The sequence below is a fragment of the Ranitomeya imitator genome, chromosome 8 (genome assembly GCF_032444005.1).
Source record: "Ranitomeya imitator isolate aRanImi1 chromosome 8, aRanImi1.pri, whole genome shotgun sequence".
In the NCBI taxonomy this organism is placed as follows: Eukaryota; Metazoa; Chordata; class Amphibia; order Anura; family Dendrobatidae; genus Ranitomeya; species Ranitomeya imitator.
Genome location: NC_091289.1, coordinates 161,018,922 through 161,091,010, shown reverse-complemented (window position 1 = coordinate 161,091,010; position 72,089 = coordinate 161,018,922). Strand labels below are relative to the sequence as shown.

The window sequence follows — 72,089 nt, the reverse complement described above, 5'->3', positions numbered from 1 at the left end:
ATGAATAAGGTTTTACAAAGTGATCAACCCCTTTAAGTTTTGCAGTCATATTATTTTCCATTTTCAAAGGCTGAAAAACCGTTTATGCGAGAGGATCCAATCATAATTTCACTGTAACGTTATAGTGTAGAGTTTGAATCTTTAAAGAGTGAAGAAACAATCGCAATCAACAATGCCCACTGAAATTGCGCTTCACTCGTGAACTCTTGGTACAGGGTCCATCAATACGTTAATAAAGAAATAGCTTTCATTCAGCTTTCTGGTTTGCCAAATATATTCTGAAATTACTTTCACCCCACTTCTTATAGATTGTAAGGATGACAATAGTGACGGTTTATCATTTACCTGTGCATAATCATACTTTGACAATAGTTTTTTAACATTTTCAGGAACATCTGGACCCTTTTAAAAGAAAACAAACAGAATTATGAACATATCCAATATTCACAATGAAAAGTCTGGATGTGGTCAGGACCTAATATTTTTATCAGTTGACAATTTGCTAAGTCTTCAGTCTTAGCAGTGCTCTGTGAGCTTAAAGGGATTGTTTAGGTTAAACTAAAATTCTACAACAGATTGTTTTAGCTAATGTTCTAAAATAATAAATGACTAAATATTTGCAATGTTAAAGTCTTATTGCTCCTGAGGGGGCCGTTCTGGTGCTCTTGCCCGTGACCACTGAGGCCTGTGATTGGCTGCCGCAAACAGGTGTCTGGAAACAGATCTCATTAGTCGTGCATCTAATTTTCAGTTCCAGACATTTAACTGGACTCAGGAGTCAGGTAACTGAAGAACAGGACATCATATCTTTGGTCCCTGCCCATCTCTAGAGGAGCCTGTGGTGGGGCTATGGTCAGTGTGGTTCCATTAATGGGGTTTTCTAGAATTGAGGTTCAAATCTAGTGACTCTATGTGATTGCAGATTTGTGAATCCCAACAGAGCAGTGTGCATGCTGTCAGTATTCTCCGGTTCCTGCAACGTATGCGGCCTTACTCAATGTAAGTGAATTCAGCAAGGCTGAAAGGTGCACAGAAGTATTGAAATCACATATTTACAGTCACATTACTGCCCACTCCCGGCACTGACACCAGAGAATCCTGACAGTGTGCACTGTGCGCTGTGATATTCACAAATCTGCAGTCACACACAGTGACTGCAGACTTGAGCCCCAAGCCTGGACAATCCTTTTAATTAAATTAGACCTATAACTGATTATTGGTTTGTTTCTCTTTTTAATATGGAAAACACTTTATCTCTTTTCTACCCTGAGTGTTTTTTTGTGTGTTTGTTTTTCACAGTGTCTCATTGTAGGTAAGACTTCATTCACACTACATCTTGGATTATTTGTACAGATGAGCAAACTCAAACTTAAATGTTCGGGGTTCATTCTGAACACTCAGTGTCCGGTACTAATCTCCAAACAGAGTTCTTCTGAAAGTTCTGGGGGGAAGAAGAGAGAGTAAGAAAGATGGAGGGAGCGTGACAGAGAGAGAGTGTGTGAGGGTGAGAGAGTGGGAGAGAGAAAAAAGGAGAGAGAGAGAGAGAGATGGAGAATTTTCCAGCTCCAAAGTTCGGGTCCACAATATTTTCAATGGGGTTCAGGTTCAGGGTCGAGTTTGGGTACAATTCTGGTACCAAAACTGAACTTTGGATTAAAGTTCGGGCCAGGTACCAGAACTTAAAGGGAATCTGTCACCCCAAAAATCGTATATGAGCTGCGGCCACCGGCATCAGGGGCTTATCTACAGCATTCTGTAATGCTGTAGATAAGCCCCCGATGTATCCTGAAAGATGAGAAATAAAGGTTATATTATACTCACCCAGGGGCCGTCCCGCTGCGGTCCGGGTTCCGATGGGCGTCGCAGTCCGGTCCAGTGCCTCCTATCTTCATATGATCACATCCTCTTCTTGCCTTCCTGCCATGGCTCTGTTGAGGGCAGAGCAAAGAACTGCAGTGCGCAGGCGCCGGGAAAGGTCAGAGAGGCCCGGCGCCTGCGCACTGCAGTACTTTGCCCTCAACAGGGCAGACAAAGTACGCCTGCGCCAGAGCCGCGGCAAGAAGACAAGAAGAGGAAGACATCGTATGAAGATAGGAAGCGCTGGACCAGACCGCAATGCCCATCGGACCCGAACAGCAGCGGGACCGCCCCTGGGTGAGTATAATCTAACCTGTTTTTCTTACCTTTCAGGTTACATCGGGGCTTATCTACAGCATTGCAGAATGCTGTAAATAAGCCCCTGATGCCAGTGGCCGTAGCTCATATACGATTTTTGGGATGACAGATTCCCTTTAACCTTCCACCGGTCCGCTCATCCATTATTATTTGTTACGGGAATTTTTTAAGGTATTCAAGTAGAATGCAGACTCTTAACATGTCTGTTTTCGATTAAACCTGTATTCTTCATGAAATAATTATTCTGAAACAATTTATTTTAGAAAGGTATGTTCACACATGATGTTTTTGCAGTGTCTTTTTCTGCAGCGAAAAAGCAGAATGATGCCAGGAAAAATCCTGCTTAAAATACAATACGCACATTTTTGCCTTGTGTTATGCATTTTTTTATGCATTTTTGCTTGCGTTTTATCGCCATGTATTAGGATTGGTGAAAAACTTTTCCAAAAGACTCTAAGAATTAACAAGCTGCAGATTTCAAACAATGGGCAGCAGCTCAAAAAACGCAAGGAAAAAAAACAAGCTTGTGCATGGGATTTTTTGCCACTGAAAAACTAAACACGTGAACTCACCCTAAGGCCATGTTCACACTATGCGGTTTTTACTGCGGAACAGCGGCGATTTTGCCGCTGCGGGTCCGCAGCTGTTTTCCATGCAGGGTACAGTACAATGTTACCCTATGGAAAACAAAAACCGCAGTGCACATGATGCGGAAAAACCCGAAAAAAACCGCGCTGAATTGCTGCGGGAAAAAAAGGACCATGTCACTTCTTTGTGCAGAATCGCAGCAATTCTGCACCCATAGAAATGCATTGATCCGCTTACTTCCCGCATGGGGCTGTGCCCACCTTGCGGGAAGTAAGCGGATAATGTGCGGGTTATACCCGGGGTGGAGGAGAGGAGACTCTCCTCCAGGCCCCGGGAACCATATTTGTGTTAAAAAAAAAGAATTAAAATAAAAAATCATTATATACTCACCTCTGAAGTCTCAGCGCTGCACGCGGCCGTCCGGTCTCAGGTTTGCTATGCGACCAGGACCTTCGGTGACGTCGCGGTCACATGACCGTGACGTCACCGAAGGTCCTGGTTGCACAGTATCTTTGGAACCGGACCGCCGCCTGCAGCGCCGAGGAGATCGGGACGTCAGAGGGTGAGTATATCATCATTATTTTAATATTTTTACACTACTATTGATGCTGCATATTGCTGCATATGCAGCATCAATAGTAGGGGTAAATCCCGCAGCAGAACCCGCAGGACAAACCGCGATAAATCTGCAGGGATAACCGCAGCGGGTTTGCCCTGCAGATTTATCAAATCCGCTGCGGGAAAACCCGCGGGACAAAACGCAACGTGTGAATGTGGCCTTAGGGTATACTATACCATGAGTATTTTTATGCTGAAAAAAAACAACACAAAAGTGGATGGAATTTTAAAAACAAACCGCAGGTCAATTAAGCTACCTAAAAACAAGCTCAGTGGGCATGAGATGTCTATAAATCCCATTCATTTTTCTTTATACTTTAACAGGCTGTGCTTTTTAGCGCAGCAAAAATACGCAGTGTAGCAAAACACACCGAATACTCATTGTGGGAACTTAACTTAACTTAAAGTACCGTAAGAAGAATACTTCTGTTTACGCTTATTTTTCGTTCTGGTATAAATCTCTGCATTGTGTACAATGGAGATGATTGTGTTTATATGCAGATTGCACGAAAAAGAGTTTGTTACTGTCATTGTGCCCTATAAAGCTGCTTTAACAAATTAAATATTTGTTAAACAATTCACACAATTGTGAAACAATGTGCTGTAGAATGCAGGTGAATGTAATTAAAACTAACGTCTTTGACAAACAGTACAACATCTGCAGATTTGCAGCATGCCCATATGTGATGATTTTCTCTTAAGTTGTATAATACCTGTAATGCTTCAAGCAAACATCCATAACCTACAAAAAAACAAGGAATCAAAATATTAATAACACATCGCATAAAACAAACGATAAATGCAATGGTTTGTGGTTTTGATTCCTATAGAAGCAAAGTCATCTTAACCAGTTGTTACTCACCACCTCCAGCGTGGCATAAAGCAAAGAGGTTAAAAGCGATCAGAACTAGAATGTCAGTCTTCATTGTGCACAGCGATGTGATCAGAGCAGTATATGTGTGAGAGTCAGCAACAGCCGCTGTTTTATACAGTGGATTCTCATATTGTCTTATTCATTTTTTTCCAGTTCGCTGATGCAACAGAAACTTATGTAACTTTAATGCAAACAAGAAGAATTATTTTGGAACTAGACATTAGTTTAACTTGGCATGTTCATATTTCCTCTTACTTAAGAGCAGGTACTCTCTTTGATTTATCTCTTTTACCTCTGAAGCAATGTGGCAGAATTTTGAAAAGCAAAAAATAACATTCTCAGGGAAGTAGCAGTAATAGCACTACAGCTGCAGCTGCAGCGGCACAGGCTGGGTCTCCGGGCGCGCCTGGAGTGCTCGGGGATCACCTGAGCGTGCTCGGAGGTCTTGAGTGGCGAGCACGCTGGATGATCACTAGATATATCCACCTCCAAAACCAACTTCTCCACCAATACAGAAGATCGACTCTCCACTCTACTCTCAAGATCACATCTCACCACCTGTGCACTTGACCGGATCCCTTCCCACTTCATGCCAAACCTCACCACAGTCATCATCTCAACCCTAACCCATCTCTTCAACCTATCACTAAAAACTGGTGTTTTCCCCTCAAGCTTTAAACATGCCTCCATCACACCTATCCTCAAAAAGCCCTCTCTTGACCCATCCTCTGTATGCCTCCAAGCTACTGGAACAACACGTCTACCTTGAACTGTCCTCCCATCTCTATTCTTGCTCCCTCTTCGACCGCTTACAATCTGGCTTCCGGTCACACCACTCCACTGAAACTGCCCTAACTAAGGTCACCAATGACCTCTTAACCGCCAAGAGCAAGCGACACTATTCTGTCCTCCTCCTGCTGGACCTGTCGGCTTTATTTGACACAGTGGACCATTCTCTATTATTACAGACCCTCTCATCCCTTGGCATCACAGACTTGGCCCTATCCTGGATCTCATCATACCTAACAGACCAGACACAAGGTTCAGTCCTAGGGCCCCTGCTCTTCTCCATTTACACCTTTGGCCTGTGACAGCTCATAGAATCTCATGGCTTTCAGTATCACCTCTATGCTGATGACACACAGATCTACATCTCTGGACCAGATATCACCTCCCTACTAACCAGAATCCCTCAATGTCTGTTCACTATTTCATCCTTCTTCTCTGCTAGATTTCTGAAACTTAACATGGACAAAACAGAATTCATCATCTTTCCCTCATCTCACGAGACCCCTCCAATGAACCTATCCATTACAGTAAACAGCTGCCAACTCTCCCCAGTCCCACAAGCTCGCTGCCTCGGGGTAATCCTTGACACTGATCTCTCCTTCAAACCACATATCCAAGCCCTTTCCACTTCCTGCCGACTTCAACTCAAAAATATTTCACAGATCCGTACATTCCTCATCCAAGAATCTGCAAAAACTCTAGCCCATACCCTCATCATCTCTCGCCTTGACTACTGCAACCTCCTGCTCTGTGGTCTCCCCTCGAACACTCTCACACCCCTCCAATCTATTCTAAACTCAGCTTCCTGACTAATCCACCTGTCCACCCGCTATTCCCCGGCAGCTCCCCTCTTTCAATCCCTTCACTGGCTCCCCATGGCCCAGAGACTCCAGTACAAAACCCTAACCATGACATACAAAGCCATCCACAACCTGTTTCCTCCATAAATCTGTGACCTCGTCTCCCGGTACTTACCTGCATGCAACCTCCGGTCCTCATAAGATCTCCTTCTCTACTCCCCTCTCATCTCCTCTTCGCACAATCATATACAAGATTTCTCTCACGTATCACTCCTACTCTGGAACCCTCTACCACAACATATCAGACTTTCACCTACCATCGAAACCTTCAAAAGAACCTGAAGACCTACCTCTTCCAACAAGCCTACAACCTGCAGTAACCACCGAATGACCAGACCGCTGCACGACCAGCTCTACCCTCGCCTACTGTATTCTCACCCATCCCTTGTAGATTGTGAGCCCTCGCGGGCAGGGTCCTTTCTCCTCCTGTACCAGTTGTGACTTGTATTTTTTAAGATTATTGTACTTGCTTTTATTATGTATACCCCTCCTCACATGTAAAGCGCCATGGAATAAATGGCACTATAATAATAAAGTAAAGGACAAATGCATCTTCAGTGATAAAATATACGGTAATTATCATAAGCAAAGAATGCCATAATTTAGGGGGGTACTTAAGACACCTTCTCTGTCGGTCCGGTACAGGAATGTTAGAGGAGGTTATTTACCTTTCGCACAGCTTTCTACCAAAATTGTAATTTACTGTAATACTTCAATTAGATAGCATTTATTAAAATGAAAATACAAGGAGGAATCAAATTTTGACTATCGTAAGCTGCATGTGGCCAAAATGTCCACAGTAAGAGATACAACTGAAATGGAATGATAGTGTTGATTCTGGGCTGCCGGTGTTTAGAGATAGAAGAAGAGAACAGTATCCAGGAATGCGGTTTATTTGTCAACACGTTTCGAAGTTCCAAACTTCTTCATCAGGACAAACCTTTAAGTTTATTGTTTTTTAATCCGTTGCATAAGAAAATCTCATGCACCAAGATTTACATCTTAAGTTCCCATTCTCATCATGTCCTCCCGCCTTTTGAAACACATGCAAAAAGTTTGACTTGTGGTCCCATGCAGATACATTCCACACAATATTTTCTCCTATCTACCCATGGTAAAATGACTATTCCTTCAATCTTATTTGTAATTGCATTTGCCATTTCCCTCAGCGGATTATATAACAAAGATATGGAAACTTGATGTCACTACCAGGGGCCATGCTGCAGGTATCACTGGGAAGTACGGCGATTGCCCCGATTTTGGAGATAGCAATTAAAAGAAGACCTTTCAAAAAATTTTTCATGTTGAACTGGACACACAATGTAATTGTGGCTGCCAAGCAGAATAACACAGTTTTTCTTTTTCATTTTTATTTTTTTTAATTTTTTTTATTATTTCACCTTTTTGTTGCGGAGATATTAGCAATCCAATATTTTGGCACCTAATTAATCAATTTTTTTTAAAAGGAATCTCAGTTTGATATGTAATCTGAAGACAGCATGATGTAACACAGATTTCAGCTATGCCATCAGGTACCAAGGTTTTGAATACCTACCCGTAATGATTATTTTAGCAGCAGGAACTTACCACTTCTGGGACACAGGAGTGCGTGCCTCCTTACTCCAACAACTGTAGTGGGCAGCTCAGTGTCTACAGACATTGTATATACAGATCCTGGTGGCGGCAGGCGAAGCTTTCTCAACTCTGCTTCATTGATAAATTTAAAAGCTCTGATTGTATCAGAACCACTGCATTCAGACAATTAAGTGGTACATTGTTGGATTCATGAATGTTCCTGTACTGAGATCTTATAGATGTTCCCCTGCTATGTACTGTGTAAGGCTATGTCCGACCATGCGGAGCTGCTTCAATCCATGGTCAGCACATACCCCAGCTCTTGGCCAGGGGTAAATAACAGAAGTCTATTATGATGAGGGAGTATACAGATGAAATAATAGGAGCTTGCATCTGCTGCTTTCTGAGAAAACTCATTTCCCTGCCTGCAGCACTAGAGCTCTTAAGTCACTGACTTGATTTATGATGAGTTTAGAGGACGGGAGAATAGGCTGAAACACTCACTCCTGTAATAAAATAGGCAGGCCAGGAGCTGTGGAATGTGCCGTCCATGAACTGGAGCAACTCTGCATGGCCATACACAGCCATTACACAGTACATAGCAGTGGCACATTTATAAGACTATCTCAGCACAGGAAAACAAATAACACATCCAATTGTGTAACTTTTGATTGACTAAAATGCATCCTCTCTAAATCCAAGAAGGAATTATCAGAGAGTTTTCACTCGGGGCATGTACTTCTTCCTCCTGTATGACATTGCCCAATCATAAACAGGCAGCAACACTCAGGGGAAAAAAGAACATTACCAGTTTTTTTTTTGTAAGCTGAGCAATGAGGATAATTATATTCACAATGACCTATTCCAGTACCATCAGTTTCAAAAAATCTTGAATGCCTCTATTTTTCTATTTTTTTTCCTGTTTTTTACAGACCAAACAGTTTGCAGCCCTCAGGGCCACAGGAATTGATGTTTGGGCCACAGAACCATCAAGCAAAGGTATGTATGCCACCATACTTGGTTCTGTGTGTTACTTTATGGGGACAGGGAAACAAATGGAATATTTTCTGCAGTTGAAAAAAATTAAAAATAGCCAGGCTAGTGGCTTCTGCAAATGCACTTACATCATTCATGATTATATAAAAGTAATAAAAATAATGAGAATGTTAAGTAAAGATTCATTTGCCAGTAGTTTTTCTATGTTTGCTTGCCAGGAAAAAACCAAAGACAATATAGAACTCATAAATGAAGATGGAACGCACACAAGGAGATCACTGCAATAAATAATATCTCCTGCACAATTTGTACAGCGCAATTAACACTCATAGCAATACTAGAACTTGATGAACCGGTCCACCAGATGGCCAGAAGCTAAGCACTGGTGGTTTTACATTGTGTTATGACTTCTCTCTCAAGAAAGCCCGCTCCGAAACTAACATTAGAATGAGCAGTAGAAGAGTTAGGAAGAAAAAATATATATCAGCTCACCAGCCCCAAGTTAGATAATCAGATTCTCAGGTGAAGTGCACAGAAAAAAGCTGTGCGTTGATCCCCCAAGTAATAGCATATGTATTAGAAGATTTGAATGTTCAATCATCCACAAACATGTGGCTCACTTGTTTTAAAATCATACAAGGGCTCTTGGATGTAGAGTATGATAAAGAGCACTGGTAGGAATGGCATTAAGGGCAGGCAGACTAGGTATCTGCCTAGGGCCCCCACTCCCCAGGGGCTCACAGCCAGTGGTGTGCCGCTAATAGCGCCACACCACACAGTCACTATGGGGCCTTTGAGTCAGGGGGGTCCGGCAGCAGTGTCGCCCCCTCCCCGCATTCAACTGTATCAGCATCATAGATGCCGATAGAGTTGAAAGCAATGATGGAGGAGAGAGCGTCTATGAGGGGGCTGCATTATATTATATTCTATGGGCTGTCTGCATTACACTCTATGAGGGGACTTCAATATACTCTATGAGGAAGGTCCTTTATACTCTATGAGGGAGCTGCATTATACCCTAAGAGGGCTGCATTTTACTTTACGGGGGATACATTATACTCTATGAGGGAGCTGCATTATACTTTGAGAGGGCTGCATTATACTCTGACGTGCTGCATTATACTCTATCAGACTATGTGGAGTGCTTTATACTATATGTACTATATGGGACCTGCATTAAACTGTATGTAGGACTATGGGGTGCATTATATATGGGGAGTGCATTATACTACATGGAAGACTACGGGGGGTGCATTATACAATATGGAGGACTATGAGGAGTATATTATACTATATGAAGGACTGAGGTGTGTATTATATGTATGGAGGACTATGTGAAGTGTATTATACTATATGATGGACTATGGGGAGTGTATTATAATATATGGAGAACTATGGGGCACATTATACTATATGGAGGATTATGGTGCACATTATACTATATGGAGGACTGACTGGTGGGCGTGAGCATTGGGGGGGGGTTAGTGACCCCACTGTGCCACGAGCCAGACTACCCTGGAAGGGGCGTGACTATGACAGCTGCCTTGGTCTTCACTGGAGTCCCTGATGGTGAGGTCAGACTTGTGTGGCAGGCAGCTGCCAGGTGCTACTCCAGGGTGGTGTCTGGCTTTGGCTGCTGATCCCACTTGGAGAACAGGAACACTAGGACAGGTGCGGGCATCAGGCAGGACTAGCAGATGAGCACAGATGAAACTCAGATGAGTAGGCTGGCACGGTTAAGACACAGGAACGGCAGAGACACAGGGCTGGCAGGAACAGCAGAGACACAGGGCTGGCAGGAACGGCAGAGACACAGGGCTGGCAGGAACGGCAGAGACACAGGGCTGCTGGTGTGGTGTATGAAGAAACAGGTAGGGACCTGTTCAAACAGGAAGTACAGATACGAATATATATATATATTTATATTTCATACAGCGCTAGATAGCAGAAAAGCCGGTAATTCAATTGCCGACTTTTGCTATCTCCTTCCCAAACCCGACAGGATATGAGACATGGTTTGCATACAGCAAACCATTTCATATCCCTGATTTTTTACATATCCCTCACTACTAATGTTAGAAGTGTCTGTGTGCAAAATTTGGGGGTTCTAGCTGTTAAAATAAAGGGTTAAATCATGGAAAAAACTGGCGTGGGCTCCCGCGCAATTTTCTCCGCCAGAGTGGTAAAGCTAGTGACTGAGGACAGATATTAATAGCCTAGAGAGGGACCATGGCTATTGCCCCCCCGGCTAAAAACATCTACCCCCAGCCACCCCAGAAGAGGCACATCTGTTAGATGTGCCTATTATGGCACTTGGCCACTCTCTTCCCGCTCCGGAGTAGCAGTGGGATATGGGGTAATAAAGGGTTAATGTCACCTTGCTATTGTAAGGTGACATTAAGCCAGGTTAATAATGGAGAGGCGTCAATAAGACACCTATCCATTATTAATCCAATAGTAGTAAATGGTTAATAAAAACACACACACATTAGGAAAAATTATTTTAATAAAATAAAGACACAGGGTGTTGTAATAGTTTATTAAACTCTCAATCCAATTGAAGACCCTTGTCACCTGAAACAAAGTTAAAATAAAAAAACAACCATTCCATATCCCATACCTCTTCGGCGTTACAGTAAAGTCCCTCGATGTAAATCCATCAGAAGGGGTTAAATAATTTTACAAGCAGGAGCCTGCTAATGCAGCTGTGCTCCTGCCTGTAAAAAGTGTGGTATGAATGGGAAGCAGGGGAACGTAGCTACCTAGACTTGCGGTGCTGCGCCCCCTGCTGGTATAAACTCATATGAACTCGAGCGTGAGAAAAAATTCTGAAAAATTCCGATATTACGGTCTAGTGTGACTCCGGCCTACGAGTGCGTATAGCCCAAGACCTGTCAATCCAAGGTGGGCGGGTGTCGCACCCCCAGCAATCAGACATTGATGACCTATCCTAAGATAGGTCATCAATGTTAAAGTAGTGGACGACCTCTTCTGTTGCCAGATATTGAGCCTAGAAGCTCCCTGGACTCTGGTATTGGCTGTTTGTTGATTCCTGTGACTGTCCCAGCTTGTACCTTGATCTTATTCTATTATTCCCCCTGTTCTGACCTCAGCTTGTTTGACTGCACTCTAATTACCTGGCATCTGACCCCGACTATCCCTCTGACTACGGCTTTACATTTCTGTCCGTGTCACTGCCATTTCTCACCTGACCAGTTAAACATTGTTTACCTCTGGTTTGCCCCTCCGACCAGCAGATACTCTATGGAAACAATCTGGACTCTATTGTTAGACCAGGTCTCTCTACAGGACTTAAACGTAAATAATGCCGGAATCTGTCAAATGGAGTGGCTAGCTCCAAGTCTATTCGAGCTAGCCTTTATGAACTTTGACAAATGCTACATAGCCCTTTTGGTTGTTATACGGTTAGATGAACCACTAATGTCCATGAAAGCCGCCACAAGTGATGTATTGCTGAAGTTGTGCCCATGTGCTTCCTACTGCTATTCCTCCGTGCGTTATGGCATCCTGATGACGGTGCCTCACGTGACCATGGTCAGGTCACCCGTGGCTTCAGGTCGTGCCTAGATGCAGTTGAGTGTAGGGCCAGTGCAGTGATGCATGTACCACTTAGATCCAGACATTTCATACAAGTATGTTCAGGCGAGGGTCGGGGATGGTGTCATCCTAGATGGAAAACTCATTTTTATGTATATTTTTACTATTGAACTTATACACATGAAAGAAGCCCTGAATATATCACTATAACTGCAGGTGCAGCAATCTACCTTGTCACATGTGACATTCAGAGCATTATAGACGATGCCAGAAATGATCTGTTTTCTGCCACACACAGTTCAATGTGGCGCTCCATGGTCCGGAGTGTATAGGTCATCATATCAGGAGGGAGCAGCAGAAATTTCACAATGGATTTTTTTCTTTAAATCTTCCGCAGTGCGAGGCACCATGAAGATTAATTTCTCAATACTGTACACCAGGGTTCCCCAACTCCAGTCCTCAAGGCCCACCAACAGGTCATGTTTTCAGGATTGCCTTTGCATTGCACAGGTGATGCAATTATTACCTGGGCAAGACTAAGGAAATCCTGAAAACATGACATGTTGGTGGGCCTTGAGGACTGGAGTTGGGGACCCCTGCTGTACACCACCATCCTGGAGACATACAGTGACTGAGTAAAAGTGTACAGAGGTATGCACTCTGAAGTCAAAGCAGAAGTCCAGTGCCAACCTCATTGCTCCGACGTGGAGGGCATCCTGGCTTTTTTGAAGCTCCATAAACTGAGGGGCACTTTGCACACTGTTTCTTTAAGGTTGCTCCTTCCAAAAGAGAGAGTACACAATATTCTGAGTCTCTTTGGAGTGAATTCCCCTGTAGTTCCTCTACGTTAGTTGATCCTCATGTGCAATCTTATGATTTGGGACTTTCTCTATTATATTTATTAAATTATAACTAATGCCGCCCTCCTGTGTTCATTTCTAAGATTGCGACCCAGGTCATACATGAAATACTTTTCTTGTTACTATTAATTTATTTACGCAATTAGGGACAGGGCAGAATATATTTGGCCACTTTATATATTTATACTCTTCTACTGTTGATAGTAACCATTTATTGTAATTTTTCCTAGAATATTGGTCATTTTTTTCTGCCTATTATATGATGTATTCATGTCTGCATACTATATTGGGTTTTCCATCACCTCTAATAACATCTCTTCTTCCGCTTAATGTGATCCTTCTACAGTACAGAGCAAAAGTTTGGACACACCTTCTCATTTAAAGATTTTTCTGTATTTTTATGACTATGAAAATTGTAAATTCACACTGAAGGCATCAAAACTATGAATTAACACATGTGGAATTATATACTTAACAAAAAAGTATGAAACAACTGAAAATATATCTTATATTCTAGGTTCTTCAAAGTAGCCACCTTTGGCATTCTCTTGATGAGCTTCAAGAGGTAGTCACCAGAAATTGTTTTCACTTCACAGGTGTGCCCTGTCAGGTTTAATAAGTGGGATTTCTTGCCTTATAAATGGGGTTGGGAAAATCCGTTGTGTTGAGCAGAAGTCTGGTGGATACACAGCTGATAGTCCTACTGAATAGACTGTTAGAATTTGTATTATGGCAAGAAAAAAGCAGCTAAGTTAAGAAAAACGAGTGGCCATCATTACTTTAAGAAATGAAGGTCAGTCAGTCCGAAAAAATTGGGAAAACTTTGAAAGTGTCCCCAAGTGCAGTTGCAAAAACCATCAAGCTCTACAAAGAAACTGGCTCACATGAGGACCGCCCCAGGAAAGGAAGACCAAGAGTCACCTCTGCTTCTGAGGATAAGTTTATCCGAGTCACCAGCCTCAGAAATCGTAGGTTAACAGCAGCTCACATTAGAGACCAGGTCAATGCCACAAAGAGTTCTAGCAGCAGACACATCTCTACAACAACTGTTAAGAGGAGACTTTGTGCAGCAGGCCTTCATGGTAAAATAGCTGCTAGGAAACCACTGCTAAGGAGAGGCAACAAACAGAAGAGACTTGTTTGGGCTAAAGAACACAAGGAATGGACAGTAGACCAGTGGAAATCTGTGCTTTGGTTTGAGGAGTCCAAATTTGAGATCTTTGGTTCCAACCACCGTGTCTTTGTGTGACGTAGAAAAGGTGAACGGATGGACTCTACATGCCTGGTTCCCATTGTGAAGCATGGAGGAGGAGGTGTGATGGTGTGGGGGTGCTTTGCTGGTGACACTGTTGGGGATTTATTCAAAATTGAAGGTATACTGAACCAGCATGGCTACCATAGCATCTTGCAGCGGCATGCTATTCCATCAGGTTTGCGTTTAGTTGGACCATCATTAATTTTTCAACAGGATGATGATCCCAAACACACCTCCAGGCTGTATAAGGGCTATTTGACCAAGAAGGAGAGTGATTGGGTGCTACGCCAGATGACCTGGCCTCCACAGTCACCAGACCTGAACCCAATCGAGATGGTTTGGGGTGAGCTGGACCGCAGAGTGAAGGCAAAAGGGCCAACAAGTGCTAAGCATCTCTGGGAACTCCTTCAAGATTGTTGGAAGACCATTTCCGGTGACTACTAGTGATGAGCAAATATACTCGTTACTCGAGATTTCTCGAGCATGTTCGGGGGTCCTCCGAGTATTTTTTAGTGCTCGGAGTTTTAGTTTTTCTTGCCGCAGCTGAATGATTTACATCTGATATCCAGCTTAACCCCTTCCCGACCTTTGACGCAGCGCATGCGTCATGAAAACCCGTGCCAATCAGACCTGTGACGCAGCATATGCGTCATGGTCGGATTGTGCTCCTGCAGGTTGGGTGAAAGGGTTAACTGTAATTTCACCCAACCTGCAGGGACTGGGGGAGTGGTACTTGAGCGCCCTCCCCCCCCCCTCCCCCGAGGCTCTGATTGGCTGTTGAAAGTGACATATCACTTTCACTTTCAATCAGAGCGATAGTAATATTTCTCCAACGAAAATTGGTGAAATATTACAATCCAGCCATGGCCAGTGCTACAATATCATTGGCCATGGCTGGAGACCGCGATCTGCCCTCGCCACCGATCTCCCCCCCACCGTCCTCCGTCCGGTCATCTGCTGTCCTCCGCTCCCCTCCATCCTCCAGTCCGCTCCCCCCCACAGTCCGATTCCCCCCCCCTCCGTTGTCCGATCACACCCCCGCATACTTACCAAGCTCCGGTGTCCGTCCGTCTTCTCCATGGGCGCTGCCATCTTCCTCAGTGCGCCCGCTGAATCTGCCAGCCAGCAGATTCGTTCTAGGTACATTTTGATTGCTGTGTTAGAACCTATCACAGTGATCAAAATAAAAAAATAACCCCCCCCCCTTTATCACCCCCATAGGTAGGGAACATAAAATAAAGAAAATATATTTACTTTTATTTTTCCCACTAGGGTTAGAACTAGGGTTAGGGTTAGAACTAGGGCTAGAATTAGGGTTACAATTAGGGTTGTAATTAGGGTTAGGGTTGCAATTAGGGTTAGGGTTAGAATTAGGCTATGTGCACACTGTGCGGATTTGGCTGCGGATTCGCAGCGGATTGGCCGCTGCAGATTCGTAGCAGTTTTCCATCATGTTTACAGTACCATGTAAACCAATGGAAAACCAAATCCACTGTGCCCATGGTGCGGAAAATACCGCATGGAAATGCTGCATTGTATTTTCCGCAGCATGTCAATTCTTTGTGCAGATTCCACAGCATTTTACACCTGTTCCTCAATAGGAATCTGCACAAAAAACACTGGAAATCCGTGGTAAATACGCAGGTAAAACGCAGTGCGTTTTACCTGCGGATTTTTCAAAAACTGTGCAGAAAAATCCTCACACGAATCCGCAACGTGGGCACATAGCCTTAGGGTTGGAATTAGAGTTAGGGTAGGAATTAGGGTTAGGGTTGGAAATGGGGTTAAGATTAGGGTTAGGGGTGTGTTGGGGTTAGGGTTAGGCTTCTGGTTAGGGTTGTGGTTAGGGGTGTGTTGGGGTTAGGGTTGTGATTAGGGTTATGGCTAGAGTTAGGATTAGGGTAGGGGTGTGTTGGGGTTAGTGTTGGAGTTAGAATTGAGGGCTTTCCACTGTTAAGGCACATCAGGGGTCTCCAAATGCGACATGGCGCCACCATTGATTCCAGCCAATCTTGCGTTCAAAAAGTCAAATGGTGCGCTCCCTCCCTTCCAAAGTCTGCATTTCAAAACGTCACTACTTCCCTTCCAAGCCCTGACATGTGCCCAAACAGTGGTTCCCCCCACATATGGGGTATCTGCGTACTCAGGACAAACTGGACAACAACTTTTGGGGTCCAATTTCTCCTGTTACCCTTGTGAAAATAAAAAATTGCGGGCTAAAAAATAATTTTTGAGGAAAGAAAAATTATTTTTTATTTTCACGGCTCTGCGTTATAAACGTCTGTGAAGCACTTGGGGGTTCAAAGTGCTCATCGCACATCTAGACTAGTTCCTTGGGAGGTCTAGTTTCCAAAATGGGGTCACTTGTGGGGGTGCTCCAATGTTTAGGCACACAGGGGCTTTCCAAACGCGACATGGTGTCCGCTAACGATTGGAGCTAATTTTTCATTCAAAAAGCCAAATGGCGCTCCTTTCCTTCCGAGCCCTGCCGTGAGCCCAAAAAGTGATTTCTGACCACATATGAGGTATCGGTGTACTCATGAGGAATTTCCCAACAAATTTTAGGATCCATTTTATCCCGTTGCCCATGTAAAAATAAAAAAAATTGAGGCTAAATTTTTTTTTGTGAAAAAAAGTACTTTTTCATTTTTACAGATCAATTTGTGAAGCACCTGGGGGTTCAAAGTGCTCACTATACATCTAGATAAGTTCCTTGGGGGGGTCTAGTTTCCAAAATGGGGTCACTTGTGGGGGAGCTCCAATGTTTAGGCACACAGGGGCTCTCCAAACGCAACATGGTGTCCGCTAAAGATTGGAGTCAATTTTTCATTCAAAAAGTCAAATGGCGCTCCTTCCCTTCCGAGCCCTGTCATGCGCCCAATCAGTGGTCCCCCCCACATATGGGGTATCGGCGTACTCAGGACAAATTGTACAATAATTTTTTGGGTCGTTTCTCCTTTTACCCTTGGGAAAATAAAAAAAATTGCTAAAAGATCATTTTTGTGACTAAAATGTTAAATGTTCATTTTTTCCTTCCATGTTGCTTCTGCTGCTGTGAAGCACCTGAAGGGTTAAAAAAATTCTTGAATGTGGTTTTGAGCACCTTGAGGGGTGCAGTTTTTAGAATGGTGTCACTTTTGGGTATTTTCAGTCATATAGACCCCTCAAACTAACTTCAAATGTGAGATGGTCCCTAAAAAAAATGGTTTTGCAAATTTTGTTGTAAAATTGAGAAATTGCTGGTCAAATTTTAACCCTTATAACTTCCTAGCAAAAAAAAAATTTTGTTTCCAAAATTGTGCTGATGTAAAGTAGACATGTGGGTAATGTTATTTATTAACTATTTTGTGTCACATAACTCTCTGGTTTAACAGAATAAAAATTCAAAATAGCGAAATTTTCAAAATTTTCACCAAATTTCCGATTTTTTTCACAAATAAACGCAAAAATTATTGTCCTAAATTGGCTACTAACATGAAGCAAAATATGTCACGAAAAAAAATCTCAGAATCGCTAGGCTCTGCTGAAGCGTTCCTGAGTTATTACCTCATAAAGGGACACTGGTCAGAATTGCAAAAAAAATGGCCATGTCATTAAGGTCAAAATAGGCTGCGTCATGAAGGGGTTAAGTACATGTGGGGATTCCCTAGCAACCAGGCAACCCCCACATGTACTTCTGCTGGCTATCAGATGTAAATCATTCAGCTGCGGTGCTAAAAACGAAAACACTGAGCACTGAAAAATACTCCGAGGACCCACGAGCATGCTCGAGAAATCTCGAGTAACGAGTATATTCGCTCATCACTAGTGACTACCTCTTGAAGCTCATCAAGAGAATGCCAAGAGTGTGCAAAGCAGTCAAAGCAAAATGTGGCTACTTTGAAGAACCTAGAATATAAGACATATTTTCAGTTGTTTCACACTTTTGTTAAGTATATAATTCCACATGTTAATTGATAGTTTTGATGCCTTCAGTCTGAATTTGCAGTTTTCATAGTCATGAAAATATAGAAAAATCTTTAAATGAGAAGGTGTGTCCAAATTTTTGCTCTGTACTGTATATTATTTCAAAACACTTTTTCAGTGATTACTTTGTATCTCCTTTCATACTGCACCCACACACAAGAATGATACACCATTTGAAAGGTAAACGTGCCCCTTCAACAATAGCCAAAAAAACACACATCCACGATGTGATCACAAAATGCAGTTTAAACATTAATTTTCATAAACCTGCAGTAAGGAAAAATGACCTGCAGGTGGCACACTACCCCAAAGCACGTGATAAACCTGGCCATGTATTTTGAAACAATATGGCCCCCTGCCAGGAATATTGACAGAGTTCACTTGAACTGATGCAAAAGCCAAAGCATTATTAAATTGCCGTATATTTTGCAAATAGTTTTGAGCTACGTGATCATTCTTTTCAATAAGTGTCTGAAGTTCTTTACAAACATTAATGGCATGCAATTGAACCTTTCCCTTGTGGAAGCAGATTGGTCACTACCGAGTTCACCTAAATAGAGCTTTGCTGAACAATGTGGACATACTTTATCCATACTCCCAACACTGGGGGTTTTAACTTCATTGTCTGGAAGTAATAAGGGAGCACAACAGTGTCTTTGGAAGTGAATGTTGGCACCTCCTTGCACAGATGTCTTGTTGTAGAGGCATGAAGTAATCAGGTGGAACTAAATCAATACAATGCTCTTGCAGTAGTGTTCTACGCTGATTCACTATGTGTTGTCTGGGCTTCTGTTGAGCCTATTGTTTTCAAGTCTTTGTTGCCATTGTTGATGAGGTTGTAGAATGTCTGTTGTTCGCCGAGATGGTGTCTGAAGAGGTCTGGGACATCTCGTTCGTGTTGGCCTGCCTGGAGGCCTACTTTTTATACGCCTCATCCTAGTCATCCTGCAAAGTAATTCCAAACCCAAACAATGTCAGGTCTGCGCTCCAAATGCAGCTTGAAATGAACAATAGGCAGTGCATGTTTCCAATAGAATAAGCAGTGCATGTTTCCAAATGCGTTCGCATATGTGACTCACCTGCAGTGAAATGTGCAATCTGTATGGATTTGTTTATGATGTCTGTAAGCAACTTTGTGGTAGTGTGCTTTGAGCTAGTGTGGTGCTACCTGCAGGTCACTTTTCCTTACTGCAGGTTTATGAAAATTAATGTTTAAACTGTATTTTGTGATCACATAGTGAATGCGTGGTCTGTTTGGCTATTTTCTTGCTGAAGGGGGCAAGTTTACCTTTGAAATGGTGTATCATTTGTGTGTGGGTGCAGTATGAAAGGAGATACAAAGTAACCACCGAAACAGAGTGTTTTGAAATAATATAGAAGGATCTTCTAGGATTGGGCGAGTGCTGCAATTCTTTTTTTCCGTCCAGTTGATCCATGAATTAGATCATACATCAGTTCATATTCCACCCAGGACGATATCTGCAGGAGTTTGTTTGTTCTCCCTGGGTTGGTGTGGGTTTCCTCCAGGTTCTCCTTTTAACTTGCACACTTCAAGAGACATATTGATGGGGACTTTAGGGTGTGAGACAGTGATGATGATGATGATGATAATAATAATGATGATGACTGTAAAGCGCAGCAGTATATGTTGCCGCTGTATAATTCTAAAACCACATCACACATGTAGAAAAAAAAAGTCACATTTATTTTGAAATCTCCCTTTTAAAACATTAAACAATATGTAGAATAAACCATTTGTCACGTGTTAAATTCCAACAGTTACAGCTAGTGACCAGCAGAGGTCAGGCTCACACACACTATTGATTCAACATTCAGTGTATGGGCCGACAGTAATTTGAGTTTGGTTTTTTTTAAAGATTGTAAAAAAAAAAAAAAAAATAATAACTTAAAATGAAAATCAACATTTGATTAAATATTTCTGCAGCAACATGTTTACCCAGCATTTGGTATGAGAACCAAAAGGCGAGTGCAAACTTAACTCCTTGTAACCCATGTATGGTTTACAGTAAATGCCCTGCGATTCAGTATTTACAGAAATCAGACCCTTAAATACATCATCTCGTTTTACAATTGTACATAACGAAAAGGAACTGTGACCGCACCTGACGTGTTTAGTTTAGGGCTTGTTCACCTGCTGCAGATTTTCTATAACGATTTTGCAGACAGAAAACCCGTGGCACATTATATTAGCAGCAAAGAAAGAAGAATATGTTTTATCCACAGATAATTTCCAGGTAGGAGGTTACCTCCAGGATTTTTTTTCCCCAGAGTGATACTTCTTACTAAGAAATCTGCAGCCGATTTGCCACATGTGGACATATCCTTAATTCTTGTATTCCCCATGAAACAATTCCGGAGCACGGTTTCCCTTTAATTCTGCCTTGTGCCGCTCCTCCGATTCCTCCTGAACAATTGGGTGCTACCCACCTGAAAGGGGTGTGTCCGGGTACAGTGACACTAGCAGCAATGATTGGTCCATTTAACACACACCTCCACCTACTCACACCCACTTATGAATTTTTAACAGTAGCAACAAAGGAACAGAATAACCGAAGTTTGTTAAAAGCTGCTGCAGAATTTTTACATGATTGGGAATATCAGTATTCACTGAAACAGACGTCAGGAGAGACTTACGGTACTTTTTAAGGACGGAATAGAAAATTAAAAAAAAAAAAAAAATACAAACAATACAACAAACCCTACCTAACCCGACAGTGTCAGCCCCTCACAGACATGACAGCGCTAGAGCAAGAGTTCACTGTAGACTGCCGATGGCGTGCCACCATACTGGTCACCCCGTAGACTACCGATCGTCCTCCACCATACTGGTCACCCCGTCGACTACCGATGGTCCTCCACAATACTGGTCACCCCGTAGACTACCGATGGCGCACCAACATACTGGTCACCCCGTAGACTACCGATGCCGCGCCACCATACTGGACACCCTTCTATGCCTCTAGCTGTCAAGGATCAAAGTTATATCAATACTTTGCAGACACCTTCAGGAGCGTTTATTTTCAGGGGGGTTGCATGTATTTTAAGCTAAAAAAAAAAAAAAAAAAAGGTTTACAATTCAGGTTCATTAAAAATGGTGTCAGTAGGCTCAGTCTGACAAAGTTTGTATCTGTCTTGTTGGGAGCTTCTCCCATATGACTACATGAATGTTCGGCCCCCCCTTTGCCGTGATCGGTGGTCATAAATCATCTCAGTAAGGTTAAAGGTCCCAAAATGAGTTTTTAATGCTGTGTATTTTCCCTGCACAAAAAAAAAACATTGTGTCTTATACTTCGGCAAATTGGATGGGATTCTTAGAAATCTCATGCCCCCTTTTTTTTCGCAAAATAACCTAATAAGGGCATAAAATTATGTAACATCAAAAACTCACCAAATATTGGTGAAATAAGTTATAATCGCATGATCAGAATGAGCCTCGCAGCTAGCAATCTGCACGGAAATTGACAGCCTTAAGGCTGTGTGCACACGTTGCGGTTTTTCCCGATAAAACCGCTATAAAACCGCCAAAAACCGTATACAATAAGCATCCCATCATTTAAAATGAATTCTGCATGTTTTGTGCACATGATGCGTTTTTTTCCGCAAAAAAAAAACACATCGCGGTAAAAAACGCAGCATGTTCATTAATTTTCCAGTTTTTTTGCGGATTTCCCACTTCAAAATGCATTGGGAAGTGTCCGGAAAAAAACGCGGCAAAAACGCATGAAGGTTTTCTTGCGGATTTCTTGCAGAAAATGTCCGGAATTCTCTCAGGAATTTTCTGCGAGAAATCCTAAACGTGTGCACATAGCCTAAAAGCTAAAATGTGCAAAAAAAATTTCTAAGTAACCCAATAACAATACAATTTTAGCACAAGATACATGCATAATAGAAAAATATGCCCTGAAGGCGACCATGTGCTTTAAGAAACCAGTGCCACAAGCAGCATCTCTGCAGCCCAGTGATCACTACAATAGAAGATTTTCCGGATATACCTCAGGGATCACCGTATAATCAGAAGTTGAACTTTTACAACACTAAATTATACTTTTGCAAAAGCAGGAAGGGATGTCTGGATCAGACAGAGGAGCATTAGTGATGAGCGAACGTGCCCGGATAAGGTGTTATCGGAGAACACTCGGGTCCTGACTTTGTTGTTCCAAAAATCAATGTTTGTTATTCCCTACAATGACTGAGGAAGTGATGCAGCACAATTTCACCTGTAAAGGATGGGGTTGTCATCAATGAAATAATGGTGCTTTTCTTCTGCAACATCCTTCTAGAGGTTTCTTGAATAACACTGTAAAAACTGCAGCTTCTACAAAGACGTCTTAAGAACAAGGCACATGGGCAACCGGCTGCATGCTTTATGGCATTATTAAATTCTATAGATTTGACACCATAGAGCGCGTACACACTAAAGGACAGCTGCATGACACGTGGACACCACAAAGGCGGCAGTGTACAGCAATTTTGGCAAAGAAATGTCCATCAATCTAAGTTTGGTCACGGACCATTTGTAGTTGGTCTTCCAGTTGTGCCGTGCTGCTGGTGAGACGATCCCCTTCTGTTGCTGTAGACTGGCCGGTCGCTGCGATTTATGAGTACTATGAGCAGTGAAGGCTTCTTATGACACATCGGCATTAATTACTGCATCAGCCTGAATCTTGGCCTGGTTCACACAAGTCCTTCAGTTTTGGTCTGTCCTTGTGCAATTGTTTCGCCATTATCCTAACGGCACTAGAATAAGTTACATAATATACAATCAGGAAGGAGAATGTTCCCTTATCCATACAACTCCACTCAATGCATTTCTTGGCCTAGAAAGGATACATGCTGCAGATGGCAATACTGAGTTTGCAAGTTCACTTCCAGCCATGATGTTACACCAAAGGATGGATTATACAATGACATGTACATTATCAGTGTAACAGGATGGATGAGAAGAGAAACAAAAAGAACCAGCCACACCTCGCATCAAAAATGAATAATGCGAGGAGCAGTCAGGAATAAGAATTAAGAGATTAGGAAGGAAAGCAAATGGTATGTTACTGATTATCGCTAAATTGCTATACAGAGTGCACGATTACTATATAAAAAGTGATCACCGAGCTGTAAAAGGACACGCTCAGCCCAGAAATAGTGTAGGAGCCGTAAGCTGGGGGCAAAAAGAAAAAAAAAAAAAATTTAGGTCTACGTCTGGTAAAAGCAACCAGATCCAATGAAATGTCTGCCCTGATACTTCAACTATCTCCAATGAGAAGGGGTTAAGGGAAAACTAAGAAGGTTACAGAGATCAGAAAATCTTTGGTTATTTAAATCAAGAGTGAAAGGAGGTTGCAAATCTCATTATTGCTTAGTAGTGCAGCAAATTTGATTAGACGTGGCATGGTGGACATTAGAGACCACTGACAGTCCTATTCGGGCCATGCTGGCTTCACGTGGGAATACATTCAGTAATACATTGTGCAAAAGGCATTGGAGCATCAGTCGGCCAAGGTCCTGCCTGACATGCACAACTGAGAAACACAGTACAAGGACGGTTTAGGTCAATGCCATGAAGGCAAGGGAAGAATGGGATGGTCCAGGCACCGACTGACGCAGAGAAAGTCCCCTGAAAACCGCATCCTGCATGTAAAAGTGGAAAAACTGAGCATCCTGGATATGTATCCATCGCTGGTTTGGGTGTTTTGTCAATAGGGAGAAAAGTAGAGCGATTCGGTTCTCAAGATCAGTTGTCACAGGCCATTTCCAAAAAAAAAAAAACATTCAGTAACAAAGCGAGGAAGTCAGTAGTAGTTTCAGCACTGGAAGGCTGAACGATGTCACTGCAGTGTTTCTAAAGTTCACAGTTTCTGCTCCTCTACATGGCAAGTCCAAGAGCGTGGCTTCAAGTAATCCAGAAAGGTGGGCTGTAAAACAAATATTAATGGTAGAGTGAATAAGGAGTTAATGATTGGAGGCCTGCCAAATCTCATCGGAGTGGGCAGATTTGCAGGGGAAGCGTAAGCAACCTGCATGGATACAGACAGTGGTTTACTTACCGTACTTTGCAGCCCTGTGTTCTGCTATGTGTAATTACGGTGTGTATGAACCACCTAATTTATGTACAGAACACCCATATTAACAGAAGGTATAAAATAAACAGACACTCAGGTAAGCCCAGGGAGATCTGCGATTTTCAACAGTCTATATATTTCTTCTATTCTCACCATCCGGAATCTAAATAACTGAAGCCTCCAAGTTAGAGCTTCTCCAATATCAGTACAAAACTACAGGCCTTACTATATTGTTAATAAAGTTAAATATTAGTCCTTCTACCACTGCAGGATTCATGCTTTAACCAGCCATTTTACCCAGGCTGATAGAAGACTGAACGAGTATTTTTAAGACCACTTATCCACCCATGTGAACACGGTAAAGAACAGTGGAGGAAGCAGTTCGTTCGTCGGCTGATCCCATCTTTAATGTGGCCTAAATAATAACTGCATGTTGTCAGTTAAAAATGTGCTCGTGTAGAACTCATTTTGTCCACTTTCACAAATCTGTTTAATGTGTGAAAAACGTTCTGATCTACGTTAGCGTGCCATCGGAGTGTATATATAGTTTTGCAAGCTTCTATAAAATCATTCAGTGTCCTTTTTTTCCACTCACTGTCAGTGGCATAAAACAAAAAATCTAACGTGTTGCTTTTTCTTTTTTTGTACATACAAACAACATGTACCCATTATAGTCTTTGGGGCCATTTACATAATCTATACATTAAAGGAAAGATCTACACACACCAAAACCTAGCAGTGTACAGATAATTGGATCATGCATTCCTAATTTCTTATTTAAGTGAGTGCGGATTGTAACTTACATTGCTGAGCGAGCAGTGGCGCTGTGCGTACCACTCCTGAGAGTAAAGGCAGAGCAGGACACCTTGTCCCAAAAACAGTGATGTCCACATGATCACATTCCAAATGGGACCTCTCCGACGGTCGTGAAGAATGAAGTTAAAAATCACTGCAATTAAAGAATTACATTTATTTCACCCAAAGAAAATAATAACCTTATCTCTCCCTAAAATCTCAGTCAGTTTGCTGTCACAGCCACATAGAAATACATGCAGTCATGCTCGGGTTGGGAGAATTTCTGGCCCGTCCGAGCATTGCGATCCCCGTCCAATGGTTCTTTAATAAGTCGTAGTCCAGAGCAAGGACCCCTCCCCAGTCTATGAGTTGTATATGAGAAGAGGAGATCCACTTACTGCCAAATCCCATAAACAGAATGAACAAAACTGGGTAAAAGAATCCGAAGCAGATCCCAAGGGCATATTCATGAACGACAGCAGAGACCATAAACACAGACAACATGGCAGCTGCTTTAAACCTCCTGCCAAAGAACTGTAGGGAGAAAAAAGCAAACAACACACAACTTAAGCTCATACAAAATATAAAAAAAATTGCATGTAGAAAAAGTAGAAATCCATCCCTACCATTCACCTAAAAGGGACATCAGCTAAAGTAACACATACAAAAAAAGCCAGAGAAACAGAGGCGTGAAGATAAAGAACGCTGCATTTCTGAGTAAATAGAAGGGAAGGTTCGGCATCTTACCCAGAGGAAGTCCCGATAGGCGTAGTAGTACAGCCAGTCATGTACAACCACATTCCAGGTACGGTAATAGTTGGCGAATGAAGTGGAATTCCACCAATCCTGAAAATAACAGTTTAGGCAAAATAGTGAATTAGTGAATCTACAAAGCAGATCTGCTCTAAAGTTATGTGCCCTCTGTGTATTTGCAGATTTTCCTGCAGGAAAATAAAACAAAGAAGTGTTCAGGAAAAACACAATCACACAGCTACTAGAGACGGAATGGAAATAAACCACGGAGCCTCTGCTTCCCCAAAGCTCAGCTGCTTATTTGCTTTAATACGGCATCTTATGTAAGGGCAGGGTATCAGGATATTACATGAAGGGAACGTGTCCTTAGTCTTCTTTACAGTGACTGATGCAGATACACAGCAGCCATCACCAGCGGATATAGTGGAGTTGTACCGATGGGCGGCCTTTGCCATTGTATCACTTAGTAGAATGACTGTCCCTGTAATACGTGGCCCTTACATAATGCGAGTGTCCGGTATCTTCCGTCCCTGGGATTGCCACATGTACAGTTTTAATACTCTTTATATTTTTCTGGTAAAATGGGTTTACAACCAATATCACATTATAGCTCCCACTTTCATCATATCGCTACAACATCTCGCAATCAAGGAGTGAAATCTAAAAGGAAGTGAGCTGGAGCAGAAGTTGGTGCAATGTGTAAAAGCATGTTCACACTGGTCATTTCACAGAAAACAAAAAAACAGAACGCATATGCACTACCTCCCACCACGACAAGGTGTACCCAGTCGGTACGGTCCTAGAGACAGGACACGACTGTCCCAACTGGGTTCACCTTGTCGCAGTAGGAGGACTTACGTTTTTTGATCAAAACTGTGTTAGCCAAGTACCCTAGGTTATTTACATGTACCATTACCATTTACTTACAGGAGAGTATTTTTGTCCACTTTGGTTTTTCTTTTCATTTATTTTGCTTTTCTTTTGGTGTGTTTAAAGAGAAATCTCTGGCAAATCCTATTTTATCTCACCCTAACTGCAGAGACTTGGATGACTCATAAATGTTCAATATACACAGCCGGCAGCTGCACTGTTCTAAGCGGGCCCGACACATACAGCACAGTAGCATATGCAAATAGAGATTACCGTATATACACACACGAGTATAAAGGTACCGTCACACTAAGCGACGCTGCAGCGATACCGACAACGATCCGGATCGCTGCAGCGTCGCTGTTTGGTCGCTGGAGAGCTGTCACACAGACAGCTCTCCAGCAACCAACGATCCCGAGGTCCCCGGTAACCAGGGTAAACATCGGGTAACTAAGCGCAGGGCCGCGCTTAGTAACCCGATGTTTACCCTGGTTACCATCGTTAAAGTAAAAAAAACAAACGCTACATACTTACCTACCGCTGTCTGTCCCCGGCGCTGTGTTTCTCTGGTCTGGCTGTGAGCGCCGGGCAGCCGGAAAGCAACTAGGAAAACTTATTGACTTGAGTACAAGGCTGGTACGCACGGCCTCCTCTTCCCCATCCTGGTACGCACGGCCTACTCTTCCCCAGGTGCCGGCTGCTGCGGCTGACACTGTGCGCACTATTACAGAGAAATGAATATTCACTTCCCACGCAGGGAAGTGAGCAGCGGGCACAGCCTTTAGCAGCAGCAGCCGCCATCTACTGCCTCCTGTGACTCGTGCTCCCGCTCCCCCTCCATCTTCTGGACACCTCAGTCGTGTATAAGCCGAGGGGGCGCTTTCAGGACAAAAAAAAAAAAAAGTGCTGAAAAACTTAGCTTATACTTTAGTATATACAGTAATAGGATTTTGAAATTAGAGATTAAAGGTACTGTCACACTAGACGATATCGCTAGCGATCCGTGACGTTGCAGCGTCCTCGCTAGCGATATCGTCCAGTGTGACAGGCAGCAGCGATCAGGCCCCTGCTGGGAGATCGCTGGTCGGGGAAGAAAGTCCAGAACTTTATTTCGTCGCTGGACTCCCCGTAGACATCGCTGAATCGGCGTGTGTGACACCGATTCAGCGATGTCTTCACTGGTAACCAGGGTAAACATCGGGTAACTAAGCGCAGGGCCGCGCTTAGTAACCCGATGTTTACCCTGGTTACCAGCGTAAAAAAACAAACAGTACATACTTACATTCAGCTGTCTGTCCCTTGCCGTCTGGTTCCTGCACTGACTGCTGGCCGTAAAGTGAAAGCAGAGCACAGCCACAGCGGTGAGTCACCGCTGTGTGACTCACCGCTGTGCTGTGCTTTCACTTTCGGGATCGTTGGTCGCTGGAGAGCTGTCTGTGTGACAGCTCTCCAGCGACCCTGCAGCGATCCGGATCGTTGTCGGTATCGCTGCAGCGTCGCTAAGTGTGACGGTACCTTAACCCCTGCATGACCTTGGGATTTTCAGTTTTCGTTTTTCGCTCCCCTCCTTCCCAAAGCCATAACTTTTTTTATTTTTCCGTCAATATGGTCACGTGAGGGCTTATTTTTTGCGGGACAAGTTGCACTTTTGAACAACATCATTGGTTTTACCATATCGTGTACTTGAAAATGGGAAAAAAATTTCAAGTGCAATCTATTGCGTGTTTTTTGTTTGGCTTGTTCGCCAAGTTCACCAAATGCCAAAACTGAGCTGCCATTATGATTCTCAAGGTCATTACGAGTTCATTAGACACCAAAACATGTCTAGTTATTTTTTTATCTAAGTGGTGAAAAAAAAAATTCCAATCTTTGCTAAAAAAAAAAAAAAAAAAATAGCGCCATTTTCCGATACCCGTAGCGTCTCGATTTTTCATGATCTGGGGTCGGGTGAGGGCTTATTTGTTGGCCGCCGAGCTGACGTTTTTAGTGATACCATTTTGGTGCACATACGTTCTTTTGATCGCCCGTTATTGCATTTTAATGCAATGTCGTGGCGACCAAAAAAAAGTAATTCGGGCGTTTCAAATTTTTTTCTCGCTACGCCGTTTAGCGATCAGGTTAATTTTTTTTTATTGATCGAGCGATTCTGAATGCGGCGATACCAAATAGGTGCATATTTGATTTTATTGTGAATGGGGCAAAAGGGGGGTGATATAAACTTTTATATATTTTTTTTTAATTATTTCATTTTTTTTTTTACTTTTTTTTTTTTTTGTTTTACTTTTGCCATGCTTAAATAGCCTCCAGGAGGCTAGAAGCCGGCACAACTGGATCGGCTCAGCTACATAGAGGCAAAGCATAGATCGACCTCTATGTAGCAGAATTACAGGCTTGCTATGAAAGCTGACCACAGGGTGGCGCTCACAGCAAGCCGGCATCAACAACCATAGACGTCTCACGGAGACCTCTGGTTGTTATGGAGACGCATCGCTGACTGCCGATCATGTGACGGTGTCGGCAATGAGCGCATTTCCGGCCACGCGGCCGGAAGCGGTAGTTAAATGCCGCTGTCAGCGTTTGACAGCGGCATTGAACTTGTTAACAGCGGCGGGTGGATCGCGATTCCACTCGCCGCTAATGCACGCACAGGTCAGCTGTACAAAACAGCTGACATGTCGCAGCTTTGATGTGGGCTCACCGCCGGAGCCCACATCAAAGCAGGGGATCTGACCTCGGACATACTATCCCGTCCGAGGTCAGAAAGGGGTTAATAATACCCTGAAAAAAAATCAAATGGAAAGGTTTTCTTTCTATTTTTTTTTTAAGAGTGTTGTATTTTTATGTTAAATGACTGACCTAATACTACAAAAAAAAATGGCCTGAGGAGAAGAGGAGACGCATTAAAACTCATTACAACCCATCACTTTACCTTGTAGAACATTCGGTCGGCGAAACGGAGCATCTCAGCAAAGGCATTGAGCCAGCAATGCAGGAAAGCGAAGAAGGCCAGGAAGAGGATGAGCACACCTGTCACACAGAACACACCGATGTAAATGTCACCTAGGGACAAACAACACTGCCCCAAATCCAGGGGGTGACCAAGTACCTGGAAGGATGGAGTTAAAAATACAGAGGACCAGGACACGGAGGCTGAACGGCTCTTGGCTAATGTTGCGGAAAAGCGGGATGCAGAGTCGGACAAACACGTAGTAGGCGTAGAAGAGACAGCCGAGCACCTGCAACGCAAACCACCGACCATGAATGGGCGATCAGCCTCACAGGACTAGGAGACACTTTGCAGGAAAAGAGTCCGTGCAAGAGGGAAATAATAACATAAGCGCATCTCCCAACAGACTGCCTTGTAATAAGTGCCCACTGTGTGTTGGCCACAGTCCGGACCACCTTCCCTTAGTCACACTGGTAGCTGCACCCCTTGCTTCCATGACTGATGGTGATGACTTAACTTGGCCCAGTCACCTCCCTGTTCTGTACAGTCGGGACAATGCTGACCCAAGCGAAGATCATACCGTCAGTCAAGGAAGCATCCTTTGAAGTGAATATACTTAGAAAAATATTGTACAGGTCACTCCTCCGATTCCTTCAAACAATATGTTCAGGCTTAAATATTGACAGTCCAGTACCCAAAACATTTTCTGACTTATTTCATTGCACGTTTGTTTGGATTACTAATTCCTGATGTTTCTGGACGCCATTTACATATCTGTTAAAAATTATAAAACAAAGAAGTTTTAAAGAAAAAGAAATGTTGAGAGATTCGAAAAGAAACCGGGAAAAAAAAAAAAAAAAAGTATTGCAGCGCATCATTTAAACAGCCATAGAATGAAGTCACGTAGGAGGGGGATCATTTTTTTTTTTTTTTCATTCATATACCTTGAAATAAATTAGTACTTTACCTGAGCAAATTTCGTGGCAACGTACCCCCATCTTATAGATGGATTCCTACAAGACAAACAAATGCACTTAAAAAAAAAATGCATAAAAGCATTTGTCACCTAGTTATGGGATCAATCACAGGGAGTACAGCGCAAGTCAGATGTTAATACTGGCCCAATAAAGACCATATTTCAGCCTCCATCAGGTAATATGATTGATTATTATTTAGCCATTCTATTACCACCTTCTCCTACTGAAAAAAAGAGGAAATTCTACAGATCAGAAATACGTCTAAACTAAATTATCATTATCATGAAGATGTTCTTCGGAGTACTAACTGCCATTTACAGAGCAAATTTCTTTTTTTGTGAAATTTCATCAGACGGCTGATACACGACGTGCGAGGATGGAAGTTGTAGACAAAAGGTCAGCAATGTGCTGTCAAACAGTACAAAGTTGAGAAACTCATTTACCTTGGATAGTTGTCTCGGTAAATCAGGGTAGGAACAAACAGGAAATACAAGTATTGTGTAACTTGTGGCACTGGCACAACCGCTAAGAGAAGAGAAAACAAGATTCACCAATTCCATCGTCAGCAACATAAAAACCAAAATAGTAATGAACATTCCAGAGGACAGGATCCTAGATTCCAAATTCTACACACCACATCTGCTAAAAGACCGCTAGCAAGTGGCAGACCAAAAAAATATACTGTAAAAGCAGAAAGAATGCCTCAAGGTCAAGAGATTTCTAGATAATTCTCCATCTGAAAGTTTCCATTAGAACGAATGTCTCCAGATGATGGGATCTCAGGTTTTATACTCACTTGACTTTTCTTTGGCAAAAGACAAGACCCGAGGGATATTTTCTCTTATGAATGAATGCACCTTCATGATCATTCGAACCTGGAAATGAAATATTATAATAAGCAGATTTTATTTAAAGGGTTATTCTAGTCTCTGGCTAACAATAGTTAGATCAGTTTGGGCTTCACTGCTGGGACCCCCGATAATTATAAGTATAGTGGGCTCATGTCCTCGTCCTCCCATGACCATATGAAGTGACTTGAGTGGCCAGTTGAACATGTCCTGTCGCTATGTGAGTAATGAAGAGGACAAAGCAGACTTCTCTGATGAGATTTATTACAAAAAGTTTCTTATTTTCATCTGAACTATTGATTGCTGAGATAAAATTGAAACCCAGGATAAGTTTTAAAAGTAACCTCAGAGATAAAGTCCTGAAGACCAGACTAGCTTACCTGCTCCAGAATGACAATGAACCTGGAAGCTGGGGGTAAATTATGTTGTAGAACTATGTATGCGGGACAGAAACCAAGGCCAAGCATCTGAAAAGCCAAGTAAAGCGACCCGTAGAACAGAGACCGGATGGTGCGGTGCGATGACGTCTTGTATCCCTGGGCCCACATGTTTAAGAGGACATAGGGGACGATCAGGGTGCTCAAGAACATGCATATCCAGGTGGAGAACACAATGTGGAACTTGCCAAAAGCATAAAACAGAAGATCAAACTCCAAAACAAGTCTGCAAGACAAAGAGCACATAAATCAGCCGGAAAGAACAATAGCGAACAGCAAGTCATCTTATTTACTTCCAAATTTCAAGTGATTTATAACAGCATTGCCTCAACAGTCAGTATATGGATCCCAGAATACACATAGAAGAACCGATTTCTTCAGTACAGAGGAGTGGATCTGACCAGATTTGTATACAAATAAAGTGGATTTTACAGGGAAATACTATTCACAGGAAATGTATGGTCCACAAATTGAATGGGCCTTATGTTATGGGGTCTGAAGAGCCCAGAGCCTAATAAACGCTTGAAGTATAGAAAGATACACAACTGGTCTCACCACTCACGGTCCCTTTTTGGTCCCATTCTTACTGCTGCCGTGCACTTAAGCCCTGAGCATTTTCTTGCCAGGCCTGTGATGTCCCTGCACATGCCTAGTCGCATCCAGAAGTCTAGGCCTAGTGTGCATGCCATAAGGTCACATCGCACGTATTAATGTGACGACAATGGGGCGACTTTACGAAGTGAATGCGCAGAGACATCCTAGGCCTAGGTAGTCGTGGCCGAAAGTGCTGACCTAGAGTGAACGTCGTGACTTCAGGACATACATCGTGACCTTACAACATCCTTTTATGGCCGAAGTCCCGGCCTAGCATGAAGAAGTGCTGAAAACTGCACACGGGACAGTAGACAGCAGTCAGAGAGATGAGCAGTAAAGTATCAGCGTGTTTTTGGCTACCATTTTGCATGGATTAATTACAAAACAATGTATATAATAATATATTCACATTTTGGAAAAAACATAATTTTTGAACAAATAGAGTAGAATTAAATTCCACTAGAACAATTTGGCCTTAAGGAAAAGAAGTAAAAATAAGTATTATGCAGTCTGGAGTCAAAGAATATCCAACTATTAAATGAGAAGGCCAACCGTTTCATAACCTTTTCATAACATTTCCATTTTTTTTTTTAATAATAATAATTCCAAATGTACGGAACCATGAGGGTGTATAGATGAGGGAAGAGTAACCCATCACTGCCGTGTATGGGGACAGCATGGCCGCCCATTACACCTTAGCTGATAAGTCGCGATCTGAGAGCTGACTAGAAATAAATGAGCAGGGAAAAGGAAAGAAGAAGGAAAAAAAAAAAAAAAAAAACACACCAACACATGAAGTTAGTTTGAAAAACAGTACAGCAAAGAATTTCAATGTTTCCATTCAAATGGTGAAATGATGCAAGAAACCTCAAGTTCCCCCTTGAGATTGCGGCAAATACCCAACTCACCTGTTCTTGTCGATGCAATCCACAACGACTGTACTGAGGATGAAGAGGATGAGGAGAGCGATAAACATGTGATAGATGGTGCGGAAGTGATTGACTTCAAACAGTTCACTGTAATAAAACAAGAAGGTCTTTACCTTGTGTTCCCAGGACATACAGATGGCAGAAGATGAATGAGGCTTTCTGCCATTTATACGCTCAAATGCTGTCAGACGGGGAGAACACACAAAGTAGTATCGCTAATAGACGCCGTAATACAAATTCTGCTGACGCTAAGGACAACGAGCTCCCAGGGTCCAGAGTAAAATCATACTATGAAGAGGCCGACAGCCATACAACTCACTAGCATACTTGTGTCCAATATAAGATATTGTTAAGTTTGGAGAAAGACGCTGCTTACCCAAGCACCATCATTCTGTGCAGCTTCTTTCTACAAACTTCGTAAGTGCGTTTTTCTGCATGGTTAGTTGTAGCCCCCCTAGCTTATACTCCGCATACATGATTCGTGGAGCCCACTGTATACTTTCTGTAGATATCAGCGCTGGTCTCGGCAGCTCCACCTCCGGCTTCTGTTAGGAAACGGTCCTATGTTGTCACTGGTATGACAGGCGCTCGTCAGTTGGCTTATTTTAGTAGCTAAGCCAGCCCCCCTGTCTCTATCTGAAGCAGACGTGGTAAAGGAGGAAGGCTTAGTTCTTGACATTAACCAGCCTCCTTCACGCACCGCCCTCGTTATGTGCCGACAAGAAACACCAGCCTGAAATGGAGCATCCAGGACCTGTGCATACAAGGTGGCCGGCGTGTGACCACAGCAGCTGTTCTATGGTTATCGTGGCTCCACGGCCAAGTGGTGATGGCAGAATTATGGCACATGCCCGCTACAGTCACTGATTTGCTTTTAAAAAGAATTTGGTAAAAATTGGATACACCTTTAACAAGAATGAAACCAAAAAGTGTCCTTACTTACTCTAGTAAAGAACGTCTTGATACAAACACCTTCCCGTGGTCCGGGGGTGGTTTCAATGTCCTGTACATAAAAGTGAAGAATTAGACATTGATGATGATCATTGACGAGGGGACAATAAATCAGCCAGATAGGACCACCGGGTGCGCCACAAATTCAACAGTGCACAACCTCTATATAAATGAGAGCTTTACTTATTGTGAAAGGATATTCAAAAAGGGAAGCAAATTAATAATTACATAAGTCGTTCTCAGCGTGAAGAGACTGTTTGCTTTGCTTCTGTAACGGACAAGTTTTTTCAAGCTGAACTCCCCCCCCGCCCCCCCCCCCATTTCATCACTGAACGTCACAAGGTTATACAGTATTCTTGTATTTTTCTGAACGGACCCGGAGTTACGACAGGCATTACAGTCCAGGGCAGCAGTGAAACTCTACTGGTTGTTATTGGAAACAGTCAACAAGCTGGGCCGACAAATGGACAGCTAGCGGCTTGGCCGAGTGCCAATAATACAGTAGGAGTAAGGTATCCACTCATCGGATCGCTGTGCGGGAACTTTAAAAGAGTTTTAGCCCCTACTTTAAAAGTCTGCACAAAAGTAAACTTAAAATTTACCCAGGGTAAGAAATACAAAACCAGCAACTCTCCTCTGCATCAATACCGATTGGGAGCTGCAGCCAATCAGTAGCCATTGATCAGCTGCAGTCATCACATTTTTTCAGAACAAGAAAAAAAAAAAAGCTTGTGAAGGCTGCAGTCAATCAGTGGCAGAGGAATGGCTGCACCAATCACATGAAACGCCCTACCAGATGCTGATGCCAGGAAACGCGGTATCGAGAATTGGCGCTGGTTCGATAGTTGCAGATTTATGTCTGGATCTTTGGGGTGGAAAATCCACATTTTAAAAAAAGTAGCATCATGGATGAGACTTTATTAAATATCATGCATGCACTGCAAAGAGAATCAGCAGTGGACAATGACCAATCTGGACGATTTGACATCTGCAGCATTTTAATTTATGAAATGTTCACCAAAAAGCGAACTCTGTGGTGAAGTCACTGCATGAATGCAAGAATTGCTGCAGATTTTGCCCCTGTAAACAGTTTAAAAAAGAATCTGTAGCAGATTATGCCCTTTCCATCAATCTCTACCATAGAGAAAATTGGCCTACTCAATCCCAAAATATCTGTAGCCATGGGAGACATTACCTCACTTTGTGGCCGTCTTTTTCAGAATTTGCAGGGTAACAGTTGCCGGAAGCAGAAGAGGCTTCTAGAGAGGTGGATTCTTCTATAAAGTTGTTCACAAACTCATTAAAGTGAATGTCCACTTCCTTCATCAATTCACTCTTTAAGACCTGGAGGCAACAAGAATGGACCAGAATGTGATGGATACAAAAACATGGCAGATACCGTATATACTCGAGTATAAGCCGAGAATTTCAGCCCATTTTTTTTAGGCTGAATTGCCCCTCTCGGCTTATACTCGAGTCATACCCACGGGTCGGAAAGGGGAGGTGGAGCGGCAGCTGTCTAAGCAATGAATATGGACCCCACTCCACTCCCATAGGGGTGAAGTCGCATATTCATTACTGTAATGAGCGGTACCATGTGACCGCTCAATACAGGAAGAAGCTGCCAGCGCCGGGGAGGCAGGGACACCGCACCAGGAGCAGGTGAGTATAAGCAGTGCGTGATATTCACCTGCTCCCCCCATTCCACCGTCGCCGGCCGCCGCTGCGTCTTCTGCATTCTCTGCACTGACGCTCAGGTCAGAGGGCACGGTGACACTATTAGTGCGCGCCGCTCTCCTGCCTGAGCAGTCAGTGCAGTAGACGGGGAACGAAGCGGCGGCGGAACGGGGAGCAGGTGAGTATAGCAAGTGCCGGCGGCCGGAGCGACGAGAGGCGAGTATGTGATGTTTTATTTTATTTTTTTTTTATTTTCAAATCGCAGCAACAGCATATGGTGCAAATGACTGTATGGAGCATCTTATGGGGCCATAATCAGCATTTATGGAGCATTACATGGGGCAAATGTCTGTATGGAGCATCTTATGGGGCCATAATCAGCATTTATGGAGCATTACATGGGGCAAATGTCTGTATGGAGCATCTTATGGGGCCATAATCAGCATTTATGGAGCATTACATGGGGCAAATGTCTGTATGGAGCATCTTATGGGGCCACAATCAGCATTTATGGAGCATTACATGGGGCAAATGTCTGTATGGAGCATCTAATGGGGCCATAATCAGCATTTGTGCAGCATTATATGGGGTGCATTGTATATGGAGCATCTTATGGGACCATCATGAACTTTATGGAGCATTATATGGGGCTCCTGATTCAATATGGATATTCAAAAACACTTAACCTACTGATGTCTCAATTAATCTTTTATTGGTATCTATTTTTATTTTTGACATTTACCGGTAGCCGCTGCATTTTCCACCCTAGGCTTATACTCGAGTCATTAAGTTTTCCCAGCTTTTTGTGGCTAAATTAGGAGGGGGGGGGGGGGTCGTCTTATATACTCTAGTATATACAGTAACTATTACAAACGTGACTTTAACCATTATCTGAACGTTAAAAAGTAACAAATCCTCCTAATAGTAGTAATTTGTCATCATTCCAGTTAACAGATGGATGCCAGTGGCTTCCCAACCCCAGCTTATCCCCAGTCCATTTGCCTTTAGCTCCAGTACTCATTTGATGTACAGGGCTGTGTCACTTATTAGGCTCTCTGCCCTCACAATACGCTGCTCCTAGACTAAATAACAAAAACCTGCCGAAAGTTTCCCTGTAGCTGCCATCTTCCATCTCAGTAATGAAAATGTGGCTTCATGGGAGCACAGATTATAATGAAAGTGAAATAGTACTCAGGGAGAAAGAAGCAGATTTCACTGATAATCTGTATTACAAAGTTTCTTATAGTCACCATACTATTGATTCAGGAAATAGAAATCAAATCATCAGTTTCTCTACAAAAGTAAGGTAAGCGGGGCATGTTTGATCTAATGATCTTCATTAATCCAAGCTGCCCACACACAGCGAATGGTTTAGGGGTCTGTCTCCCTAAGTAAGATAGAAGGGAAACGCATCCTCCCAATTATTGAGTTCTGTGCAAATATATTATTGGACAAAAGCCATTATTTCTACAGAACGGCACTATAGGGAGGACACGTCACTTCTATTTTTGTGACAGAGCAGACGCTGTGTGTGCACATGGGTGAATGAGGATCTTGACATTGTTTTTTTGCTGTCAGTTGGATAAAAATGTGAATAAGTTCAAAAGTGTCACTTACTGGGAAAGAAACCTAGGAAATTTTAGCAAAGTCCTGTGACTGTGCGCAATGCAGCTTTGATTAATGTGAATGCAGCTTTGGTTGTTTGGTTTCAGCTGTTGACATCAATAACAGCAAGAGTGCGGATCGCGAGTTGGGACCCCGGAGGACTACTACAGGGGGCGCTGTACGACCTACAGATGCTACCAATATGGAGTATTCAGACCCGTCAACACTAAGTGGCCCTGACCATGGATCTCAACAATAATATCATTGAACTTGTTTTCAAGATGAACGAGAGTCACTATAAAAACACCCCTGCTTCCATTAGAAAACATTATCAGCTGTTCTCGGGTCAGTGACTACATGGGTGCAGCCATGGGACTGCGTTTTACCTCTGCTTTCCTCTTCAATTCCATTTTTCTGTTGATCACATGCTCCAAGTCCATAAAACCTGTCAGTAAGAAGGCACAAGTCAGGTCACAGTAAGAAGGCACAAGTCAGGTCACAGTAAGAAGGCACAAGTCAGGTCACTGTGCTCTGAACATAGGCAAACAGCAATGTAAGCAGCGGAGTAAACAGGTACGTGGCTAGATCACAGCAAAAAGAAGAAGGATGACATGGTCCAGTGGATGGAGAAAGTCAAAAGTTCAGTTTATGAGCTTGAGTTATTGTCAGCTTGTACGTGTGTGCGTGTGATAGATATAGATATATATTTACTTCTTTAAATTTTTTTTTTTTTTTTTTTTTTTTTTTAAATCACACACACACACACAATTTCCATTTTTTATCTTACTTTACTATATGACCCGTCCATCGGCCCTGACAGTCAACTGTGGCCACATCACAGGAGCCGTGGTAACTACATCTTCCCTGATTGCATCTATGGGCTTTTTTGAATAACCGGCCTGGGATGTCGTCATTGTTGTGGTGTCACTGGTATTTGACGCCGTGCCCAACTGGCCAATCAAAAAGAGAGCCATGGATGCAGTCAGGTAAGCAACAGTTCTCATGGCTTCCATCCAGCAGCCAGATTACTGATGAGGCCGATGGACTGGATGAATCATTTCGCACCAGCCATTTTTTTTTCAAAGTGTACTTTATGAAGTTTCCGTTTGTTTCCGCTGATGATGCTAGCCTTCCCCTGTAGCGCTGCGTGTAAAGTTTCTGGATTTGTTTTGAGACTTTGAAAAATTACTAGGGATGGATCTGCAGTACCCCGTTGTGGCCACTAGGTAGTTGACGGAAATTTGATGTTCCGCAACTGAACGTTCAGTAGCCGCCGTTAACAGCTGATCGACATGGGTGCCGGCTGTCACACCCCCACTGATCTGGTATTAATAACCTATTTTTAGGATAGGCCATCAACAATGAAGTACCCCTTTAATCAGGTCACAAGTCCAAGTACTTGTGATCTACCACGGACGTGCAGGATGCTGTGCTCTGTACCCTTCACAATTCAGCACGGAAATCTGACAACTGTGTCTCTAATAAAATAACATTCTACCATACATAATATATCTCATGTCTCTAGTGTCACCCAGGCTTGTATTCATAGTGAGCCAAGAACGGCCTCGTCATTGGCACAAAATGTACAGATTTCATCTCAAGGTTGAATCATGAAGCTTCTGGTACACGAGACAAACCGTGACATTCACAGAAGGACATGGATTTACTCATCACAAGAAAAACATTGTCAGAGTGCCTGCATGGAAAGTGCAGAGGATGGAGGTAGCATTTAAAAAAAAAAAAAAAAACACCTTATTGAATCTGGTACAACCCCAAATATTTCACTCTCGGTGACTCGGATCGAGGCTGTAACCACGCACCCAGCGAAAAAAAAAAAGGAACTGAAGCTTTGTATTTTGTGCAAATTGTGCCATGTCAGCAAGAAGCCCAAACAGTGACTTCGGAAGTTACTAAGTGTTATTTACTGTAAAAATCATCAAGATAGAAAATAAAGTAACAGTTGTGTGTAACTGAAGGAAACAAACTGTAGAACTCAGTGTGAAAGAAAATGGGGGTTAAAGTCTGAAAAAAGGATGTAATAGAGAACATACGAAAAATACATAAGGTAAGGAGTGATCCATGGCCACAGGGGCCTTCATTGAACAGAGCTGCACTGTATAACACCATTCATTAAATGTGTAGCAGCCACTGCTGGGTACAGCAGAACAACTCCCATTTACTTGAATAGCAGCTGATCAATGGAGGTGCAGGTTAGACCTCAAGATCTTGTGACCAGACAAATAAATCTCTAATATTTAAATAGTTAGGAGTTTAGAACCAAATTAAAACTAGTGCCATGTATTGCAAAAAAAAAAAAAAAATTGTGCAACTTCGAGCTGCAAAGCATTTTACACCAGAATTCTGACGGAAACCCATCGGGGAATTGGGCACCAAGAGTCCAAACATTATAAATTGGTGGAATTTTTTTTCAACACTAATAGTCTTAAATGGGTATTTTTTGTATGTTGAAGTGATTTATTGTAAAGCGATTGAATATTAGGATGTGCAAATTCTTTGTGATCTGTGAGTGTTTGACTTCTATGCAAACTGTCTTTCAGAAAGAAAGAGGACTTGGACTCTAGTGCAACCTATTGGAAGTAGCAATCCTAAAAGTCAATATTGACCAGCATGATTTGGAACAAAAGCCATATCAGAATCTCAGAAGGTCAGGCATGTCACTCTTCATAAAGAGAAACGTTACCCCTTAAGGTACCGTTACACTAAAAGACTTACCAACTATCACGACCAGCGATACGACCTGGCCGTGATCGTTGGTAAGTCGTTGTGTGGTCGCTGGGGAGCTGTCACACAGACAGCTCTCTCCAGCGACCAACGATCAGGGGAACGACTTCGGCATCGTTGAAACTGTCTTCAACGATGCCGAAGTCCCCAGGTAACCAGGGTAAACATCGGGTTACAAAACGCAGGGCCGCGCTTAGTAACCCGATATATATCCTGGTTACCATTGTAAAAAATAAAATAAAATAAAAAACACTACATACTCACATTCCGATGTCTGTCACGTCCCCCGCCGTCACCTTCCCGCACTGACTGTCAGCGCCGGCCGTAAAGTAAAGCAGAGCACAGCGGTGATGTCACCGCTGTGCTCTGCTTTACGGCCGGCGCTGACAGTGCAGGGAAGCTGACTATAAACATCAGCCCCTAGCGGTCATGAACTCAACAACCATACAAGAGCCAAGAATTTGGGAACGGCGCCGGCACAGGAAGTGATTATAAGCCTTATTTTATGGAGGCCAAACATTTTGATCAAGAAGGGGCTGTCCACAAGCTTTAACGAAAACATGGGTGGCAAATTAGAGCATAGCCAAGGAGTGAAGTGCCTGCTCTGCTTTACTTGAGAATAAAACTTTAAGAATATCTCAAAAATGCTCCAATTATTCTCCAAGCAAGGTATGAATGTAATAAGCATTAGGCCACGTCCACATGATGGTCAGTTTTTTACCTCAGTATGTGTAAGCCAAAACCAGGAGTGGATGAAAAATACAGAAGTGGTGACGAGTTTCTGTTATACTTTTCCTCTGATTGCAAGTCAAAAACCAGGAGTGGAACAAATACTGAGGTAAAAAACTCAAATACTGAATGTGTGAATGTGGCCTTAAACGATTTTAATAAAGGAATTAACATAAAACCAATTAAAAGCACTGAACGGTGTGCAGAAGTCCCACAGAGAGTAACAGGAGGCATGCCTGACCATCAAACTAGAGGTAAGCGTCCTCCATTCTGCTGATCGGAGGGAGTGTCAGTAAGCAGACCCTAAAGGAGTTTCCTGAAACACCTTATTACGAGTCAGGTATTCGTAAAAGATTGTTATAGATTAATTTTTTGGTGGTGATCCTATAAGGACTGATCAATAAGAACCTGGATGTATTGTCTGCACAGTAAATGCCGGCAGAGATAATTGTACAGGAGTGTAATAACTCTGGAGGAGACAGAACAGAAGACAGAACAGCTCTACCAAATTCCAACCTGCTGCTCCTTCCTACAGCTCGCTCACCACAAATCAGCACATTCCTAGGGTTTACTACGGTTCAGACTGAGATGTATCACTTATCTGTAAGTCACCGTGGAGTCAGTCGTTATGATGTAACGCTTACTAAGATCATGACTGAGCGTCCGGATGACAAGAAGAAAATGTGTCAACGTCACATGGCAGCATAAGAAGCAGAACGCCGACACCCTATAATTACAGGTGGAATCACGATATGGAGAACTATTATCCATTCATCAGAACAAGCGTCCTCTGTATTACACCATTTCTGAAACAGTCTTCCCTGACTTCACTTAATACAGGACCAGTCTGTTCATTTTGTATTATCAAGGAACAGGCTTCCCCAGACAGAGCCAGATCCAACAGCCCCTCCCCCCCAGACAGAGCCAGATCGCCAACAGCCACCTCCCTAGACAGAGCCAGATCCAACGCCCCCCCCCCCCCAGACAGAGCCAGATCCAACGCCCCCCCCCAGAGAGAGCCAGATCCAACGCCCCCCCCCCCCAGAGAGAGCCAGATCCAACGCCCCCCCCCCCAGAGAGAGCCAGATCCAACGCCCCCCCCCCAGACAGAGCCAGATCCAACGCCCCCCCAGACAGAGCCAGATCCAACGCCCCCCCCCCAGACAGAGCCAGATCCAACGCCCCCCCCCCAGAGAGAGCCAGATCCAACGCCCCCCCCCCAGACAGAGCCAGATCCAACGCCCCCCCCCAGAGAGAGCCAGATCCCACGCCCCCCCCCCCCGGACAGAGCCAGATCCCACGCCCCCCCCCCCCGGACAGAGCCAGATCCAACGCCCCCCCCGGACAGAGCCAGATCCAACGCCCCCCCCCCAGACAGAGCCAGATCCAACGCCCCCCCCCAGACAGAGCCAGATCCCACGCCCCCCCCCCCCGGACAGAGCCAGATCCAACGCCCCCCCCCGGACAGAGCCAGATCCAACGCCCCCCCCCCCAGACAGAGCCAGATCCAACGCCCCCCCCCCCCAGACAGAGCCAGATCCAACGCCTCATGTACAGACATTTCGGTTGGTTCATTGATAATCCATTAAAGAGAACTTGCTGCCGGCCATGAATAATCCTGGAGCATCTGCTCCCATCACTCTGTGCCACTTTTCTCTATTATTCAACCTGAATGTTTATAAAAATAGACAACTGGGTGTTACCACTCATCAGAGGCGTGTCCCTACAGAGTGATTCTGTTAGTACTGATTGGACAGCACCTGACTTTGCAAAGACACGCCCCCAAAACGGAACACCCAGTTGTCAATATGTTCACAAACTTCCATGAGGAATAACAGAGCAATGGTACAATGTTGTATGAAAATTTACTCTGGGACTGAAATTTCATAAAAATATATCATAAGAATTCACTAAAATAGATATGACAGCTTCTCAGCGGTTTTCAATTTCCTCTCTGTTCATTCTTGTTAGACCAGACAAGAGGCAGCTGCTGATCGCACAAGTCAGGTAGACAGAGGGATGATAAAGTTGCCGATAATGAGAACAGGCCAATAAATATCACATGTCTAAAGCCAACTTTACTAGTAAAGGTACCTTCACAATGAACAACGATATCGCTAGCGATCCGTGACGTTGCAGCGTCCTGGATAGCGATATCGTTGTGTTTGACAAGCAGCAGCGATCTGGATCCTGCTGTGACATCGTTGGTCGGAGTAGAAAGGCCAGAACTTTATTTCGTCGCTGGATCTCCCGCAGACATCGCTGAATCGGCGTGTGTGATGCCGATCCAGCGATGTGTTCACTTGTAACCAGGGTAAACATCGGGTTACTAAGCGCAGGGCCGCGCTTAGTAACCCGATATTTACCCTGGTTACCAGAGTAAATGTAAAAAAAAAAAAAAAAAAAAAGCAGAACGCCGGGGGACGCGACAGACACCGGAATGTAAGTATGTAGTGTTTTTTTTTGTTTGTTTTTTTTACATTTACACTGGTAACCAGGGTAACATTGGGTTACTAAGCGCGGCCCTGCACTTAGTAACCCGATATTTACCCTGGTTACCCGGGGACTTCGGCATCGTTGGTCGCTGGAGAGCTGTCTATGTGACAGCTCTCCAGCGACCACACAGCGACGCTGCAGCGATCGGCATCGTTGTCTAGATCGCTGCAGCGTCGCTAAATGTGATGGTACCTTAACTCCACTCCAGGGCGGCTATCTCTCTACAATGGGTTTACCTTTATTGTACTTACAGATAAAGGGATAAGGAAAACTAAGTGTGGTAAAAGTGGTGTTAAAAAAAAAATTATATATTAGGATTAGTGAAGGGCGAACCCTGGATGTTCAGGTCCAGTCAATCAGTTAAAAAAAGTTCTGTTCGGATACCAGAATAGTAACTGAACCGCATTCACAAGAATGGAGGCCCGAACATCCATTGTTTGCCTTGCTGTCATGTGCATTTTCTCACGGTGATCTCACTGAGGTCACCGCAGTTCATTGGCCCGGCTGGGAACACAGCCTCAGTGACCAGCGGTAACCTTCACGACGTCACTGCTATTCACTAAGGCTGCACTTGCAGCAGCTCATTCTCCCGTGGTTTTCAGATTGGGCGGCTGAAGACCATTTATTGCAGACATTAATTACGGTACTGAACAAAACTTCAGACAGGTGAAGGATTTTTTTTTTTCCCCCACAGACATCATGGTTTCAATGGAATGGGCGTAAGGGGAGTATAACAAGATTCGTTATTTTTAAATAAATTACCGTACTTTCTTCTGGGAGCGTGTTTCTTCGCCATGACTATAGGATTAGTAATGGAAAGAAGTCCTATAGACACCTCTCCATTACTAACCTGTGGGCATGATGTCACCTGACTATGCAAAAGGTGGCATCAACCCCACTTGCAACCATCACAGGGCAAGTGGGAAGCGCTAGGCAGAGCGCCAGAATTGGAGAATCTAATAGAGGAGCCTTTTCTGGGGCGGCTGCGAGCTGCTATTTTTAGGCTGGAAGGGTCCAATAACCATGGTCCCTTACTACCCTGGAAATACCAGCCCCCAACTGTCTGCTTTAGCTTGACTGGTTGTCAAAATTGTGTACATCTATACTGTGCCTGCTGCATGGCCAGATGAGATCCTACTTTTGGCATTTAACAGTAAACGCCATTTGAACACTGGAATCTATTGTCTGCAGTCGCTGATTAATTCCCATTGTTTGATTCACCTTGGTTCTTATTGCAAATCCAGATTAATGCTTTTCATTCACAAATTAAGTCATGTCACTAAAGTTTAAAGGGGTGGTCTGAAGGCAGTGTTATTTTCATTCTAAATCCCTATTTAATGCCATAATCTAAACTATTTTTTAATATACTTGCATTAAGCATTGGCTTATTTCTTAACTACACTATTCTGCTATTCTCCTTTCTTTCTGATGACACTTTGTTTGATACACAAGAAAAGCGCCAATAGGGGACAGAAGTTGCGGTCACTGCCACAGCCTCTACTCCTCTCCCTGAAACAAAGCGTCATCATGCTCTGTGTGATGTGCACAGTGATAGCACGCTCTGTAGCCGGCTCAGATCAGCAACAGAGTAGTGTCAGAATAACCAGAGAACACAGATTAGTGCCCCCCACAAGCGACGCCACTGGTCTCTGCCCGCCAGGTATTCTGACACTGCGCTCTGTTGCTGGCTCTTTTGTGCAGATCTGAGTCAACAACAGAGCATGAGCTGTCATTGTGCACATCCCATAGTGACACAGCAGGGACTAGCACAGTCCCTGAAAGGAGTGTCACTGATGATGCTTCGTTTCAGGGTGGGGGCAGACTATAAAAAGATGGGGTTTTACCATAATAAACATGATTCTATCTAGGACAGCCTGGTGGGTATGTCTTTGTCTCTTGATCAAAAACCCGGGTATAAAGTATGCTGATCTACCTGATGAATGCCAGATGGCCTCCCACATTGCTCAGTGGGAAACAAAAACCACACACACACCTCCAGGCTATGGTTTCCTATCTCTAGTGTCTATATGAGCTTTACATGGACCAGCTCTCATTTTAAAAGCAAATCATACACTCCTAAACAGAATAATTGTGCCCTTAAGGCAAAATTCAGGATAATACGTGGCTCCAGCAGCTGCATTTTCTAATGACCCGGCACTTCAGAAACTATAAGCCGAGAGGAACAAAACTTACAGCTGAACCAAAATTTAAAAAAAAATAAATAAAAAATATCCACCACATACAAAATGTTATCACGGTCACAACATGTAGCGGGACGTTTGTACAATTTGTTCAGTTTCGTTATATCAGGATACATTTTGCAATCATTTTGGAAATCACAGATCCCTTGCTGACCCCATGATTAAGCTTCTACGGTAGATTGCATCTGCTGAGTACATGGCCGTGTTAATAAGTAATGGACTGGTCACAACATCGTGTGTCAGGTTGCTAGAATCAGCAGAACGCAGTCACTGCTTCATTCTAATATACTGACCGCTTTTTCTGGCTGTGTTTGTGTGGCTTTATGAGGGAGAGCAGTATAATTGTATTTATTTTATTTTTTTTAAACAGAGGAATACATCAATGAAGATATTTAAATAGTTAAACCCTTAGAACAGGGAATTTGTGAAGCCAATGGAGATGCATACATTAGAGCACTCCATTAATTGTGCTTCCTCGGCTAACGCCAACGTATTCTGCAGCGCTTGATAAAACATTGTGAGCCCCAATGGGGACAGTGGTGATAACCTAAATATACTTATCAATATGTTTGCAGAGTGGGGAAAAATAGCAAAGAACTTGGAGGAAACCCATGGGGAGAACATACAAACCCCTTACAGAAGTTACCTGCCATTTGGTACCTAAAATATCACCGGGAGAGAGTCACAGAATCCAAAAAGCTCTGGTATTTACAAGGGGCGTCACTTTATTATGCAAATATCCATTAAAGGGAACACTGGCAAGGTGCTTGTCTTCCAATAAAAATTATATCCTTCTCTTAGAGATCCGATGAGCCAGTTATGAGAAATCCAGCTCAGAAACCATATGCAAACCAGGCTGGGGTGCACAGGGGGTGTCATGGCAATCCACAAACATGGAGAGTCCCACATTTTTTTTTATTTTTTATTTGCACATTGCTTCTACGTTAGATTTCTTATGAACGGCCCCCTGGATCTATTCACAGGGGCCCGTTTACTCTCGGTAGGAAACTTAGCAAGCCAATCTCTACGGACATCGCCTCTTTAATGCGGAGTTTACCAGCCACAATAAATGAAGCCCACGCAAACATGGAGAGAACATACAAATCCTTGCAGATGTTGTCCTTGGTGGGATTTGAACCCAGGACCCCAGCGCTGCAAGGCTGCTGTGCTGACCACATTTTTATGCCTGCTAATAAACCATAGCACCAGCTGAGTTAGCATTTAGCTCAGGCCGATTTTCAGGATCAAACATGTCGACAAATATTGTCTATGATGAAAGAAAGGATAGAAAGTCCAGTGGATACAAGGTTCTCCTTCCTAACACTCAGAAACCAGCCTGTGTAGGGTAAAAACAGATTGTGATTTTCCTTTTCAGCTTTATGAACATTATTCTACTTTTAGTAGTTTTTTTTTTGTCACAAAAGGATTCAATGGGCCACGTACATTAGGTAACAACATGGCACAAGTTGCACGTAATTTTTCTACAAATTACATAAAGTTCAACTAACATTTTGTGTCGTCTGATGCATCTACCCCCTTTTCTACCAGCATCTCCCCTCCGCCCACCTAACTACAAAACACACGACGTTGGGCCAGACTTCCTTACCGTTAGTCATGCTTCTTAATGGCCGGTCTCCGTCCGATCTTCTTATCACATCCTCTTTTTCTGGGGTTACCAGAGGCTTGGAGATTAAGCGACGGCTCCGCAAAACGCGATGGTCTTCCTCTGACATTGTAAGATCTCTGACCTGAAAAAAAATTAAAACAAATGTGGCATATAAAAATAATTCAGACAACAAAAAAAAAAAAAAAAACACCATAAATAAAAACCTCATTAACGCCCTAGGACAGAACAAAGTAGTGGACCGGGGAGCAGTGAGGATACAGACAGCGAGGTAGAAGTTTGGTCACATGTTCTGTACAGGATGCAATTATGTGTCAGACTGAGCAAACACTGAGCTAAATACAGGACTCTGGCAGCCGGTGGCGGTCGGGAGCTGGTAAGCAAACCGCAAACACTTTTTTTTTTTTTTAATGCTGGAAAACTTCCACAATAAGCAGATTACATCTACCGTAGTATTAGAAACCTAAGAGGATTAACAAAAAATAAAAAAGTTACTTAATAGCCAATACAGACCTTTAAAGAATTCCTAACGATCAGACCTGTCAACACCAATACCAGCAGTGCCCAATACTATGGTTTTATATTATATATCCTCGCTGGGTGTGTATTATACTAGGAGGAAATGGAGAGTTCACACACGTGACACCGTGCACCAGATAATGGAGACATAACCTCATCCGCCGGATCATTAGTGCGTTTACGTCTTTATCTGGATGGAGGTCGTATCTCAATCACTGACTGATAGGTGACAGGCTGCACAGGTACCTAGGGTCTGACCTACAGAAAGGGAGAAGAATCTGATGAGGACATTATGGGGCTGATAACGGCCCAGTAAAATGGGTTCAGACCGAGGACCATTGAATCATAAACGACCAGTGGATAAGAGGTGGTGTGACTGGGAAGGGATGAAAGGAGCTAAAGTAGGACCAGTCAGCGAGTACAAAGCTGAATGTAGAAGCTAACAAGACTATGTGCGGAGGAAACTAAAGTTTTCAGCATGTAAAGATTTAATTTTCTGCAGATTTTACCAGTGCAAATTCACACATACAATCTGCAACATTTCCAATCTGTATTGAGTCACCATTAAAGGGGTTGTCCAGGGTCAGTGACTGCAGACTTGTGAATGCTCACAGCAGAGAGTGCACGCTGCTTGCATACATCCAGGTGGCGTCAGCGGCCCCCTAGCCTGCACGGGCCAGATCTCAGCACTCCAACATCCGGGGATGTAGTGGCGATGGCGTGCGTGCCCACAGAGAGGGCTCAGAGTGCCATCCCCGACACTCGTGCCATAGGTTCACCACCACCGACTCACAGTATAGACATATCAGTAATGGCTGTATAAATGGGCACGATTGTACTAAATTATAGAAACGGTTAAAAACGTCTTCACATCAAGGTAAGAGAATATAAGAATCAGGTGATGGGGTTTAGATTAGAAGACGCACAATAAATTTACACATTATGAAATCCTGCCCTATCGTGGTGGATAGTTATATGCATTTGCGTTTTCACTTCGAGAAGTCGCTCTGTGAACGTCGATCACTTTTCACATGGACTGTAGGGAATTTGTAAATTAATAGATGGATAGTCCTGGACAAGGGTAACCCACCGCAACGCCTAGCCGTTCTCGCCATGGACATTAGGGAACTCCTATACAACACTTTATATATTTTTTTTTGTACTTTTTACAAAAAAAATATACAAACGACAGGATAAGCCTGAACCCAGGAGGGACAGTATGGAAATAAACTCATTCTTTTGTACAGAGGGATGCGCTGATCTTCATGCTCTGCCGCATGTTGTGTGGGGGGGAAGAAGAAGTGGAGACAATGTATCAGACGCTTCCAGCATGGCCGGGATTTACCTACAGGTAAAAACCCATGTATGCTCTTGGGAGAAGACCACAGCACAGTGATGGCAGCTACATGTCACGTCGGAAGCAATGTGTGGACACAACTGGGAGAGAACACCAATCTGACTTTAGGCTACAGAGGAAACGGCACATGTCCTGTGAAGGGCAAAGCTACGTTACAGTGCATTCATGATTATCAAGCAATCAAAACAGGCTGCCCGTCACCCGAGGAACGAGCAAAAAACACTCAATCGTTGGGTGAAATTATCTTTTGGATTGCACAAAAGATCACTTTTCTCGGTAGCGCATCGTCCAATGTAAACAGAATATGTGCTGACGAGAATAACAGCAGCCTACGGGCACTGAACGAGCTACTACAGATCACTCAGTGCAGATCCAAAGCCTGGTCGTCCATTGTAAAATGTCATATAATATAACATAATATTATATATCTCGCATTTTTGCATCCTTTTAATTCAAATTTAAAGCTGCGTTCTACAGCACCAGCAAAAGCTATGAGACTCCAGAACTCTCCTGCACACATTTTTTGAACTGGAAAACTTTTTGGAAACTGCAGCATGTCAATTCTTTGGCCATGTTCACACAGTGCGTTTTTTACTGCGGAACCGCAGCGTTTTTGCCGCTGCGGTTCCGCAGCTGTTTTCCATGCAGGGTACAGTACAATGTACCCTATGGAAAACAGGAACCGCTGTGCACATGATCCTGAATTTAAAAAAAAAAAGCCGCGCTGAATAGCTGCGGGAAAAAAGAAGGAGCATGTCACTTCTTTTTTCGGAGCCGCAGCGGTTCTGCACCCATAGACCTCCATTGTGAGGTCAAACCCGCAGAAAAACTCGCAGATCAAAAATATATCTGCGGGTTTTATTGCGGTTTGTGGTGCCGAACCGCTGCAGCAGGAAGTGCGGGGAAGCGGGCGGAAGTGCGTGGGCGGAGTGTGGCTGCCCCAATCCCACCCCCCCATGCTCCGATGCCCCCCCCCCCCCCCCGTGCTCAAAACCCCCCGTGCTCAAAACCCCCCCTTATACTTACCCGGCCTCCCGGTGTCCGTCCGGCCGTCTTCTCCCTGGGCGCCGCCATCTTGCAAAATGGCGGGCGCATGCGCAGTGCACCCGCCGAATCTGCCGGCCGGCAGATTCGTTCCAAAGTGCATTTTGATCACTGAGATATAACCTATCTCAGTGATCAAAATAAAAAAATAGTAAATGACACCCCCCCCTTTGTCACCCCCATAGGTAGGGACAATAAAAAAATTAAGAATTTTTTTTTTTTTTTTCCACTAAGGTTAGAATAGGGTTAGGGGTAGGGTTAGGGTTAGGGGTAGAGTTAGGGGTAGGGTATTTTCAGCCATTTTAACCCTAAAAAACTTCCTAGAAAACACACAGACTCTGCATAGAAAACTGCATAAAAAAAAAGGATAAAAAAAACGCATCAAAAAACGCACCAAAAAAGCACAAAAAAAGGACCAAAAAAAAAGGACCTGCGTTTTCTGCCAAGAGCTGCGGTTTCAGTCCTGAAAAAAAAAGGATGGAAATCAGGAACGTGTGAACATACCCTTTCAGTGTTTTTTTTTCACCCATAGAATGCAATAAGTGCAAAAAATGCAGGTGTCAGGTTTTGATGCGTTTTTGGTGTAAAAAAAAAAAAAAAAAAAAAAAGGAAGTAGCATCATTTTTTTCTTTTTGAGGTGGGAGGGGGTCTAAATTTTATCAGCATGCACAAGAGACAAAAATACAGTAAAACCTGCTTTGTTGCAAGTAGCTTCTTTACTGCCAAGAGAGCAGGTTTTGACTGCAGAAAAAAATGCAGTGTGTGAACATAGCCTTACATTCCATATAATCCAGGCTGCGGAGAATCTTGTTTTAATAAAAAAAAATATATATAATAATACAAAACTTTATTTCCGTCTTTGTGTTTTAGTTCTCATTTACAAGCATAAGGAAAGAAAAAAAAAAAAAAGCAAACATAAAAAGAAGTATCCATTTCTCTGGAGCATCCAGCCTTTGTAGGTCATATACGGTCTATTAACCCATCACTGGCAGGGGAGACTTCTTAGATACCAAATGGACAATAGACTCAGTTATTTTGCATTGAAAAATTTACATCTGCTGTAGAGATACATGCCATATATGTTACCTAATATGTATAATATAGATTGGAAAATGTAAAGCCCGACATAGAAACCTACACTGCATGCGATATTTTTTGCTCTTTTGGGTATGTGCAGACATCTTAGAGCAGATCATCCAAAATAATCAACACTGCTTCCAATTCATTTCGTTGGAAGTCCTGCTATACTCACCCTCCGCCGCCCTGGGACCGGAAGCTGCTGCTTGCAATAGAGCGGTCCCGGGAGTGTCCAGAGGAGCGGGAAAGGCGGCGGAGGGTGAGTATAGCAGGTTTTTTGTTTTTTTTATTATTTTTAACATGACATCACAATAGTTGGAGGACACACAGGGTTAATAGCAGCGGTAACGGAGTGCGTTACACCGCGGGCCGTTACCGCTGCCATTAACCCTGTGTGAGCGGTGAGCGGAGGGGATTACGGAGCGGGCGCCGGGCAGTGAGTGCAGGGGAGTAAGGGAGGGAGTAATCGGACTGTGCCCGTCGCTGATTGGTCGCGGCAGCCATGACAGGCAGCTGCCGAGACCAATCAGCGAATGAATAACCATGACAGAAGGACAGACAGACGGAAGTGACCCTTAGAGACAATTATATATACAGAATATATATATATATATATATATATATATATATATATATATATATATATATATATATATATATATATATTTTATTATACACACACACTTGTCGCTTCTTTGAAGTGACTCCTGAGTGAAACCTTTCCTACCCAAGGATCTTCACCAAAACGTTGCTGCACCACCGTTTTTGTAGACACGTTTTCAGACCGAACTCTTTTTCAAAATGAGCTATAGATGTTTGTTTGTTCCTTAAAGGGCTCAGCCCAAACCTTAATACGAGTCAACAGAAAATGTACCTTAACTTTTCCAAGAGTGTGGAAGGACCGTATGGAGTTAAGGGGAAGGAAACATTTATTTTAAGACTAGAGATTGTGAAACATAAGTTATATTTGGGATCTATGACAATAGTCCGGCAGATGAACCTTAAGCCCTATGTCCCATTAATCCACGACTTTTGGATCTGTGATGAACGGACCATGTGGCGCGTACAATTAATATTCCAGAGTCTCTGTTGACCTAATGATCGATGGCGAACAACAAAAACCCAATGATTAGAAACACCACAGCTCGTCTGCTCACACCTCCGCCCCTGATAAACCAAAACCCTAACTATGATCCCATCCCAGCACCCATTATGTGCTGACTGCAGCCTGTATACAGGGGAGCACAATGGCTGCTGGAGTCACACACATCCCCCATTCATTCATTCATTCTCATGATGTAATATGACAAGCCAGTGGCTGCTCACAGAGGACAATAGCTGCACACACGTGTTATTTAGAGGGATACCTGTTTCCTCCGCGCAGTAATATCCGGACAGCAGCGGGGATTGAGGACTGTGCAGCTCTGACGCCGGGTGCCCGCTCCACAGCGGCTGAGACAAGCTCTGCCCTCACTTCTGGTCCATCTCTTCCTGCTCCTCAGTATAAAGCATCGCTGGTGACTCACAGTGACGCTCTGTACACGAGGTACCCGCTCTATGGTAAAACGAGATGCGTTGCAGGTTCGTCTGCTCACTGCGCAGGCGCAATGCTCTGTCCCTCAGGTGTGCGCAGGCGCAGTGTCCTTGTTAGCTCTATCGTGTGTAGTGTGTGCTTATATCGCAATAATATGACACATACTGACGACATTGCGTAAGGCTGCCGTCACACTAGCAGTATTTGGTCAGTATTTTACATCAGTATTTGTAAGCCAAAACCAGGAGTGGGTGATAAATGCAGAGGTGGTGACGTGTGTCTATTATACTTTTCCTCTGATTGTTCCACTCCTGGTTTTGGCTACAAATACTGAGGTAAAATACTGACCAAATACTGCTAGTGTGACGGCATTGCCTAAAGCTTCCTTCAGTCATTTATGAGCAGCGTTAATTTGAAGCAGTTGAAAACAAGTCTATAACGTTTTTGTGTGTATACACGAGGCAGCGTTTTCTAGTGAAAAATCTTTTTGGAGAGTTTTTTTTGTGGCGTTTTTGCTGAAACGTCTGGCGACTGTTCCACCCACTTTGTTGGCGCTGGTTGCAAAAAATGACGCGACACAAGGCCAAAAGTAGCAAAATCTTAGTGCAGCTTCGAGTTGCATCAACATTTTTCGAGTCTGCAAAGGTTTTTATGCCCAAATTCTGATTTAAAAAACTTTGATGAATCGGGTCCATTGTCAAGTAAGACTGAAAACGAATGAGGAGTGAAAAAGAACTGCAGTAAATATGTCCCAAAAGTCACAATGAATTTGGTGCAAAAGTAAAGATGCCTAAAAAACATAGGCCCCGACTCTTCATTTGCGTTTTTTTAAGTCACCTTTTTTTCATCTTGTGGTATTGACCATTTTTGCACCAAATTCTTCAAAATGGTGTATACCGTTCATAAGCTTAGCGCAAAATAAAAAAAAAAACCTTTTATATTTTTGGCTTTAACCTTGTTTGTGACTTTTTAGTTTGAAAAAATTCCAGGTTCCAGGTGCAAAATAACCGTGAGGGAGGAGGACAGGGGCCGGACTGTATTCTGTGCAACAAATTGGACTTTTAAAAAAAAAAAAAAAAGTTGCTATTGAATTAACCCAAAATAGCTGGAAAACCAAAACTGTCCAGAATGGTGAACATAAAACAGGAGACCACATAAAATAGATTTTAAAAAATGTGTAAATTAAAGGGGTTATCCAGGACTTTTGTGGGTTTTTCCCCCTTATGGGGCGATGAACTTACCACAGGTAGCCAGGGCCGTATTTAGAGTTTCTGCTGCCCTAGGCACTTTTAGTGCTGCCTCCCCCTTTGGTGAGTATAACACTATCGGCAATGACTTTGGCAAAAATCGCTGATGTGAAAGTCGCCTTTTGCAGCAGATCCGACAGTTTTTCCGCATCTGCCGCGTAATGGATCACTTAGGGCAACACTGCATTCGGCCTCATTCATTCCCTATGGGACTTACAGACATGTACGGCACTTGCGGTTTTGCCGCCATCCGGCAAATGCGGTACTTGCAGCAATGAGAAAAAACACTACTAGCAGTGTTTTATGTATCATCGTAAGTGCAAAACCGCAATTGCCGCACATGTTCGCAAGTAGCCATCACTACCTGTCCCTGCACCTTGCTAGCTCATCCCTATCCAACCCTCCCTGACCTATAACTACACTATAAAGCTTCAGAAAAGCAATTTATTAACTGCCATATTCCTATGATAATGAGGGCTCTAGGCTACGGCGTAGACTGGGACGGGCAGTGTCCGGGTCTCCATCCTCTCTGTGCACACCCTCAGTCCCTGCCTCACTGCCTGTGCACAGACCTCCCTCCACCGGACCCGGTAATCGCCGCTCGCAGTAGGATACCGGCAGAGGTGTATCTAGGGTTTCTGGCACCCGGGGAAAGAATTCATTTTGGTGCCCCCCCTCCGCCAAGGACATATGTGATTTGCACACTCAGTCATGTGCCCACGAGCTCCTCTCCCTAATGCTCTCAATGTTCAGTGAAAAACTAAGAGAAGCAGAAGAGAAGCTCGTTGTCACAGGACCATAAGAGTATGTGTCCACGTTCAGGATTGCATCAGGATTTGGTCAGGATTTTTCATCAGTATTTGTAAGCCAAAACCAGGAGTGGAACAATTAGGGTCTGTTTCCACGTGCAGGAAACGCTGCGTGTCTGACGCTGCATAGAGCCGCAACGTCAAACACGCAGCGTCCAGATGTTACAGCATAGTGGAGGGGATTTAATGAAATCCCGTCTCCACTATGCGTGGTAACACGCACGCGGTGGCCCTGCGACTCCGGACATGCTGCGCGTCTTTTCAGAACGCAGCATGTCCGTATATCTTGCGGCGACGCTGCGTCGCCGCAAGATATAGCACAGGGCGCTATGGTGGGGTGCGATGATGCCGGATGTGTGCTGTGAACACATCCGGCATCATCGCGTCCCAGAAAGGGGGCGGGGCTTACCGCAGAGCGGCTAAGCCGCTCCGGCGATACCGCCGGCCATCCTGAAAGTGGACACATAGCCTTAGAGGAAAACTATAATAGAAACATATGCTCCACTTCTGTATTTATCACCCACTCCTGGTTTTGGCTACAAATACTGATGTAAAATACTGACCAAATCCTGATGCAATCCTGAACGTGGACACATACTCTAAGTCTGAAAATCGCATATGAGTGACGTGTCCATGTGACGACTACTGGAACTTGCAGAGCTGAATCCTGACATCGCAGCTTCTGAATTCTCACAACGCATGCACTGCACACTTTTAGGATTCTCCCTTGCCGGTGGACAGTCATGTCAGCACAAGTATGTGATTTGTATACTTCTGACCACATTCCGACTAGATGTGCCCGGCCTCGCTCAGTTCATTTTCATTGACGGAGGTCACGCATGTCTAGTCAGCACATGATCGCATTAATGTAAATCCCCAGCATGAGAGAATCCTGACAGCGTGCAGTGTGCACTGTGAGAATTCAGAAGTCTGCAGTCACAAAGAATGACTGCAGACTCATCACAAGCCTGGACATCCCCTTTAAAAGGGACTCTGTCACCTGAATTTGGAGGGAACAATTTTCAGCCATAGGGGCGGGGTTTTCGGGTGTTTGATTCACCCTTTCCTTACCCGCTGGCTGCATGCTGGCTGCAATATTGGATTGAAGCTCATTCTCTGTCCTCCATAGTACACGCCTGCACAAGGCAAGATTGCAGATTGTGCAGGTACAGTATGTACTACGGAGGACAGAGAATGAGCTTCAATCCAATATTGCAGCCAGCATGCAGCCAGCGGGTATGGAAAGGGTGAATCAAACACCCGAAAACCCCACCCCTATGGCTGAAAATTTTTCCCTCCAAATTCAGGTGACAGTGTCCCTTTAAATCTCCTAGCATATATAAAAACATGAGAGTTAGCATCACAAATAACATTTACATCCAGGTACCTGATAGATGACGTCGCCTCTGGAGCCGTTCTCCTTTTCTTCATCTTGTCCAGATCCCATGATGAGTTTTTTCTCATCCACAGCCGTCTCTGCAGACTTCCATCTTCGCCGCTCTTTTGCAGAAAGTCTCCACATGACGCCCTTAAAGATACAAGTGTCATTATAATGCTCCCAAATAAAAAATTGCCCCTCACTATATTGTCTGCACAAAGTATGACCCCCACACTGTCCCTCTTATGGTACATGCTCTTCACACTGACCTCTCCTTTCTATACCGGTCCCCTCTTCACACTGTCCTCTCACACTGTGTCCCCCTTATAGGGCCCAGTATTTATACTCCATATTTATACTCCATCCTCCCACACTGCGTTCATGCCTCCCCCATCCTCCCACCCTGCGTTCATGGCTCCCCCATCCTTCTCCCCTGCAAGCATGGCTCCCCCATCCTCCCACTCTGCGTTCATGGCTCCCCATCCTTCTCCCCTGCGTTCATGGCTCCCCCATCCTTCTCCCATGCGTTCATGGCTCCCCCATCCTCCCACTCTGCGTTCATGGCTCCCCATCCTTCTCCCCTGCGTTCATGGCTCCCCCATCCTTCTCCCCTGCGTTCATGGCTCCCCCATCCTCCCACCCTGCGTTCATGGCTCCCCCATCCTCCCACCCTGCGTTCATGGCTCCCCATCCTTCTCCCCTGCGTTCATGGCTCCCCCATCCTTCTCCCCTGCGTTCATGGCTCCCCCATCCTCCCACTCTGCGTTCATGGCTCCCCCATCCTCCCACTCTGCGTTCATGGCTCCCCATCCTCCCCTGCGTTCATGGCTCCCCCATCCTTCTCCCCTGCGTTCATGGCTCCCCCATCCTCCCACCCTGCGTTCATGGCTCCCCCATCCTTCTCCCCTGCGTGCACGGCTCCCCCATCCTTCTCCCCTGCGTGCACGGCTCCCCATCCTTCTCCCCTGCGTGCACGGCTCCCCATCCTTCTCCCCTGTGTGCACGGCTCCCCATCCTTCTCCCCTGTGTGCACGGCTCCCCATCCTTCTCCCCTGTGTGCACGGCTCCCCATCCTTCTCCCCTGTATGCACGGCTCCCCATCCTTCTCCCCTGTATGCACGGCTCCCCATCCTTCTCCCCTGTATGCACGGCTCCCCATCCTTCTCCCCTGTATGCACGGCTCCCCATCCTTCTCCCCTGTGTGCACGGCTCCCCATCCTTCTCCCCTGTGTGCACGGCTCCCCATCCTTCTCCCCTGTGTGCACGGTTCCCATCCTTCTCCCCTGTATGCACGGCTCCCCATCCTTCTCCCCTGTATATGCACGGCTCCCCATCCTTCTCCCCTGTGTGCACGGCTCCCCATCCTTCTCCCCTGTATGCACGGCTCCCCATCCTTCTCCCCTGTATGCACGGCTCCCCATCCTTCTCCCCTGTGTGCACGGCTCCCCATCCTTCTCCCCTGTGTGCACGGCTCCCCATCCTTCTCCCCTGTGTGCACGGCTCCCCATCCTTCTCCCCTGTATGCACGGCTCCCCATCCTTCTCCCCTGTATGCACGGCTCCCCATCCTTCTCCCCTGTATGCACGGCTCCCCATCCTTCTCCCCTGTATGCACGGCTCCCCATCCTTCTCCCCTGTGTGCACGGCTCCCCATCCTTCTCCCCTGTGTGCACGGCTCCCCATCCTTCTCCCCTGTGTGCACGGCTCCCCATCCTTCTCCCCTGTATGCACGGCTCCCCATCCTTCTCCCCTGTATGCACGGCTCCCCTTCCTTCTCCCCTGTATGCACGGCTCCCCATCCTTCTCCCCTGTATGCACGGCTCCCCATCCTTCTCCCCTGTATGCACGGCTCCCCATCCTTCTCCCCTGTATGCACGGCTCCCCATCCTTCCCCCCTGTGTGCACGGCACCCCACTTTTTTTCCCTGTCATACTTACCTCTCACCGGCGCGCAGCACAGAACTTCCTGGCATCTCAGCGTCTTCCTTCCTGTCTTCAGCGGTCACATGGTAGCGCTAATTAAGGGTGATGAATATGCGCATATTCATCACCCTTAATGATCGGTACCATGTGACCGCTGAAGACAGGATGCGCTGCAGGCGCTGAGACGCAGTTGCAGCCACCGCTGGAGGAAGGTGAGTATTACGTCTTCAGGGAGGGAGGGAGGGGGGGCGGGAAGGAGGGAGGAGGGGGGGGGCGGGAAGGAGGGAGGGAGGAGGGGGGGCGGAAACTTGACCCCGGAGTTTTATAAAAAAAAAAAAATAAAAAAAAAGAAAAAACCTAGCTCAAGGGCGCCCCCCCGCATCCCGCCGCCCTAGGCACGTGCCCTCAAGTGCCTAGTGGCAAATACGGCCCTGCAGGTAGCTGCTAACGTCCTGTCTGTTCTGCTCTGCAGCGATGTTCCTGCCAGGGATTCTCCTGCTTCATGTGACTTCATGTAGCTGGAGTAGCTCTTTCTCTTCTGCTCTGTTGATGGTGAATGCTGATGTCATGCTAATTGACAGCCGGCTCCCCACTGCCTAACTGCAGGAAGCCGGCTGTCAATCAACATGACATCATCAGTGATGGCGCATCGACAGAGCGGAAGAGGAAGAGCTGCTCTGTTAAGATGAGTGCAAGAAGCAGCAGAAAAGCCGTCAGAGCATGGAGAGATCATCGCAGGCCAGAACAGGCAGGTGGTGAGCAAAAAAAAAAGCAAAGGTCCCAAATACTCCCATTGACAGCAAAATAAGACACAAATCACCCCCAAAATAGGCACAAATTAATAATGAATTGTGCCCAAAGCTTGAACCCAAAAACGTGCAGAAAGATTGATGACTGAGCACTAAGGCCTGAATAGGTGAGGCATTCACTACCATGTAAAATCTTTCTTCTGCAGTTAGTTTTCTACCAAAAACAGCATAAAAAATGTTCAATATTTGTATTAGTGATCATAAAGTATCTGAAGAGGTGGAAAAAAAATCTGATGAAACTTCTATTAAGGAAACAATAGCTGTGTGTGACACCTGTGATAGTAAATAGTAGGTACAATACGTAACAGACGCCACAGCTTCCAAAGTAAACAACATAAGCCAGAATTTTCCCAGCTAATGAGTCAATAAAAATGTTACTAACCCATACGAGTTGTAAAATACTGTACATGCAAATTGTTTAAACTGTGACTCCAGAAATTAGGACCTTAACAATCACACTAAAGGCGCTGAATAACCAGTAATTAAATGAAGCTTAGCTGGGAGATGACAGTATGAATTCTCACACTACTTAGCACATAACCTCTAAGGCTACTTTCCCATCACGTTTTACTCAGCTGTTGGTGGCATTTTCAGGGCTTACGATTGATGGGGCCATTGACTTCAAAGGGGTTGACTCCTTCTAAATCTTTAAAGGGTTATCCAGCCTTAGGCTACAAGTCTGCACTCTTTCTGCGTGAGAAAATATTTGGAAAAGTTCCGAAGCTGCAGTTCAAATGAGTTTATGCCACCAGGGGGCGCAGCTTCGGTGACGGCACCACAAGTCAAGGAAGCTCTGTTCTCTGCATTCCATTCATTCCCCAGTCTTTTACAGCCGGAGCGGCTGCATTAATAGGCTCCTGGTTGTAAATGTACTGTATTTAACCCCTTCAGATGGATTTACAGCATGGGACTTGACTGTACGGCGGACAGGTATGGGATATTGTTGCTTTTTTATTTTGGAATTTTTTACAGGAGAACGAGGGTCTTCAGTTGGATTGAGCGTACAATAAAGATATTAAAACCATGTGTTTTTCTTTCATTAACATACTTTATTCTTAATGTGTGTGTGTATTTGTAACCCTTTACTAATATTGGATTAATAATGGATAGGTGTCTTATTGATACCTCTCCATTATTAACCAGGCTTAATGTCACCTTACAATAGCAAGGTGACATTAACCCCTCATTACCCCCAATCCCACCGCTACAGGGGAGTGGGAAGAAAGTGTCTAAGTGCCGGAATAGGCGCATCTTACAGATGTGCCTCTTCTGGGGTGGCTGTGGGCAGATGTTTTTAGCCTGGGGGGGGGGGGGGTAGCAATAACCATGGTCCCTCTCGAGGCTATTAATATCTGCCTTCAGTCACTGGCATTCCCACTCTAGCAGAGAAAATTGCGCGGGAGCCCACACCAGTTTTTTCCTTGATTTAATCCTTTATTTTAACACCTGCTGCCAAATTTTGCACATACACACTACTAACATTATTAGTGAGGGATATGTAAAAATATAACGGATATGAAATGGTTTACTGTATGTGAACCATGTCTCATATCCTGTCGGGTTCAGTAATGATTTAGCAAAAGCCGGCAATTGAATTACCGGCTTTTATGCTATTTACAGTAGCTCTATATGAAACATGAATAAATAAATATATATATATATATATATATATATCTCACTGACATATATATATGTGTCTCTGATATATATATATATATATATATATATATATATATATACACACAGTATATATAGACTGTATACACGTTTCCATGAATATTTGAGCCCATGGATCCATATGTCCATTTTGCAAGCCGGCGAGAAAATCTCGCCATACGGATGCCATACGGATGTCACACGGATACGTTTTGGAGAAAAAAATTGCATCCTCGCTTTGAATACGGATCACTGTTCAGGAACTTTTCTGCGTATCTCGGCCAAAAATAACGGACCGTATTTTTATATGTTAGGTGTGACCCAGGCCTAATAGTCGAACACGGCCAAAAAGGATGTCTGACAGAGCAAAATGACTCAATCTGCATCATTAAAGTCATTGACGCCTCCAACGCAAATGTAAAAATCCTTTTTTCCAGGGCTTCAGATGTAATTTCCGACAGAGCCACTGACAGTATCCTAAAATGCAATGTGACCATAGTCGAACTGTGTAACTAACATAATAGCCATAAATGAAAAAGGGTGCCGGCGCACAACTAATCTATAAATAGCTAATGAGGGGTGCGGAGAGATGGTAAAGTAACATAACCACTGGAAGAAGAAGAAAGCACCACTCTATATAGTACCCCTGATGAAGCCGTCCTGGTAACGGCGACACGCGTAGGGTTTACCCCCACGCTGATCCTTGCCGTCCTTTCCTCTTTCCCCGGGTGTGTGCCTATTTGTGGCCTGGATCTCTTCATCTGACATAGTCCTATTGGTGCCTATTTTTCTCCAGGACCATGTGAGCAGTCCACTCTTCTGCTATTTGGTCTTCTATCTATGCTTGACCATAGGTCTGTCTGACCCTCATCATTTTTTGCCTAGTGACTATATTTCCCATACAGGGAACCCGGTGCGTATTATACCGCTATTGATCTTTTTGGCATACAGGTGCGTTTTTTACCCCCAAGCATTGGTGAGTGTAGCTAGCTATTACACATTGTATGAGGGTCAATTGTTGTTGTGATGGGCTACTCTGCAGTAAAAAAGGCAAATAAATGACATTCTGGATAATAAAAATCCTCATCTTTGTCACTTCTTGTTCAATTTTTAGCGTACTGATAAGATTTGTTAAAATCTCATTCACTTTGTTAATACCACAATACAATGTAGATCTTCCGCCCACAGCTCAAGATAGAAAATCCATAGTGTGTCCATTACATGAAGTCAATGGGTACTGAAATAGAGTGCACTTACATGGCCAGAAATGGAAAGAAAAGACAAGGGATATAGACTCAAAACCGAAATAACCTTTCCAGTTCCACTCGTGTTGCAGGTTGCGGTCATGTGTAGCCACATTCTTATAATTTTCCTGTATTTTAAGAATTTTTTAACATAGTTTCATAAAATTCCTATACAGTAGTGCTGATTGCAAAACTCAAAGGCCGTGAGTCATCAAAGCTATTTGTGACTTTTGGTGTTGTCACATTTTGCAGAGGATTTTCTGCACAAAAAAATACTTCTAAAAAACTAATTGCGAACACAGCCAAAAATTTGCCGTTTTTGATTCATTTCAAAAAACAAAAAAACACAATTCTGTGCTCATAGCCTCATACAAAATATTCAGGTAGACTGCAAAAGTGTGTGTGTAATAGTACACATTTGGAAGGTGTCATCTTTTTCATACATAAACCATGGTTGTACAAAGTTGAAAATTAAATATTTATATTATAATAAACGGGAAAAAAATATTTGGCCATATTTCCTAAAGTGTAAATGACCTTTCTAGTAACTTCTTACTGTTATTATCTCATGCTACATGAACTCTAAATCACGAGTGACAGCTTGTTCTCGGATTTGTCTTGATTCGCTAGTTTGTAGTACCTTTTCAAGATTCTCCATTACCGTGTTGTGAATAGATTAATCAGGAGGATAATTTATACCTATGTAAAAACCAGGGTTAGAGTAATTCAAAGCGTATATGTGGATATAGTTACATGCTGGCAATCACATCAATCAGCTCGTCAGCTAAGGTTCTTCAATGAAGCAGAAAATAGACTGTGCCTCGGGCAGCAGGGTTTTGGCAGGCCTTGTGAATAATATGTCATGTTGGTTGGTTCCAGCTTAGTATCATAGCTATAATTTGTTGGCAGATATAGATCTTTAAATTACATTTGGAAAGTGACCTCGAGCGGTAACCATGACCAAGCTGCTGCTTCATAATTCCCTGGCCCTTTACAGGAAAATCGTGTCCCAGTCCCAATGTGCTCTCAGGTGTGGGGTGGATCACACTTCACCTTCTCCAGGCCTCTGCACATACAGTACAGACCAAAAGTTTGGACACACCTTCTCATTGAAAGATTTTCCTGCATTTTCATGACTAAGAAAATTGTACATTCACACTGAAGGCTTCAAAACTATGAAGTAACACATGTGGAATTATACACTTAAAGGGAACCTGTCACCCCCAAAATCGAAGATGAGCTAAGCCCACCGGCATCAGGGGCTTATCTACAGCATTCTGGAATGCTGTAGATAAGCCCCCGATGTATCCTGAAAGATGAGAAAAAGAGGTTAGATTATACTCACCTGGGTGGGCGGTCCGATCCGATGGGCGTCGCGGTCCGGTCCGGGGCCTCATATCTTCATAGGATGACATCCTCTTCTTGTCTTCATGCTGCGGCTCCGGCGCAGGCGTACTTTGTCTGCCCTGTTGAGGACAGAGCAAAGTAGTGCAGCGCAAGTCTATGGGGAAAATCCACACAGAAAACTCAGCGTATCCAAAAAATAAATTAACATTGTGAATTTCAAACTCGCACCGCAGATCAGTTTATGCTGAATAAAAGCATGCACTGTGGGCATGAGATTTGTATTAAGGCCATGTGCATACGTTGAGTATTTGGTCAGTATTTCACATCAGTATTTAAACACATCCAATCGTGGACATTTTTTTATTCCAAGATCTATTAATTAAAATGTATGGTACTTTGTGGGAAAACCATTTTAAGCCTCTGCTCCCTTAGTTTATGAGTCTATAGGGCTTTTCTACTTTTTAATGGACTGCCCACTAAACTAAAGCTAATAATTAACGAGGATTTAAATCAATAAAGTAATAATTTTAAATGAAGATAAAGGAGTCATCTATGTCACAAATTTTGGTGTAATTCATGCTAAAATAAAATGTTTGTGGCTTTTGCCCTTTTTAAAACTTTTCTAAAAAAACAAGCCAGCTTATCAAAAGGGGGCAAGGTCAATAACAGAAGTTATACCAAATATATATGCCTATCAGGAGCTATAACTTCAATTTCGGGTGCCCTGACAACCCAAATATGCTCCAAATTTAGAACGTTGACATTTTTATTGTATTTAGTCCAGTAGGCTTTTTAATACGTTTAAAACAATAGTGTTTTGCATAATTTAAATGAAAATCATTGATGTTATGTGGAAATGTGGAACTAAGGTAATAATAAACTGAAACACGACTTATAACATCACTTCTTAAAATAGGATACGGTAATTTTTCTTACTATTGTGCCACAGAAACACATGGCACATGGTCCGAAAAGCTTCAGCATGTAGTGAGATCCTCCATAATTACAGGTATTGCCACTAACTATAACATTTAATCTAGTTAGACATATTAAATAGTATTCACACATGAACAATGTTAAAATATCTGATATGAAATCTACACGTGGGTAGGATCATGGTGTTGCATCATGTGTAGACTTAACATGACTAAGGAGGAAACATTCTCATTCTCTTTTATGGAAAAAAAAGCGTACATGTTTTACATCTTACTCACATGTTAATATTTACAAAACTAGTCAATAGTTTTTCTCTCTGTAGGTTCTACTATCTATTAAAACTGACATCGAATGTGTGTTTTGGTGCCACTATTGGCTATAGCTAATGCAGCGCCCCAGAGACCTGGTCGTTGCAGTAATGTCGCTCCGCCACTAAGGGGAGAGATGGTACGTCTGATGGCACTAAAGGAGTTCACCTGACCAGGTATCACCAGCACACAGTACACTTCACACTCCGGCCACTAGGGAGAGCAAAAGGTTCTATTTATTAGGCCACTCCTCACACTGGTAAAACTAGGGGTTGGATAGGAAGTAAGGCAGAAGCTGACTGGGTTTTGTCCCGGCAACATCCCGTGGCAGGGGTGTTGCGGGAAAGATTCAGGGGGGTCCCTGTCAGGCGTGGGAACCTGGCAGGTACCTAGCGACAAGGCAGAACGTTACTTAGCCGCGCCTGCACTACCTTGCGGCGGCATCTAAAGAAAGGACACGAAGCGAAGGATATTGTGGACAGTGAGAAACGAGATCAAGCACTAAGGAGTGCCAGTAGGAGTCGTGCCCGGAGAACGGCAACATCCTACTGAGGCACGTAGCCGGTGCCCGGAACACCGAGGAAGTAACTGACTTTATGCCTTACTTCAAATACCGCAGGACAGTTAATTATAAGTTGGCTGTCTACCTTACATCACCTAAGCAGACATAGGGGGCAACCGTGGAGAGGGGCGTCTCTAGGGTCCCGGAAGAGCTCCGAGCCTACCCGTCAAACGGGTGCATCCTAGCCATAACAAACCTGGGGGATGGAGAATAGAAAGAACGAGAAAGAACTAGAAAGAACGAGAACCGAAGTTGTGAGGACTATCCCGAATGCTCAGTAGGGAAGCTGTTATGACCTGGTGGTTAAGAGGCCACACTGATATGACCTGGTGGCTAAAACGCAACATGGAGCGAGCTCTGAGAAGGTGGTATCTCTACTGACCGCAGTCCCTAATCCTAACAACAACAGTAGAAATAGCCGTGGGATGTTCCTGACTCTCCCTAGACACCTCTTCACAGCCTAAGAAATAACTACCCCTAAAGAAGGAAATAGAAAGCTATCTTGCCTCAGAGAAAACCCCCAAAAGGAAAGATAGCCCCCCACAAATATTGACTGTGAATGGAGAGGGAAATGACGTACTCAGAAATTAAATCAGAATTCAGCAAAGGAGGCCAATACTAAACTAGATAGACAGAGAGAAAAGGATACTGTGCGGTCAGTATAAAAAACCACAAAATCCACGCAGAGTTTACAAAAATGAACTCCACACCGACTCACGGTGTGGAGGGGCAAATCTGCTTTCCCAGAGCTTCCAGCTAGCCTGAATAAGACATAGTGACAAGCTGGACAAAAAGAGACATATTTGCAGAGCAATAGAGTCCAAATAAATGGACAAACAAAAACTAGCAAAAACTTATCTTTTGCAGACAAGGACTGGCCATATGAAAATTCCAAGGAGAGAACCAAATCCAACCAAGAACATAGACAGCAGGCATGGACTAAAGCCCAGAGCAGGTTTAAATAACAAACCCAGGCAAGGCGATTAGTGAAGGCAGCTGCTACAGCTACCTAAAGGAGCAGCAGTTCCACTCGAAACCACCAGAGGGAGCCCAAGGGCAGAACTCACAAAAATACCATTAGCAACCACAGGAGGGAGCTCCAGAACGGAATTCACAACAGGAAGCACTACAACACACAGGCGCTAGTGGTAGGCAACGATTTCCACCTGCTAAGGGAACTCTGGAAGTGCCTTTGGACCAGCCGGTCTCAGACAGCCCTGTTAACAGTGCTCTGGATTGAGGATCCTGAAGTCGCCAGTAAAGAGGTAAAGAGACTGCAACCCTGTGTCCTCGTTATTGACTGCACCTCACACCATCGTCACCTACACTACTGGGAAGCCCTGGGGACATACTTCACCTGTGGGAATGTATACCATCTAGCTGCCATCACATCACCCCAGTGGACCCCAGGCAGCGTCGGTCACCCTGACCGAATACCACAGGTGGCGTCACGAAACCTTGACAGACTTGTTTTACCTTTTATTGGACGCCCATTAGCAGGGTCACGGACCGGGTCCAGCCACCGTGACAACCCCAGAACTGAGCCCGAGAGGACCAGTACCGAGTAACCCGCGGCCCTGCGTTTGGGGGCGCTCCACTAACAAAATGAAATAATGACCAAGCATACTCTCCAGTGAATAAGGGCTCATACAACTTGCTAATATTCTTTTCTTTTAATGAGTTGGAATACTCATGGTGTATTTAACAAGAATTTGGGCTAAGTACACTTGGCTTTTATAGCCATTGTCAGGTACACATGCTTGGGAGGTCGACGCCCAAATGGCCACAGTCGGATAGACTAGGTATCTGTACAACATAGGGACTCAGTGTAAAGAAAGCGTTAAAAAGTATGGTACTTGCTATACCTTTCTTTTTAATAACACGGTTATGAAACAAACGGCATCCAGACACATACCGTCCAGACAGTATATTAGTGAAATTGCCTTATGATACAAAACTTCCCAAGCTACTGTACAATTGATAAACGCAATGTATAGGCTAGCACTGGTAAATACCCATATGTCCTTTACTATAAATCCAGATTAAAAGCTGTATGACCAGCAATGTGTAGTTAATGTCCATGTGGAGCCACAAGACCCAGGAGAGTCTGGAGGACTAGTGTCTGGCTTCCTCAACCTAGTTTTACTCTTTGGCAGAAGTGATTGCTAGGAGTAAAAAGATCATGTACTGTAGGTCTGAAACTAACTAGGTAAATGCGCACAGGTCAAGCTAAATTTTCACGTCAGATTTTCTTGCAGAAATAGTGCAGAAAGATTGCAGGCAGTTCACATTGCAGATTTTGAAATCAATTAAAGGGCTTTTCCTAACAAGTTATCCAAGAAGTTGGATGGATTGTTGAGATAACTTGGAAAAGTGGGATCACCTTTTGGGGTGAACAGTCTGATACACAGAATTCAGAATTCAAAATGAGTAGATCTTTTGAAATTCAAATTTGCTGAATTTCATCCAAAAATTTGATTTGCGGTAAATGTAGCCATGTGAATCTCAATTCTGGATAGTTCTAAATTGCTTGGAAAATACACAGGTGGGAGATGAGAAAGCGAGAGGACCCCGCTGATCATAAGATCTTACACTCTACAGGCGAAAGAGACTTACCCAGTGACTCTGGAAAGGGAAAATGACTGCCGTACAAACTGTGCTCCCCTGTGATGATCTCAGGTGCTGACAACCACTGTAGGGCATTATGAGAAGGTCAGCGCGGCCACGTAAAAAACATTATCTCGCTCTCTGATGCTTCAGCAGTTTGGGCAATGATGCCGGACAAGTTTTTTATTTTTTGCAAACCATTTGAATGTTTGAATTTATATTAAACTCAACACAAACTGGATCCTCTGTGGATCAATCTGGTCTCTTCTCAGCAGTTATATCTCAACAAAGGGAACCAGAATTATTTTTTTTAATTTTTTTTATTTACATTTCCGAGCCATGCAGTATTTCTATTTTGCGATTCTCCTGTTCAGAAGTATCTTTATGCTATATTTTCTGTCCTTCTCACTCCTTCTTACATGGTAACATTTTGATACAATTTTATTATCAGTTGGAAATGTCAGAGAAAATATTTTTCCGGTATTTTCTGTGCGGCGTCAGCTGATCCCTAATCGCCGTGGCATGCGATTAGGGATCAGCTAATGCGGCACAGTCTGAAGAAGGCGGAGGGAGATGAGTGAGAGGCGAAGATATGCACTGCGCATGCCCATGAATCCCAGCCCCGCAGTATGAATAAATCAGAAGACACTGCGGGGCGGGATCTCGGGCAGCGCAGCCGTACAGGCGCAGTCAGCCTGACATCAAATGATGTCAGAAGACAGGCAGCGCTAACTGCGCATGCCCAAGGGATAACATAACAGCGCAGGCTCCGGGACAGATTCAAACAATGCTGAGGAGGTGGCGCCCGGCGCCAAGGGGGTATGAATGACGGCTGTGCTGCGTCTGATTAGGAAGGAAAGTCCCGCCTCCCTGGCGATTTCACGGTAGGAGGGGGCACATTTTATACACATTTTATAAGTGTTTATTTCAGCGTGTGCAAGGAGCATAACTAAAAGAGCCATCTTGTCCAAAGGCAGCATTAGTGCTGCACAAGGTGGCTCTTTTAGTTACAAACGCCAAGGGGGGGGGTGACAGGTTCCCTTTAACAGAAATATAGGGAGATTCCACGTTACTGTTAGCACAAACGGTCTATGGCTCTTTGCCCCACAAAAGAAATTCAGCAAATTTTGTGCTCCCAAATCCAAATGCCCCCCTCATTTCTGAGCCCCACTGTGCCAAAACCACAGTTTGCATCCACATGTTTGGCATTTCTGTAGCGATGACAACCCGCATAATTTACAGGTGTATGTCTCCAAAAGCATGAGCTGGGCACTACACGGTACTGGTGACTTGACTACAAATTGCTGGGCTCTACAATGGCAGATTTGCAATTTTCACTCAGCAACATCCACTACTGCTTGTTTCTGGAAAACACCTATGGAGTCAAAATCGTCACTACACCTGTAGATATATTCCTAAAGGGGTACAATTTTCAAAATGAGGTCACTTTAGGCAGGATACCGCTTTTCTAGCACTTAGTGACTCTGTATATGGAGTCTGCAAACTATTCTAGGAAAATCCAGTAGGCAAATAGCTCTTTGCCGTCTTGAGTCTCGCCATATAGCCACATATAGGGTATTTCTATATTCAGCAGAAATTGTGGGACAAATTTTGGTGCAATTTTTACCCATTTCCCATTGTGAAAATGTAAAACCTTGGGCTAAAGCAACATTTTTGTGCTAAAAATGTAATTATTTTTTCTTCATTGCCCAATGGTTTAAAATTCTACTACACACTTGTGCCAATGTGATCACTACACCCCTAGCTGAATGAATTGAAAAGTGTACTTTGTAAAATTGGGTCACTTAGCGGAGGATACTGCTGTGCTGGCCCCTAAGGTGTCCTATCAATATGACATTGCAAACCAGTCCAGCAAAATCTGAACTCTAATATGGTGCTTCTTTCCTTCTGAGCATTGCACTGTGCCTCAAAAGTAATTTTCGACTATCTGTGTACTCAGGAGAAATTGTACAGCAAATTTTGAGGTCCATTTTCTCCATTGACATGGCAGTTGGGCTCACATGTATTGCCCAATCTATGTGCTAAGTACTCTCCTTTTTACTGTATGTTTCATAGCAATTTTGCAGATGAAGATTTCATATCTACACTATATAGCGCTTTTTTTTCCTTTTTTCCAATTTTCTATGGCACTAATGCAGTTTCAATGTTCTAGAATAACAATTCTTGGCAATTCATGAAGCAAACTTTATAGTTTTTCAAGTTAAACATGCTACCATGACTTGTAACGTCTCCAGACTTGTCTGCTATTAAGCACATCTGGGACGTCATTGAATATCATTTTACATGGAGGAATATGGTGATTGAGAAGAGGTTGTCCAAGTAGTGGACAACCACTTCAAGTGTATGCATTTCTGCTCATTCTCAATTCTTTACAAATTTAGATGTTTTGACAAATTTGTTTCTATGTTGTTATCATTTGCAAATCATTAATATGTCTATCGAGCCTGTGAGTTCCATAAATCCATGACTTTTCCTTCTTGATGTTGGATTATATAGCTAATATACTGTACATGTACTCTTTAATGATGCTAAAAGTCAATTATAACCCATCAAAATCTCCAAAAATGGTCTTATGCAGCAGGTTATGTAGTTGAAGAAAAATGACAATAGTTGTTTAAATGAAGAAAGAAACAATAAGAGCTCCTGCGTCTTAATAACATAATGGCCTAAATGTGCTGCAACTTTATGACAATCATGTACATTTTTAAGGCCTGATTAATTAATACAATTTTTATTGTTTAGAGATATCAAACGTTAATATGTTACCGTTGTCTTCATTTTGCATTGTTCTTCTGTGACATCCACCATGTTGGAGGAATTACAGAGGACCTACTCCTTAGCATAAATTTCTGACTGGTGGTAAGAAGGATACTGTTACATTAAAGGATCAGTATGCATTCCAAAAGGCATTAACCCCATGTTAATGTGTTTATTATATGTAGCCAACACATGTGTCATCAGGACAAACACTTTTACTGAGGCTATTGTAGAAATACCGTAAGTCAATGATTGCAATATAGGAAAATATTTTTGTTTCTGGATACATATCCTCAGTAATAAGCTGAAAACAAGTGATAAATATTTACCATAAAGAATCAATTTTCCATGACAACTTTATAAACATGTTTTGCGAGTTTGCACTAATTGTTACCTATGAGACAAACTAATAAACCTAAATCACACTGAATAGATGAGCAATGTCATTACTTCACTCCACCAGACAACTGTCTACATGTGAAGCCTCGTTAAAGTGTATGTGATGCAATACCACTACATTAGATGTTTATTATCATTTATGCTAAATTTGGATTTACACCACCTGACTTAAGTTCTGTGTTCTGCCAACAGTAAAAATTCTAGAGACCATTCATGTTTGGGGGCTTTTTATCCATGGTGTGGCCTTACTCATAATTTTGCTTAAGAACAGTAGCATGGGATCCGATCCAATCATCCTCCACAAACAACTTCTCCCAACGATCCAAGAGCAATTTGGTGATGGACAATACTTTTTCCAGCTTGATGGAGACAATGTTACAAGACAAAAGTTATAACTAAATGGCTCAGTGAACTAAACAATGACATTTTGTGTCCATGGCCAGATCTCCTAAAATATCCATCCCATTGAGAACCTGTGATCAATCCTCAAAAAGCAGGTGGACAAACAAGAAAAGTTCTGATAAACTCCTGGCACTGATTAGGTAAGTATGTGTTGTCATCAGTCGGGATTTGGCAGAGGAACTGATATCCTGCTGCCAGGGCAAATTGCAGAAGTCTTGTCAAACAAGGGACAACTTTGTAAATATTGAGTCTTTGCATAAACATGATGTATTTGGCAATGGAAGTTTAAAAGATATGAAATGGTTATAATTTGTGTCATGATTAAAACTTTTGGCCACGACTGTACATGAGATCCTGCCATCAGCAATCACAATTATTTGATCAGTTGTATTCCAAAGTTCTTGTTTATTTTTACAACTGTTTTTCTTTAAACGATTTTTCACCATTAAACCATTACAAACTTAGTGTAACTTGTCAAAGGAAAAGGACATCATAGAACGATGAAAAGAAAATACAGTAATCCGAGGATAAAATCACATGTCCAGATATGAGTAGTCAATGAGTAACAGAGGAAACTCATCCAAATATGATAACAGTGTGACATTTCCAGCTAACTAAATAATAATTAAAGTGTGAACAATCAGGGTGGTACAAACCATTATCTTATTTATACATCTACGACATCTACGGTTCAAGTACTGACTGCGATGTCTAACGCAGCCACTGGTCTCCTGAGCTGGACTCCTCAGTCTCATAGGCTTATTTGAGGTTGTTGAGTTTGGGTCAGAA

General features: G+C 43.6%; 1 protein-coding gene across 2 annotated transcripts; it reads right to left on the bottom strand.

The window, feature by feature from the left end:
• Window positions 1-19,798: 19,798 nt before the first annotated feature.
• On the bottom strand, window positions 19,799-52,858 carry SOAT1 (sterol O-acyltransferase 1). Of its 2 annotated transcripts, none has more exons than XM_069737698.1 (16): window positions 52,731-52,858; window positions 47,349-47,490; window positions 37,961-38,019; window positions 35,488-35,636; window positions 34,285-34,344; window positions 33,321-33,428; window positions 31,762-32,044; window positions 31,330-31,408; window positions 30,977-31,058; window positions 30,524-30,569; window positions 29,716-29,845; window positions 29,539-29,636; window positions 25,734-25,832; window positions 25,385-25,520; window positions 24,995-25,140; window positions 19,799-24,044 (listed from the first exon to the last, which is right to left on the bottom strand). In XM_069737698.1, exons 2-16 carry the CDS (start codon window positions 47,473-47,475, stop codon window positions 23,979-23,981), a joined length of 1,668 nt encoding a protein of 555 aa, XP_069593799.1. In that variant the 5' UTR covers window positions 47,476-47,490; window positions 52,731-52,858; the 3' UTR covers window positions 19,799-23,978. The 2 variants fall into 2 exon arrangements, with proteins under 2 accessions (XP_069593799.1, XP_069593798.1); XM_069737697.1 differs by having other exon boundaries at window positions 47,349-47,485; window positions 52,731-52,837.
• Window positions 52,859-72,089: the final 19,231 nt, after the last annotated feature.

Coding starts and splice junctions, on each gene's coding strand:
- SOAT1 (XM_069737698.1), bottom strand. CDS start 47,475: ATGTCAGAGGAAGACCATCGCGTTTTGCGGAGCCGTCGCTTAATCTCC. Junction 38,020..47,348: donor ATTAAGAAGCATGACTAACG/GTAAGGAAGTCT, acceptor TCTTACTGACAG/GTTTTATGGACTTGGAGCAT. Junction 31,409..31,761: donor TCATTGTCATTCTGGAGCAG/GTAAGCTAGTCT, acceptor TTTCATTTCCAG/GTTCGAATGATCATGAAGGT.